This window comes from Urtica dioica, chromosome 1 (assembly GCF_054948205.1).
Source record: "Urtica dioica subsp. dioica isolate 48M chromosome 1, U.dioica_male_clone48M_v1_H2, whole genome shotgun sequence".
NCBI lineage: Eukaryota > Viridiplantae > Streptophyta > Magnoliopsida > Rosales > Urticaceae > Urtica > Urtica dioica.
Window position 1 is genome coordinate 22,218,017 of NC_142756.1, and position 72,089 is coordinate 22,290,105.

The following is a 72,089-nucleotide window of genomic DNA, read 5'->3' on the forward strand; positions in this document are numbered from 1 at the left end:
TAACTTAAGAATGAAGAAAAAGATAGAAATCGTTCTCAGCAAAATAAGTGTGTGTATGAGAGAGAGAGAGAGAGAGAGAGAGAGAGAGAGAGAGAGAGAGAGAGATGGTTTAATGAGATATTATCCTAAAGGTGAGAGACTAAAAAATTATTATAAAGTTGATGTGATTATAAAGTCTTATAACTCCTGAGTTATATTAAATATTTTGAAAATTGATCTGCGATCGAATGTATCAATTGACGGTGATAAACATACTTCACACACGAAAAAAGAAAATTAAAAGTCAATAAATTATGTTGTGCATTCAATACGCTTTTTTTTTTTTTTTTTTGAATAGAACGGATTTTCCATTAAAATTTGGTAAAAAACCCATCAATACAAGAGAATAACACCTTAGTACATGGATTACCGAGACCTAAGTCGAGGTGAATCTAACACTAAATTCCGGTAAAAGTACGAAATGTGCAAACTTCCGACAACGGGAAGAATTACAAGCACCAATAGAGCACACAAGAGACTCGTTAAAAAACTCAAAGAATGGCGATGGAAAAATCCAACCAAACTCGGTCCGAAAACCACGAATAGGGTGGCTCTTCAACCTGCATAGATAAAAACCTAACAGGAAATCCACTACGGGAGTTGAGACTACGGCTAATCCGAGTCCAAAACAAACCAAAACAAAACAAACATAATAAAAATTGAAATGATCCATACTCCGACCAAGAACCCTAAAATTAAACTGAAAACCAAAAACCAAAAACCAAAAACCAGCCGCTAAAGCAGAAAACCAACCACAAAAACCCAGATCTACTACCACCTCAGAACCAACCAACCCAGATCTGCGAACCTTCGTCAATCGCACAACGATCGGAGAGCAAGAGCCCGACGGCGCTCACCGACGGCGGACGCAATACGATCGGAGAGCGGTAGCTCGGACGCGGACGCGCACAACGACGACACGCTGAGAGCCACCCTCCGAGGGTCAGACGCGGACGGCGGTCGCGCCGGAGACCGGCGGTGAACAGCGTCGACGAACTCACAGGGACGACGGATCTGGAGCGGCGGTGGCGTACGGGCTCGGCGGCGGTGGCGTACGGGCTCGGCAGCGTTGGCGTACGGGCTCGGCAGCGGTGGCGTACGGGCTCGGCGTTGGCGTCGTACGGGCTCGGCGGCGTTGGCGAACGGGCTCGGCGGCGTTGGCGTACGGGCTCGGCGGCGGGGACGACGGATCTGGAGCGGCAGTGGCGTACGGGCTCGGCGGCGGTGGCGTACGGGCTCGGCGGCGTTGGCGAACGGGCTCGGCGGCGTTGGCGTACGGGCTCGGCGGCGGTGGCGTGCGGGTTCAGCGGCGTTGGCGTGCGGGCTCGGCGGCGGTGGCGTGCGGGCTCGGCGGCGGTGGCGTGCGGGCTCGGCGGCGAAGAAGCAGAGAAACGGCAACCCCAGGAGTCTCGTGGAGAATCGCCCTCCCCTCCGGGCCGGAGCCGCGACAGTGACGGCGTCCGAGAACCCAGAGGGGCGGCGGCGGCGATTAGGGTTTTTTCCTGTGTTTCGAAGTTTCTCTCGTGCATTCAATACGCTTGACTTGTGCTTAATGTCTGTCAGAAGTGCTTGGGTTTATTTTATTTTTTTAGATGGAGTTGGTCACTATTTATGAGTCTATGACATCGACAATTGACTATCGATTTATTATTTACTTATTAATAGCGACTTTACATGAACTCTAATGATAATTTTCAATAATAAACATGAAAGTTATTAGTCACTCACACGTGTTTCAGAGTTTTTTTTCTCCACCAAATAAAAACATTTTTTTTTCTTAATTTACAATCTATTTAATATACAACTTTAGTCTTGGGTAGGAACTAGGAAGATTCTCCGCCAATATAATTGACCCAAATGTTTCAAAAATAATTATGATTGCAAAGCTGAAAAGAAAAGCCTCTTTCTTTATATAAATCGATCAGGATTGTCTTCATCAATACAACACGAAATTGACAAAAAGGTAAGAATTGGTTTTGAAAATCTACTGCATAAAAAATACTAAGACGTGCGTTTACGCGATCGTTAACTCTCGATAACTGACAATTCATCTCTTTGACTTTCTAAGCTTTGACAAATATTGTGCATTAATAATTAGCCATAGCCGTATATGGGGAACAAGATTATAGATGATTGGTGATTTGAGTCCCATATTTAGGAGCATTGAAGTAAGATTCTTTTTGTTTTGCCAAATTAAAGCTGTGTCTCATAACCATACAGTTTAACTTCAATCAATTTCCTCAAAAAAAAAAAAAAAAAAAAAAAAAAAAAAACAGACTAGTTTGATTGGCTTCTATATTTAATTAAGGCACTGCTCTGTTGGATTTCTTTATCGACTAGTCTAAGCAATGCGCTTTGCGCGAGTAATTTATAGTATTTATAATATTTTAAGTAAGTAAGTTAATAAAAGTAAATGTATTGTTATTATTGTTGAAGTATAAAATGAACTAATGAACGAAATATAAATTTGTCAATCCTCTTGCTCCACTATATTTTGTATATGAATCCCATAAATTTCATAGTTTGTTGTACAAAATCATAACAAAAAGGTGTTTTATTTTGTTCATTTAGCCAAGTTCTAAAAAGCTACAAGTCAATACTTGCATTTGGAGTTAACAAAGTTCATTGGATTTCACCAACAAGATGGTTGAAGGTCATAAACAAAATAATTACCACAATTTTTGATAGAAAATTTACAACCAAGACACAAAAGCTAAAGAAAAATTTATTCACTTTGTTAGTGAAGTGGAGACAAAATGTACAGCCCTTACAACCTTTTTCCTGATTTCTTATAATTACAAGATTCAAAATAGCTAGACACCAAGGATCCAAAATCAAAAGGGTGCATTCTAAAAGCTCGTTATCATAGAAAATGTGGGTCTTTTTGAACAAAAAAGAGTAGGCTAACATCCACACCAGTTAGGATTTTTATGATTTTGGCTTTTTCTTTAGTCTGGTGTTTTCATCGACTTCGGAAGCCTGAGGTGTAAACTTGTTTTCTTCACTTTGGGAGGGTGGAATATGTACTTCATCTTTGTTGGTGGCAGCTTGAATGGTTTCATCTTTTTTACCCGTCAAGGCGCTTGAAAAGACACTATAGCGTTGTTAGTGTCTGAAAGGGAAGGAACTATACCTTGTGTTTCCTTTGGTTCAGCTGCAGCAATGGCATCATTATCCTTTTGTTGAGATTTCTGTTGTGGAAATGCTTGAGTACGAAATGGCAGAATAAAGTAAATAGACAATTAAAGTTAAAAAAAAACGTGATTGCCATATGTTTAATAATACGTCGAATTCGGTTTTTATGTCCAGTTAAATAAATTCTAAAAGTACGCTCATTTTTACCAAATTACCCTTGAAATTGATGAAATATGCTGATAATCACCAATTACTACACATACATATATGTATATGTATAACATGAAACTTCTCAAAAACCAATTCATGAAATGATTTTGAGTAGTACCTTGGATGCGCCATCAGGCATGTCTTGGATGACACATCCGAGGGAAGCCTCCTCGAAGAGTCGTGGCTCATCCCGATCGAGACGTCGATCATGGCCCACACTCCCTCCTCGTGTTGCTTCACAACCGTAGAAACTTCACCGCTCGAACCGGCACCAACGGCGACAGAACTTGAAGCTCCGGTTGCATCTTAAGTCCGCACAGCAATAATAATTATTAATATTAATATTCAAAACAATAATGATAGTAATAATTGTACGCATTCCACTTGGAGCAATCTGTTTCGGTCCCGCCCATCCCGGTGGATATTATTTCGACCGTGGCGGCCCTAGCCACCAAGCACGGAAACATCTCCATCCATCGATTTCTTATAGTATACAAAGATCAATATCGTATTGGAAACAAAAAAAATGTGAACGGGATTCGTGTATAGTTATTATGGCTATAGTACCGCGTCCATGAGCGTGTCGACGTGGGTCAAGCTGTTGATGGTCACAAGGGACGTGTCTCTGGTGGCCTCGGACACGTAGTTCCCGGGTTTAGGGCCGATGCAAGGAGGGAACGATCTGACGTACTCGTCGAAGTTGAGCGACTCTCTGTTGCCTTGGTTCGAGTCCTTGGTCCAGAGCGGGGAATCAGCCTGAGCCATCTTCATGAACTCGTCCATGGCTGCCAGAGCGAGGTCGATGAGTCCGGACCGCTCGAACTGAATCTCGTTGCTCGAACCCATCCCGAGCATCGTCGGAGGATGAGAGGACTTCATCATGGAGGGTGGGCCGAAAGAGAGCCCGTCGAGGCCCATATTGGGCATCGAGCAGAAGCCCGAGCCAAAGCCGTTGTTGGGGCTCGGGAGAGGGATCGGGGCAGCCATGGAATAGAGAGAGGTGGGCCGAGGAACTTGGTGGCGAGAGCGCATATCCGGTTGAGCTCTTCTCTGAGCCGCGCATTGTCGATCCTTATCTGGTGCTCCTAGAACGATATCTGGCCCGGGATCGTGGGCCCGCCGCACTGGTTGCACATCGGGCTCGAGATCTCGTCTTTGATCATGTTGTTCTCGGCTCGGAGCTTGTCGTTCTCTTGCCTCAGAATTATGTTCTCATGCCTCTCCAATTGAGTCTAAAAAAATAAAAAATAAATTGAATTATAATCATAAATATTCATCAATTTATATAGACTAAATGGGTTTTTACCTTCATTTGAGTTCGTCTGTTTTGGAACCAGAACTTGACTTGCTTGTGAAACTGAAAATAGTGTTTGTTGTGTTGATAAAAAAGAAATAACAAATCAATAAATTAAAAGACGACGTTGTAATTAACCAACAACAAACAAATACTTGTTTGATGGATCCCTTGGAATGATTATATAAAAGCCCACGAAATTAGGTATGGTTGAACATAGAAGAAACATTAGACATTGGTTGAATTTCTTTTTCTTCTCAACTTCAGTTATTTCGTCTATGCAAGCAATACCGAGAACTGCACTGTTATAAAACTGTAACTTGCATCATCAGGGTCACACAAAAGTCTCATATATTAGGATAAGAGAAATCTATTGGAAGGCGAATAAAATTACCTCGTGGCAACTAAAATCAGGAGAAGTATTTTAGTAGAAGAACATGTAGTCTTAACTATAGAATCAATGGATGCATTAACAATTGGAGCAACACTTATTGAGGAGTTAAATGTTTTTTTTTCTTCTCTCATTTAACAAGCATGTGCGTATTCTACGTGCATTGGCCGTTTGGCTGTGTTTTTCTTGATCTAGTGGTGCTCGACAGAACCACAGATGTATAAAATGACATACATGGATATCCCGTGACGAGAGCATAGTCCAAGTCGAAGCCCACGATAAATTTTAATCCGGGGAAGAGCCGGGAATCAGATCTTTAGCTCCAATGGCATAACACTATTTTTGAGAAAAACAAGACTTAAGATTTACATCCTATGTTTCTGTACTCTAAGAGCCACTTGTTGGTCTATGGAGAAAAGTTGGAAGTAGCCTTGCTCTTTATTATCTATGTTATAGATTCTTTGCAAGAAGTTTAACGTCTATCTGATTCTTTCTAACCAGACACCACTTCATTTTAGTATACTTCAATTGTTATATTTCTCTATGTATTACTATTACATAATAACTGTGTGCTTTCACTTCTGTTCACTATGGACACTTTTGTTGTAAAGAATATATGTACATCTAAAAAAACATGTGAAAAAGAATAACGAGAAACAAAATCAATACACCATTTAGAGAGTTTCCATGTGTGAAGAACTTTTCTGGTCGTCGTCATAGTAGTTGAAAGGTAGAGACACCGATTTGAATGCTCGGTACTTTCCGACATTGTTCAAATGCTCATTCTCAATCCTGACACACAAGAAACATATGTTAAAGATTCAAGAACATTCAATTCTTTACTTGGCATACAAGAAACATTTGTGAACTACAAGTAACTTGAAGAAATTCTAAAGGCTGCGACGAACGATTTCGAGGATCGCAACCATCGCTATAGATAAACGGAGCTTCTCTGATCCCCAAAACTGTCTGCATCCAAGCCAGCCTCAGCAAACAGTTCAACACCTACATAAGAAAATCACAACTATTCGATCAAGATCGTGAAAAATACAAAATAAAAAGTTTTGTTTTTCAGCTTACAATGGTCACAAAGTAGACCACTTTGGAATGATGAGCTTGTCTCTAAGGTAGCGGTTTGTCGACTTCCTTTTGAGAAAACCCCAATCAATGACGATGTACCAATAATTAACGTAGATCGTGGAAATGCTAGACGTCACCGCGACCATGATCGAAAGGATGATGATCGCGCTCCTTTGCACAGCTGCCAGGTTTTCACTTTCAAGAAAGCGTTGTTCTTTTTCTCAAAAAGCGTCCTCACGGCCTGATAGGTGCGTTTCGTACGCGTTAAACTCATATCTCCCAACTTGAATTTCACACGTTTTGAGTGACTATTGGTGTGTTTGATGTGTTTTTGAGAGATTTATATGTTTGTAAGGCCAATTGGGAGTTAAGGAGGTTAGTAGAGCATCAATGACGTTACAGAGCAATTTCGATGTGATTCGAAGACTTTTAAACAAGTTAGTGCGAAAAAAGAAACACAAATTCCTCTTCTACATGATTTTGATATTATATATCAAATATTATGAAATAATTATTTCCACCATTACATAGAACTTTCTCTTAACTTTTCAATGCATATTTATTTTCAAAAATCGGACATCGAAGCTAGGAGTTATGACCATTTCAAAAACGGTTGGCGTTAGGAAAAAAATGTTGGGAATATTGCCCACTTGAAGATAATAAATAAATGATTACTAAATTCGATAATAAGATTACTTTATTAGCATTATATGATTAGTGGGTTGAGTTCTAAACAATTAGAATCAATAACAACTATCTTCCATAGCCTCCGTATTAAACTGAGTCACGTGCTGGGCACCTGAGTTCGGGCGGTGAGCTAAAACGAGGTCGATGACTGATATAGACCTGGAAAGCTATATCTAAAGTCATATATATGGAACACATAGGTGAAGGCTGATCACTATGTGGGAGCATTCTACACTTGTGGTAAGTGTACGACTTAGACAGATCTTGGTGTAGATGTGTCGTTTAAGGACCGTTACGACACACTAACCGAGGCCACTATGATGGTGACAGTGAGACTTGATCTAAATCCTGAAGTGATCATGGACACTGGGTTATGTTACTGAGCTCTTTGACTCATTCGCTAAAAGGCTATTCATGCTAATCACAACTTATGTCTTGGGAATCTCTCAGAGCATGATTCGAGTGGGAAGTGATTTACAGATACGGAATCCAGCCTTCCTGAAAGAAGGTTAATGTTCACTCACCTAAGGGTTGATTCCACAACCTATAGATTGCTAGCACTTTCGAAGTAAGTAACGTTCGAAAGAATCTTTCGTTGGGGAAGCAACAATGCTTAGGGCTGATATGTATCAAGAGAAGTATAACGGATAAATTGACTTCTCTTTACACGGGTTGAACCTGGAGGATCTTGATCACGAACTGACTATATCAGTGGACACTCGTCACGATGAGTAAATATAATTCTAGTATAAAGGAGATTCATTCTTGGCTTACAAGGTGGAGAATTTGACCAAGATTAGACGAATCGATGGAAAAAGAGAAAGGACTATTTCGTCTTTTTCATCGGATTTGTTAAGCTTCTATTACTAGGTCCATAGTCCCCGATTCGGCTCTGATAAAGGCGGATAAGAACTTTCGTATAATAATGTTTATCATTATTAATCTCACTTGCTGTAATTGTGATTGACATCATTAATTCTGGAAAACGGGTATTCGCAGAATTAAATAAATATTTATTGTAGAATTCTTTATTTATTGTTTGATCAAGTAAATAAACAATTATTAATTATTTGTTTATTGTTGGACCAAGTAAATAAATAATTAATTGGGTTTTAAGCAATTGGGCCTTGCACACATGAAAAATTCGAATTAGGGTTTTGGTACTAGGAATTTGCGCAAATCCCCTTTGCCGTGTGCCATCAAGTTTGAAATTTTCATAATTGGTATTTACCAATATTTTCTCTTTAGTTGTTTAAATAAAAGAGAGAGAATAATATAAGATATTGTCCTATATTTTCTCCTTATTTAAAGGAAAGTATTTAGGAGAATATATAAGAATATATTTAAAGAGAAATAATATATTCCCCTTTATTCTCTCATTAAATAAAATATTCTCTATTTTAAATAGAGAATTAAAATAGAGAATAATATCCCATAGATATTGATCTAATGGATGAGAGAAAAAGTAGGATTCACTTGTTGAGATCCAAGGGCCTAGATTTAATCCACCAGTGTGAACACAATAAAAAGAAATAAAATATTCTGGAAGATTTCATGAATATCTCCTTTTACTACTATAAATAGGGGTTCATGAGAAGGAAAAAATAAGTAATTTTTTTTGTGAAAATTTCGTGCATCACTAGCCTCCCTTGGCCGTGCATCTGCCTCTCCCTCCCCTCGGAAATTCGTTTCCATTCTTTGTAAAATAAGAGAGAGATCTCGAAACACCTAGTTTCGTGATCTAGTGAGATAAAGACTGTGCCCACTCATCTTTCTTATTCGTCTCGGAGATTACGTTTCGGAAGACTAAGGTTGTCATCCTCGAGTCCTTCATCAAGACGACGCAAGGAGTACGCGATTGGTTTAGGAGCGTTCTGTAGCTGAACCGAAAATCAATGTAAGTACTCGTTTTGTTTTGCTCAAATCGGTTGATTGATAAATATGCTCTCGTGAATTAAATTAATTAAACATAACTAGATCTTGTTAATTATAACCATAATTTAATTAGCTTATGATCAGCGTAATTAATTATTTTTCCGCATTAATATGGTTATATGGTGCAATCATCTCAAACGAGTCGCATCAGAACGATTGTTCGTTTCTGATGCAAGCCCGATTCACCAACAAAAATGAGGCACTCCGCGCCGACAAAATGTGACGAAACTAGCTCCCGAATAGCCAACACGAAATGTGCATAGCTGAAATCAAAGGGTGCGCGCCGCGCAAGTCCTAGGGCGTGGCACACGGACATAAAAACTGCATAAGTTAATTTCCTTTTTTCCTCGACTTTCAACCGTTGGATCAAATTCAATGGTTCCAAGGGCTCCGAAAACATACCAAAAATACTCTCTCTATATATATGTACTAGACTTTCAGAATTCATAAGTAAGATTTTATTTTATGTTTTAGAATAGTGTTTGGCTCAATGGGAGAGAAGGAAAGTCGGAGAAGAGGCCGTTCAACACCACCATCACCACCACCACCACCAAAATCAACGTTCTTCCATATTCTTCTCTTTAATTCTGAAACTCTAATTTATTATAAGTTATTTTAATTTATTTTCGTGGTTTGGTTTTATTTATTTTTCTTTTTTGTTACTCTCATCTCAATGAACTATCCCCCGAGAGGGTGATGACTTAACTTTATTTTAATATGGTTGTAGATTCGTTATGATTTGATTGAAATATTTTTTTGTTCATCTTCTCTATCGCTTGAATTAATTCACTGCTTAATGCTTGTATGAGATTAGCTACATCGTTCATGATTTTTAGGATTATTTAGTTACTCGAGAGAGAATAAATAATCGTGCATAAGGATTTGTTCACCGTAGTACATTCCTAAGCAAGAGATAGTTAGGCTGCTACAGAGTCATGTGTACACTCTTGTTTGTAATGCTTGTCGTATTTTAGGGTTTGAGACTAATCACATCAGTTGTCCCCAATTTACGGCGGTGACTCCAATCTTTATGCAATGAGTCCAACTTAGGTCGAGCACAACCTTGTTGGCATTGGTTCCCACAAGGAGAGTAGTAGCCATTACTTATATACATTTGATGTAATAAAGTCTCACGAAGACTCTTGCTTGTAACTGCTGAATAATTAATAAAAGTTGAATCGTTCATTTATTCTTCCTTGTCTGTTTGAAGCTTTATGAGAAACTATAGTCTTTAGTCCTTAAACAAACCTAACAACAAATGAAGAGTCAAATATAGATTTGCATGAACAAACTCTTCATGGTTTGCTTAAAACATTATATTAACAATCTAAGGATCAAAGGGCTATTGATCTCAGTATGATTGTTAGGAGAATCTATGATGTCTGGTTATGAGGCATAGATAGTTTGAGACTCTATAGATCATCCTAGGTATCTTCTGAAGGTATTGAATTGACCAGTGCACTTCTAGAGATATTGTAAGAACAAATCATTTAACCTATTCTCTCTCAGAGTCACTATGTATGAATTGCATCATGCTTACATCAATCATGAAATGAGACATGTCATTTCATAGCATACGTATTCTCATTTGAGAAAGTCAGAGTTCCAGAGTTCTAGATTCACTATGTGATATAGACAAGACTTATTGGTGAAGTATTAAGTTATGAAGATGTCATGAACAACTTTGTGAAGATCTCATAGATATGGAATTCATGTACAAGATTGCTGAAATGCAATGTATATCACCTCATGCTTTGTTCCTTGGAATGTGAAAAAATGAACTGGGCAGTGTCCAAATTGGGTAATGACTCTTTTGGATAAATCAATGTGACTTGTTAGCTCCTCGTCAATACATTGTTTCTAACTTATTCTCAAGCGGCAAATGAGTTGCGGAAATAACAGCTAGAATGGTAAAATGGTAATTTTGTAAATTCCATCTAGTTTTCTGATATTCATGAAGGGTAAACATAAATAATATTCAATGGATCCACTCATCACAATTAAGAAGAATTCTTGAGTAGAAAGTATATTCATTTGAACCGAGAGATTTCAGTGTCAACTCTTTAGTGGAGTTAGTTGACATTAAGCTAGAACTTGGATAAGGTTTGTGAACTTTTAAGTCCAAGTATGCTAGCTCAAACTTTGTTTATTTGGATCCATGAGTTCACTGTTTTCAATGGTGCCCACAAGAAGAGTAGTAGTCTTTACTTATGTACATTTGATGTAATAAAGTCTCACGAAGACTCTTGCTTGTAACTGCTGAATCATTAATAAAAGTTGAAATGTTCATTCATTCTTCCTTGTCTGTTTGAGGCTTTATGATAATCTATAGTGTTTAGTCCTTAAACAAACCTAACAACATTTAAAGAGACAAATGTAGATTTGCATGAACAAACTCATCATGGTTTGCTTAAAACAATATATTCGCAATCTAAGGATCAAAGGACTATTGATCTCAGTACGATTGTTAGAAGAATCTATGATGTCTGGTTATGGGACATTGAGAGATCGAGACTCTATAGTTCTTCTAGTATCTTCTGAAGGTACTGAATTGAACAGGGCACTTCTAGAGACAGAATAAGAACAAACCATTTAACCTTTTACGTCTCGAACTCACTACGTATGAATTGCATCATGCTTACCTCAATCCTGAAATGAAACATGTCATTTCATAGCTTACGTATTCTAATTTGAGAAAGTTAGAGTTTGGATTCACTATGTGATTCTGAACAGGACCTATTGGTGAAGTACTAAGTTATGAAGATGTCATGAGTAACTTCGTGAAGATCTCATATATATGGAAGTCATGTACAAGATTGCTGAAATGCAATGTATATCACCTCATGCTTTGTTATTTGGAATGTGAATAAATGAAGTGGCCAGTGTCCAAATTGAGTCATGACTCTCTTGGATGAATCGATGTGACTTGTTAGCTCCTCGTCAAAACATTGTTTCTAACTTATTCACAAGCGACAAGGGAGTCGAGGAAATAACAGCTAGAAGGAAAAAATGGTAATTTTGTAAATCTCATCTAGCTGATGATATTCATTAAGGGTAAACATAGATAATATTCAGTGGATCCACTCATCACATTTAAGTTGAATTCTTGAGTAGAAAATAAATTCATTTGAACCGAGAGATTGTCAGTGTCAACTCTTTAGTGGAGTCAGTTGACGTTAAGCTAAACTTGGAAAATGTTTATAAACTTTTGAGTCCAAGTATGTTAGCTCAAGCTTTGTTCATTTGGATCCATGAGGTCGCTGTCACAAATCATTTCGAGTAGGATTAGTTAAACTAGAAGTTAAGTAAAAAAAAGAACTAGACAAGTTTTATGAAAATTGTCTAAAGGGTATTTTTGTCTTTTTGGGCATAGGATGAAATGAATGTCAATAAATAAGTTTTTTGACATTGTCATATGATGCAAGCAATTTAAATCACGCGGCCAAGTTTATGAATTTGAGCCTTGAGGATTAATTTCATTTCATGGAATTTTACTTGAAAATTCTTAATGGGCTTTTCTTATGTTATCATGAACAAATGAAGAAACATCTAGAAGGTCCTTCTAGAAGCCTTCTACTCGTCCAACCTAAGCAAGAGAAGAGGAATTATTTTGTGCATTGATGTATGTAGATACTTGCCAAAAGAAAAAGATGAATCAAATTTCCTATACAAGGAATCATGATGGGCGGCCAACTTAGGAGAAAACAAATGAGGAAACAAATCCAAGGACTTGCATGGTATAGCTTGCACGTCCAAATGGAAGAAGGGGAGGCTAATATTTGCTCATGAATATGTGATATTCTATAGAGAAGAGGAAACTACATTTTGAAGGTAATCCTTCTCCTATAAATAGAGCCCTCATTCTCATTATTTCTCATCCCACAATTTTAGAGATTGAGAGCTTCTCTCTCTAGAGTTGGCCACCCACTTCTCTCTTTCTCTCTCTCGCTCTCTTCCCTTTTCGTTTTTGTTTTGGCCCCTAGGTCCACATTTGACCTAGCGTTTGTTTTAGCTCTTCGACTCTAAGACTTATTCTTGAGTCGTTGTGTTTAAAAGTGTCCACACACTTATTCATTCTTACCTCGAGTGATTACTCGAAGTCCCGAAGAACGAAGAAAGACGAGCTGCCTAGGGGAGACGAGCGATTCAACCTCCACAAGCTTCTCAACGATTAAGCTTCATAAAGGTTGGTAAACGTGTAATCGCTCTTAGATAGTTTTAATTTAAAAATAACATGTGCTTGCTCTTTGTCTAGGTTAGTAAAAATCGTTTTACTTGTTTCAAGAAAATTTTTATTTTCCGCCGCTTGCTAGAAGCGTTAAATCTTTTCTTAATCCTAGATCTAATACAACAAATGGTATCAGAGCTTTTGTCGCACGAAAATAATCAACGATTAAATACCTCGGGCGGTTCGATCCAAGGCCGGACCAAGTGATCGCGCCCGGGCCAAAAATGGGAGCTCGTAGACCGAGCTGCACCCTCCAGACCCTGAGGTGTGTTTTGCGGGGTGTGACCGTGCCAAGGGTTGGCTGCCTACGTACCCTTTAGTCGGGATCAGGTCAGAACGTAGTTCAATTTGTGTATTAGGGGCTATCTTGGGCTCGGAGGCTTTGGGAATCCAAGGCTTTAGAGTGGGACCCGGCTCGTAGCTTCTAGTGAAGACTTTAGAGGGGTCGCTTGCTCGTAGCTCGGCGTTCTAGCTCAAGGGCCAAGAAGCAGGAGAGCGGTGTGTACCGCAGAAGCTCGGGTCACAGAAGCGAAGCGCGCTCCCTCTCGTGGAGGGGGGTCCTCGTGTTTCTGAGCCGAGGGAGGAGGAGTGCGCGCTCTTGGAATATCACAAGAGCATGAGAGAGAATTCTCGAGAGAGAAGTATTGTTGGAATGAAAGTTGTGTGTTGAAATCAGCGTGTCCTTTCCCTCCCCTAGGGGGGGGGGGGGTATTTATAGTATTTGGAGGAGGCCTTGGGCCGGCCCCTTGAGGCCCACCGGGTGGCCGAAAGCGGGGCGCGCGAGGCTTCACACCCGGGAGGGCGCAGGGCGCGGGACTTGTCCGGGCGCGGTGTGCCCGGCAGCAGGCGTGCCCGGCCGAGGCGGCAAGGATGCTCGGCCGGGGCGGCAGGGGCACCCGGCCGAGGCAGCAGGGGCGCTCGGCCGGGGCAGCAGGGGCGCCCGACCGAGGCAGCAGGGACACCCGGCCGAGGCAGCAGGGGCGCTCTGCCGAGGCAGCAGGGGCGCTCGGCCGGGGCAGTAGGGGCACCCGGCCGAGGCAGCAAAGGTGCTCGGCCGGGGTGCCGGGGCGCGCGCGGGCCGGGAGGCCAAGGCGCGCGGGAGTGCGCGCGCATGCGGGCCGGGAGGCCGGGGCGCGGGAGCGCGCGCGGGCCGGGAGGTAGGGGCGCAGGAACGCGTGCGGGCCGGGAGGCCGGGGCGCGGGAGCGCGCGCGGGCCGGGAGGCCGGGACGCGGGAGCGCGCGCGGGCCGGGAGGCCGGGGCGCAGGGTGCGCGCGAGCCAGGCGCTCTAGGGCGCGTTGAGGCCCATTGGGCCGAGGGCATCAGGGCCGGGGGCGCAGGTGCGCGCGCGCCGGCCGTGCCGGGTTGTGGGTGCGTCAGGGCGCTCGGGCCTGGTGGGCCGGGGCCCGTTGGGCCTCCGGCCGGCAAAGCCCGGCCGACCTTGAATCGTTTTTGAATTTCCGGTGTCCCGAAAACGACCGGTAACATTAGCCCCCCAAGTTTACGGCTTACGGGACGTAAGTCGTGAACTTTAGAAAAAGAAAAGAGCGTTGAGGTAATTTCACCTTCGATCACGTGTGACCGTACTCACGCACCTTTCTTTTTTTTTCTTTTTTTTTTTGGTGGCCGGACCGGGCCGGCCGGGCTGCAAGACCCGCGCGCGGCCTGGCGCTGGGGGATTGGCGCGCGCGCAGGGGGGGGGGAAGGAGCAGGGTTTGGTCCTTCCTCTCCTATAAATAGGAGAGCCCCCCTCCCTTTCTGTTCACACTTGGTTGAGTTCTGAGTTCTGAGTCCTCGTTCCTTAAGTATTTGGAAGTAGTTCCAAATGTTGACGAGCCCATGACCCTTTATTGTGTTAACAGTGGGGCTGCTAACTTAAAGAAACCTCGAAGACATAACCTCTCTAAACATATTGAGAGGAAATACCATTTGATTCGAGAGATCGTGCAGCATGGAGACGTGGTAGTGAAGAAGATCTCAACGGTGGACAACCTTGCAGATCCATTTACCAAGGCCCTAGCAAACAAGGTCTTCGACCAGCATCGGGAGGGATTAAGCATGCAGGACTACTCACATCTTCTTTGAGTCAAGTGGGAGTTTGTTTGCATTGGTGCCCAAAAGAAGAGTAGTAGTCATTACTTATATACATTTGGTGTAATAATGTCTCACGAAGACTCTTGTTTGTAACTGCAGAATAATTAATAAAAGTTGAAACGTTCATTCATTCTTCTTTGTCTGTTTAAAGCTTTATGATAATCTATAGTCTTTAGTCCTTAAATAAATTTAACAACAAATGAAGAGTCAATTATAGATTTGCATGAACAAACTCTTCATGGTTTGCTTAAAACATTATATTCACAATCTAAGGATCAAAGGGCTATTGATCTCAGTACGATTGTTAGGAGAATATGTGATGTCTGGTTATGGGGCATAGAGAGTTGGAGACTCTATAGTTCTTCTAGGTATCTTCTGAAGGTACTAAATTGACCAGTGCACTTCTAGAGACAGAGTAAGAACAAACCATTTAACCTCTTATGTCTCGAAGTCACTACATATGAATTGCATCATGCTTACCTCAACCCTGAAATGAGACATGTCATTTCATAGCTTACATATTCTCATTTGAGAAAGTCAGAGTTCAGATTCACTTTGTGATTCTGAACACGATCTATTGGTGAAGTACTAAGTGATGAAGATGTCATGAGTAACTTTGTGAAGATCTCATAGATATGGAATTCATGTATAAGATTGCTGAAATGCAATGTATATCACCTCATGCTTTGTTCCTTGGAATGTGAATAAATGAAGTGGCCAGTGTCCAAATTGAGTCATGACTCTTTTGGATGAATCAATGTGACTTGTTAGCTCCTCGTCAATACGTTGTTTCTAACTTATTCACAAGCTACAAAGGAGTTGAGGAAATAACAGTAAAAGGGTAAATGGTAATTTTGTAAATCTCATCTAGCTGATGATATTCATGAAGGGTAAACATAGATAATATTCAAGTAATCTTCAACCCCCATGAAAGTCTTGGCTCGGTTCGTAACTCGGTCATTGTAGAAGGGACTTTAAGAATTCCCTACTGCACAAGCCCTCGATGATGGTTGTTATTGCATCACTGTTGTTGAAGTGGTCAACCTTGTTTGATTCCGCGGTGAATCGCGTGAGAAACTGTCTCAAGGACTCGTTATTCTCTTGCTTGATTGACCATAGGTACATCTTGGTTTTCTTTTGAACCATCGATGTAGCAAATCGTGCTATGAATATATCCTTCAGGTCTTTGAACGATTGGACGCTCTCTAGTCTTAAATTTTTGAACCACTCGAAACCGGGTCCGGTGAGGGTAAGACTAAAAGCCTGGCATAGAGCCCCAGGTGAGACACCCTGCATCGTCATCCAAGTTTTGTAGTGTTGGATGTGATAAGTGGGGTCGGTTTTCCCACTGTAGAGAGGGAGATTCGGGAGTTTGAAGTTTCTCATGCACAGCTCAGCAAGGATTTAGGTAGTGAATGGCGATGAGTGTTCTTCTACGACCCCATATGTATCACCGACCAAGCCGCCTTCACGTAGATCACGTACTTCATTGCAAAGGTTGTGAATCATGGTGACGACGTCAAGGCCAGTGTTGGGGGTCACTCCCTGTTCGGGAGGAGTCACCTGGGCCTTTCATTCGACCCTTGAGCCTTGCGGGGGTCCCCATTGATTGGGACCGCAGGGTTGTGACCCTGGCGGGCACTCAACCTCTCTTGTAGGTCTTCGCCACGATTGTTTCGTTAGGCGGTAAGCCGATCCCTTAGGTCTTGGTCAGTGGCACGGGGGCGTGAGCTTCGAGTAACACGCCTCACTCGCCGAGTTGCTTGACCTTGCCTGATATTTCCTCTTTGACCAAGTCGGTCATGGGCTGAACGTCGGGAAGTCTCCTCTTCCGAGGAAACAGAACGCCTTTGTCTTAGGAGGTGGATTCGAAGGACCGGCTTCGATCTGTACGGGGAGTTCCCCAATCTTTAGTGAGAGAAGTCTCAATATCCGCCGAAATCTCCAAGCCCTCGTAGTCAGGGTCAGCCGGGAGGGCGATCGGGCCGACATCCCAGCAGGGTTGTACCGACGCCCGCTGTGGGATGTTCGGCCGGTGCTGGTGCGCACGACTGAAGGAGCAGGACGCGCGCAACCGGGCGCGCGTGGGCGAGGGATCATGGCGCGCGCCGGGCGCGTGCGGGCGAGGTAGCAGAGGGCGCGCGAAAGGGCGTGCATGGGCGCGCACGGGCCGGAGGGTATTCCTTACGCCTCTGCCGTAGGGAGCCTCATGTATTCTATGCTTTGCACTAGACCTGACATCTGTTTCGCCGTTGGCGTAGTTAGCCGTTTTCAATCCAACCCTGGACCCGAGCACCGCATTGCTATCAAGCATGTTCTTAAGTATCTTCGAAGAACTAGGAACTTGATGCTTACATACTCAGGTACTGACTTGACTATGATGGGATATACCGACTCCGATTTTCAAGCGGATAAGGATTCCAGGAAATCCACTTCGGGATCTGTGTTCATCCTTAATGGTGGAGCTGTTGTGTGGAGGAGTATTAAGCAATCCTGCATTGCTGACTCCACAATGGAAGTAGAATATGTAGCTGCTTGTGAAGCATCCAAAGAGGCCGTATGGCTTAGAAAATTCCTTAAGTATTTGGAAATTGTTCCAAACGTCGACGAGCTCATGGCCCTTTATTGTGATAATAGTGGGGCTGTCGCTAACTCAAAGGAACATCGAAGCCATAAGCGCTCTAAACATATTGAGAGGAAATACCATTTGATTCGGGAGATCGCGCAGCGCGGAGACATAGAGGTGAAGTAGATCTCTGGCAGATCCATTCACTAAGGCCCTAGCGAACAAGGTCTTCGACCAAAATCGAGAGAGATTAGGCATGAACTACTACACACATCTTCTTTGAGTCAAGTGGGAGTTTGTTGTCAATGGTGCCCACAAGAAGAGTTGTAGTGTGTATTTATGTACATATGATGTCATATAGTCTTACGAAGACTCTTGCTTGTAACTGCTTATTTATTAATAAAAGTTGAAACGTTCATTCAATCTTCCTTGTCTGAAGCTTTATGATAAAACATTAGTCTTTAGTCCATAAACAAACTAAACAACTTACGAAGAGACAAATGTAGATTTGCATGAACAAACTCTTCGTAGTTTGCTTAAAACGATATATTCGCAATCTAAGGGTCAAAGGACTATTGACCCCAGTATGATTGTTAGAAGAATCTATGATGTCTGGTTATGAGGCATTGAGAGTTGGAGACTCTATAGTTCTTCTAGGTATCTTCTGAAGGTACTGAATTGACCAGTGCACTTCTAGAGACAAGATAAGAACAAACCATTTAACCCCTTATGTCTCGAAGTCACTACGTATGAATTGCATCGTGCTTACCTTAATCCTGAAATGAGACATGTAATTTCATACCTTAGTATTCTCATTTGAGAAAGTCAGAGTTCGGACTCACTATGTGATTCCGAACAAGGCCTATTGGTGAAGTACTAAGTTGTGAGAATGTCATGAGTAACTTTGTGAAGTTCTCATAGATATGGAATTCATGTACAAGATTGCTGAAATGCAATGTATATCACCTCATGCTTTGTTCCTTGGAGTGTGAATAAATGAACTGGCCAGTGTCCAAATTGAGTCTTGACTCTTTTGGATGAAACAATGTGACTTGTTAGCTCCTCGTCAATACATTGTTTCTAACTTATTCACAAGCGACAAAGGAGTTGAGGAAATAACAGCTAGAAGGGTAAAATGGTAATTTTGTAAATCCCGACTAGCTGATGATATTCATGAAGGGTAAACACTGATAATATTCTGTGGATCCACTCATTACAATTAGGTTGAATTCTTGAGTAGAAAATAAATTCATTTGAACCGAGAGATTTTCAGTGTCAACTCTTTAGTGGAGTCAGTTGACATTAAGCTAAACTTGGAAAAGGTTTGTGAGCTTTTAAGTCCAAGTATTTTAGCTCAAGCTTTGTTCATTTGGATCCATGAGGTCACTGTCACGAATTGCATCGATTAGGAATAGTTAAACTGGAAGCTAAGTCAAAACAAAAACGAAAATTGTCAAAAGGGTATTTTTGTCTTTTGAGACATAGCATGAAATGAATGTCAATAAATTTTTTGACATTGTCATATGATGACAAATGAAGTTAAAACCTCACGGCCAAGTTAAAGAATTTGGGCCTTGAAGATTAATTTCATTTCATGGAATTTTATGTGAAAATTCTTAATGGGCTTTTCTTATTTTGTCCTGAACAAATAAAGAAACATCTAGAAGCATGTTCTAGACTCAAAATTTCGTGCATACCATAGAGAGAAAGAGGAAATTATTTTGTGCATTGATGTATGAAGATACTTGCCAAAAGAAAATGAGGAAACAAATTTCCTCCATGAGGAAAGGGAATTTCGGCCACCAAGCAAGAGAGAACAAAAGAGGAAACAAATCCAAGCCTTCTAGAAGGTATCTAGGCCGTGGGACTCTAAGGGAAAAAGGGAAATAATTTGCTCATGAATATGTGATATTCTATAGAAGAGGAAACTACATTATTGAAGGTAATCCCTCCCCTATAAATAGAGGCCTCATTCTCATTGTTTATTCATTCCACATAAGTTAGAGATTGAGAGCCTCTCTCTCTAGACCTTGTGGCCGCCCCTCTCCTCTCTCTCTCTAGTCAATTTCGTTTTATTGTTTTGGCACCTAGGTCCTCATTTGACCTAGAGTTTAGCTCTGCGACTTCAAGACTCGTTCTTAAGTCGTAGTGTTTAATAGTGCCCACTCACTAATTCCTTTTATTTCGAGTGATTTAGTGATATAAACTTTCGTGGTTGCTCGAGGTACCGAGGAAAGAAAGAGAGACGTGCTGCGAGGGAGACGAGCGTTGCAAACTTTCCAAAAGCTTCTCAAAGATCAAGCTTCAAGAAAGGTTAGTAAACTTCTATGCTCATAATAGTTTTTATTTACATGTGCTTGCTCTTTGTCTAGGTTAATAAAAACTGTTTTTACTTGAAAAAGAATTTTTTTAAAATTCCGTCGCTTAACGAAGCGTTAAACTTTTTCTTAAACCCTAGAAAACATTTCATAAGAATTTTATTGAAAATTCTTAATGAGTCTTTTTCATGTTGTCATGAACAAATGAAGGAGCTTCTAGAAGCTCCTTCTAGAGTGAATATGGGCGCCAACTACCCAAGGGAAAGAGAGAATATTTTGTGCGTAAATGTATCAAGATACTTGCCAAAAGAAAAAGAGGAAACAAATTTTCTATGCATGACATAAGGGAAATTCGGCCATAAGGGTCAAGGGAGAAGCAATATAAGAAGAAACAAATCCAAGGACTTGCTTGGCAAGTCTTGGCCTTGTGACTCTATGAAGGAAAAGGAAAATTGGCTCATGAATATGTGATATTCTATAGAAGAGGAAACTACCTTATTGAAGGTGAGACCTCTCCTATAAATAGGAGCCTCATTTCCTCACATTTCATTCATCCAAGTTTTAGAGATTTGAGAGCTTCTCTCTCTAGACTTGGCCGACTCCTCTCTCTCTCTCTCTCTATTCAATTTCGTTTTTTGTTTTGGCACCTATGTCCTCATTTGGCCTGGTGTTTTAGCTCTTCGACTTCAAGACTTGTTCTTAAGTCGTAGTGTTTAAAAGTGCCCACACACTAATTCCTCTTTCTCTCAAGTGATTTAGTGATAGAAACTTTCGTGGTTGCTCGAGTTGCCGAGGAAGGAAGAGAGACGTGCTGTGAGGGGAGACGAACGTTGCAGTCTTTTCCACAAGCTTCTTAACGTTCAAGCTTCTAAAAAGGTTAGTAATCTTTAATGCTCATATTAGTTTTTATTTACATGTGCTTGCTCTTTGTCTAGGTTAGTAAAATCGTTTTACTAGTTAAAAGAAACATACTAAAATTCCGCCGCTTACCGAAGCGTTAAACTTTTTCTTAAACCCTAGATCAATTCCAACAAATGGTATCAGAGCTATGGTCAAAGATATGCATGTACATGTATTTAAAATTATGATCTTGAAAATCGTTTTCGAAAGTTTACTAATGTTGTGACAAGTTAGAATTGTTTTCTTAGATTTTTTTTTAATTTATTGCTATTGCCTTTAAATTAAAAATCATGTTGATTTTCTATGAGTTTGGGATGTTATTAAAACACATTAGAATCAGTTCTAAAAGTTTTTAATTTTTTATATTGAAAAACGTGTTTTAAAGGTTTGAGAAATTTCGAGTAAATTTTGTGACTAGTTTTCTTGTCTTACTAGTTTCTTTTATTTACTTGAATCGTTTTATGCATGTTGTTAATTATTTTATATCATGTTATTACCTTGCTAATAAAACACCAATAAAAGCTTTAACAACATCCTAAAATGTTCCGTTACACTCGATTCTTTTTTGCACCTAAAAAGGACCAAGCTTTAATTATTTCTTTTTCTTCGAGCTGGAGTAAAACCCGCAGTAAAAGTGTCATAACTCTCTGCTCAGAAATTTAAATTTAATGATTCTTAAATCAAATTAAAGCTCTGTCTGTCCTCTATCCAATGCCACCGGTTTCAGGTCAAAAGGATATCGGAGACGCCGGTTATGGCGATTTTACTCCGAGGTGCGCGGCTGTTCCGAAAGTCCAGTTTTTTAGAATTCCGGATTTTCAGCCCCACTACCATTATAAACATGATGTGTAAGATTAAAATGTTTTAATTTTTGAAAGTTTAATTGAAATTGAATTTTTACAAAACTAGTTTGAATTTCGAAAAACCGTTTTCACTTTCAAACTTGAAAAATATTTTGTCATCCAAATCAAATAAATTTTCAAAATGTTTTCAAAACTATATCTATATCACATATATTCAAAATCTATATGCTCTTGAAAATTTAAGTGGGAGGTCTCCTTGTAGACAAGCCGAAAAATTAAAAGATGTGTAATCTCAAACTTTCAAGTGTTCGAGTGAGTTGAAGTTCACACTACCCTCATGCACTTTCCCGAAATAGAAAATAGGAAAAGATCGAGTATGTACCTTGTGCCTTTATGCACTAACACTGCTCTGAACATGATGATCTAGGATTCTTTTCTAGTTGTCCGCTCTATCGCTCTATAACTAGGAAAACCGTTTCCGAACTTATAAGAGTCGATGTACCAACTCCAAAAACTAAGTGGGAGGGTTATACTTGTTGTTTGTAACCCACGATCCCCAACACTAATGAAAAGTGCAATTGTCGCTAGACTAAGAGTCACCCTCGTGGCCCTGTCTTAAATGAGAGTACTCAAGGGCGCTTTGCACTGATCATTGCTCAATGAGCTAAATCTGAAAGTGAGACAATAAGACAAGACCTCCCCTCGGCGGATTGTTTTTCAAAGTCAATCTTTTGGACTAAGTGGTTGGTTACACACTTAGACTCAATCCCTAGTAATCCTCCCTCAAGGCCCTGCGAAAGGATGTGAGTGATCAAACCAATTTAAAAGGTGGCTGGCCAAAATTGGTGTATTGACATCTTGGCTAAGCATTAATGATGTGTCATTTACTTATAAATATGGAGATTTTTTGCGGCCTTCCCTCGAAGGAGTAAATTATCGTTTAGTTTATAACACCTTTGGATTTTATCAAGGCTTAAACAAACTTAAATCCTAAACCAAAGACTAATCATAAACTTGTTTCAACTTAATTAAGCAACATGTCTCTCTACCATCTCTCAATCATCCTTTCCTCGAACAAACTCGAAAACAAAAACTACGTAGATTCGAAACATAACCTCGACATAAAAACTACCATTAACAAGCACAAATGGGTACTCACCACCCCATGTCCACCTCTGACGAATGATAATTCAACTCAAGAGGACAATGACGCCTTAGCGGCCTGGCTTCGATGTGATGAGATTGTGAGGTGCTATATCTTAGCATCTATGAACAATATGCTGAAATAGCAACATCGTGACATCGAGACTGCAGCCGACATGCTCTACAATCTCCTTGAGATGTTTGGAGGGCAAAGGCGTCAAGCAAGGAAAAAAGCAGTCTGACAATTTATGAACTGTCGCATGAAGGCTAGGATTCCTGTCAGGGATTTTATGATACTGATCATTAGTTATCTGAATAAAATGGAAATCCTAGGATCTGAGATTGATGGGAAGAATGTCATAGATATGATCTTGGAAACTCTCCCTGCATCTCTTGATACCTTCAAATTGAACTACTCCATGAAAAAGCTAGAGTACACTGTTACCAAGCTTATGATGGAACTTCACACTGTTGTAGGTCTCACTAAGAGAAAGAGGAATAAAGGAGAGGCACATGCTACTGAGCACAAAGCCTCCGCCTCTGGAACTAAGAAGAGACCTCACAAGGCCAATAAAAGGAACTGTCCTGCCTATCTCAAAGCAAAGGAACATAGTATTGTACTAGTTACCGAAGCATGCTTAGTAGCTGATAATGTATTAACGTGGATTCTTGACTCCGCTGCTACTAACCATATTTGTTGTTCCTTGAATGGTTTCAAGAAAACCAAAAGCTTAGAGGAAGGCGAGTTCTGTTTCAAATGGGGTGATGGGAGCCTGGTGTCTGGGAAGGCCGTGGGATCCGTGACGCTGTCTTTTGAAGACCGCACTTTAAACTTTAATAATGTTTATTTTGTTCTTACCTTTGGGAAGAACTTGATATCCGTTGCTCGTCTTCTTGAGCAAGATTATTGTTTAAAGTTCATAAAGAATGGAATTCGTATTTCGTTTCCTGATAATTCTTTTGTCACTGATGCATGTATGAAGAATGCTCTTTTTTACATTTATCCCACTCAACCTTCCATCTTAGACACCGAAATAGATAATGATCTAATTAGGGAGCCAAAGAGGATCAAACTTTCTGAATCCTTCGATCTAACAAAATCAACACACATATGGCACTTAAGACTTGGTCATATCAGTCTAGATAGGATTAAGAGACTTGTGAGAGATGGTCCACTCCAAGCCTCTGCAATAGGTTCACTACATACTTGTGAATCCTGCATAGAAGGAAAAATGACTAAGCGACCTTTCTCCGATAAGGGTCGAAGAACCACTGAGTTGCTGGAACTAATACATTCTGATGTATGTGGTCCGCTCAGCCAACAGGCACGTGGAGGATACGAATACTTCGTTACCTTCACCGATGATTACTCACGATATGGTTTTGTCTATTTGCTCAAACACAAATCCGAGACCTTTAACGTATTTAAGGTCTTTAGGGCTTTAGTGGACAAGCAAACTGGCAAAGTGATCAAAACACTTCGATCCGATCGAGGTGGTGAGTACATGTCTGGAGAGTTCGATGAATTTCTTAAAGAAGAAGGAATCGCTTCTCAGCTTACCGCACCTGGCACACCTCAACAAAACAGAGTGTCAGAGAGAAGGAACCGAACTCTTATGGAGATGGTTAGATCAATGATGAGTTACTCATCACTCCCTCCTTCCTGTTGGGGATATGCCCTCGTAAACAGCCGCTTATATTCTGAACCAAGTTCCGTCCAAGACGGTTCTTGGTACTCCCTATGAACGATGGACTGGCCGTAAAGTGAATCTTGGCCGCATCAAAATTTGGGGTTGCCCTGCACACGTGCTAAGGCAAAAGACTAGCAAGTTGGCTAGTAGGTCAGAATTGTGTCTGTTCGTTGGATATCCAAAGGAAACCAAGGGTTTTACTTTCTATAGTCTCGAGGACGATAAGACTTTCGTTAGCACGAATGCTCGTTTCCTTGAGGAGGACTTTATGAAGGATGCAAAACCTAGAAGCAAAATTGTGCTTGAAGAAAAGTTGGGTGAGGAAGCTTCTACCTCATCTGTAAGAACTGTTCTTACCCTAACTGAAACACAACCTAACTCATCAGAATCTCATCAAGTAGTACTTCGACGTAGTGGGAGGGCTACTCAAAAGCCTGACAGGTACATGTCCTATGGAGACTCTCTCGTAGCCGTCTCTGACATGGATGATCCTGTTTCCTATAGCCAAGCGATGGCTTGTTCTGAATCAAACCTTTGGCTTGACGCCATGAAAGTTGAGATGCACTCGATGTATGTCAACAAAGTCTGGAAACTTGTAGACCTCCCTGAAGGGATTAAACCCGTAGGGTGTAAGTGGATATACGAGAAGAAAATGGGTCTTGATGGGAACGTCGAGACGTTCAAAGCACGACTTGTGGGGAAGGGTTATACCCAACAAGAAGGGATTGACTATGAAGAAACCTTCTCGCCAGTCGCGATGCTTAAATCCATCCGCATACTCATATCCATAGGTGCAGCTCTTGACTATGAGATCTGGCAAATGGATTTCAAGACAGCCTTCCTGAATGGCAATCTTGACGAGCGCATTTACATGGCTCAACCAGATGGTTTCATGGAAGAAGGTCAAGAGACCAAGGTTTGTGAGTTGCTTAAGTCTATTTATGGATTAAAGCAAGCATCTAGGTCATGGAATATTAGATTTGATGAAACTGTGAAGAGCTTCGGCTTTGAACAGTCAATAGATGAGCCTTGTGTTTACAAGTTAATACACGAAGACAAAGTTGTGTTTCTGATGCTATATGTCGATGATATACTACTCATTGGTAATGACGTGGGTAAGTTATCTGAGGTTAAGGTCTGGCTGGCAAAGCAATTCGATATGAAGGATCTAGGAGAAGCCGCGTACATTCTGGGGATCCAAATCTTTCGAGATAGGAAAAGCTGGACACTGTCGCTCTCTCAAGCATCTTATATTGATAAGGTGATGGATCACTTCTCGATGCAAGACTCCAACAAGGGTAAAACACCCTTTAGGCATGGAGTTTCACTCTCTAAGGACCAGTCTCCCAAGACTGCACAAGAGATTGAAGACATGAGGAAAATTCCTTACGCCTCTGCCGTAGGAAGCCTCATGTATTCTATGCTTTGCACTAGACCTAACATCTGTTTCACCGTTGGCGTAGTTAGCCGTTTTCAATCCAACGCTGGACCCGAGCACCGCATTGCTGTCAAGCATGTTCTTAAGTATCTTCGAAGAACTAGGAACTTGATGCTTACATACTCAGGTACTGACCTGGCTATGATGGGATATACCGACTCCGATTTTCAAGCGGATAAGGATTCCAGGAAATCCACTTCGGGATCTGTGTTCATCCTTAATGGTGGAGCTGTTGTGTGGAGGAGTATTAAGCAATCTTGCATTGCTGACTCCACAATGGAAGCAGAATATGTAGCTGCTTGTGAAGCATCCAAAGAGGCCGTATGGCTTAGAAAATTCCTTAAGTATTTGGAAATTGTTCCAAACGTCGACGAGCTCATGGCCCTTTATTGTGATAATAGTGGGGCTGTCGCTAACTCAAAGGAACATCGAAGCCATAAGCGCTCTAAACATATTGAGAGGAAATACCATTTGATTCGAGAGATCGCGCAGCGCGGAGACGTAGAGGTGAAGTAGATCTCTGGCAGATCCATTCACCAAGGCCCTAGCGAACAAGGTCTTCGACCAAAATCGAGAGGGATTAGGCATGAACTACTACACACATCTTCTTTGACTCAAGTGGGAGTTTGTTGTCAATGGTGCCCACAAGAAGAGTTGTAGTGTGTATTTATGTACATATGATGTCATATAGTCTTACGAAGACTCTTGCTTGTAACTGCTTATTTATTAATAAAAGTTGAAACGTTCATTCAATCTTCCTTGTCTGAAGCTTTATGATAAAACATTAGTCTTTAGTCCATAAACAAACTAAACAACTTACGAAGAGACAAATGTAGATTTGCATGAACAAACTCTTCGTAGTTTGCTTAAAACGATATATTCGAAATCTAAGGGTCAAAGGACTATTGACCCCAGTATGATTGTTAGAAGAATCTATGATGTCTGGTTATGAGGCATTGAGAGTTGGAGACTCTATAGTTCTTCTAGGTATCTTTCGAGGGTACTGAATTGACCAGTGCACTTCTAGAGACAAGATAAGAACAAACCATTTAACCCCTTATTTCTCGTAGTCACTACGTATGAATTGCATCGTGGTTACCTTAATCCTGAAATGAGACATGTCATTTCATACCTTAGTATTCTCGTTTGAGAAAGTCAGAGTTCAGACTCACTATGTGATTCCGAACAAGGCCTATTGGTGAAGTACTAAGTTGTGAGAATGTCATGAGTAACTTTGTGAAGTTCTCATACATATGGAATTCATGTACAAGATTGCTGAAATGCAATGTATATCACCTCATGCTTTGTTCCTTGGAGTGTGAATAAATGAACTGGCCAGTGTCCAAATTGAGTCTTGACTCTTTTGGATGAAACAATGTGACTTGTTAGCTCCTCGTCAATACATTGTTTCTAACTTATTCACAAGCGACAAAGGAGTTGAGGAAATAACAGCTAGAAGGGTAAAATGGTAATTTTGTAAATCCCGACTAGTTGAGGATATTCATGAAGGGTAAACACTGATAATATTCTGTGGATCCACTCATTACAATTAGGTTGAATTCTTGAGTAGAAAATAAATTCATTTGAACCGAGAGATTGTCAGTGTCAACTCTTTAGTGGAGTCAGTTGACATTAAGCTAAACTTGGAAAAGGTTTTTGAACTTTTAAGTCCAAGTATTTTAGCTCAAGCTTTGTTCATTTGGATCCATGAGGTCACTATCACGAATCGCATCGATTAGGAATAAATAAACTGGAAGCTAAGTCAAATCAAAAACGAAAATTGTCAAAAGGGTATTTTTTGTCTTTTGAGACATAGCATGAAATGAATGTCAATAAATTTTTTGACATTGTCATATGATGACAAATGAAGTTAAAACCTCACGGCCAAGTTAAAGAATTTGGGCCTTGAAGATTAATTTCATTTCATGGAATTTTATGTGAAAATTCTTAATGGGCTTTTCTTATTTTGTCATGAACAAATAAAGAAACATCTAGAAGCATGTTCTAGACTCAAAATTTCGTGCATACCATAGAGAGAAAGAGGAAATTATTTTGTGCATTGATGTATGAAGATACTTGCCAAAAGAAAATGAGGAAACAAATTTCCTCCATGAGGAAAGGGAATTTCGGCCACCAAGCAAGAGAGAACAAAAGAGGAAACAAATCCAAGCCTTCTAGAAGGTATCTAGGCCGTGTGACTCTAAGGGAAAAAGGGAAATAATTTGCCCATGAATATGTGATATTCTATAGAAGAGGAAACTACCTTATTGAAGGTAATCCCTCCCCTATAAATAGAGGCCTCATTCTCATTGTTTATTCATTCCACATAAGTTAGAGATTGAGAGCCTCTCTCTCTAGACCTTGTGGCCGCCCCTCTCCTCTCTCTCTCTAGTCAATTTCGTTTTATTGTTTTGGCACCTAGGTCCTCATTTGACCTAGAGTTTAGCTCTGCGACTTCAAGACTCGTTCTTAAGTCGTAGTGTTTAAAAGTGCCCATTCACCAATTCCTTTTATTTCGAGTGATTTAGTGATAGAAACTTTCGTGGTTGCTCGAGGTACCGAGGAAAGAAAGAGAGACGTGCTGCGAGGAAGACCAGCGTTGCAAACTTTCCAAAAGCTTCTCAAAGATCAAGCTTCAAGAAAGGTTAGTAAACTTCTATGCTCATAATAATTTTTATTTACATGTGCTTGCTCTTTGTGTAGGTTAGTAAAAACTGTTTTTACTTGAAAAAGAAATTTTTTAAAATTCTGTCGCTTAACGAAGCGTTAAACTTTTTTCTTAAACCCTAGATCAATTCCAACAAATAGATGAGCCATGTGTTTACCACGAGGGCAAGGTTGTGTTTCTGGTATTGTATGTCGATGATATTTTACTCATAGGTAATGACGTAGGTAAATTATCTGAGGTTAAGATCTCGCTAGCATAGCAATTCGATATGATGGATCTAGGAGAAGCCGCGTACATTCTGGGGATCCAAATCTTTCGAGATCGGAAGAATTGGACTTTGTCGCTCTCTCAAGCATCTTATATTGATAAGGTGATGGATCGCTTCTTGATGCAAGATTCCAAGAAGGGCCAAACACCCTTTAGACATGGAATCTCAGTCTCTAAGGACTAGTCTCCCAAGACTTCACTGGAGATTGAGGACATTAGAAAAATTCCTTACGCCTCAGCCGTGGGAAGTCTCATGTATGCAATGCTTTGTACAAGACCAGATATCTGCTTCGCAGTTGGCATAGTTAGCCGTTTTCAATCCAACCCTGGACCCGAGCACTGGATTGCTATTAAGCATGTTCTTAAGTATCTTCGGAGAAATAGGAATTTGATGCTTACATATTCAGGTACTGACCTGACTATGACAGGATATACCGACTCCGATTTTCAGGCGGAGAAGGATTCCAGAAGATCCACTTCAGGATCTGTGTTCATCCTAAATGGTGGATTAGTTTTTTGGAGGAGTATCAAGCAATCTTGCATTGCTGATTCCACAATGGAAGCAGAATATGTGGCTGCTTTTGAAGCATCCAAAGAGGCTGTATGGCTTAAAAAATTCCTTAAGTAGTTGGAAATCGTTCCAAACGTCGATGAGCCCATGACACTTTATTGTGATAACAGTGGGGCTGTCACTAAATCAAAGGAACCTCGAAGCCATAAGTGCTCTACGCATATTGAGAGGAAATACCATTTGATTAGAGAGATCGAGCAGCGCTGAGACATGGTGGTGAAGAAGACCTCAACGGTGGACAACCTGGCAGATCCAGTCACCAAGGCCCTAGCCAACAATGTCTTCGACAAGTATCGGGAGGGATTAGGCATGAAGGACTACTCACATCTTCTTTGAGTCAAGTGAGAATTTGTTGTCAATGGTGCCTACAAGAAGAGTAGTAGTCTTTACTTATGAATGTCAACAAAGAAGTTTTTTGACATTGTCATATGATAAAAATTGAAATGTATCACACGGCCAACATCCTTGGATTGGGCATTGAGGATTAATTTCATTTCATGGAATTTTATGTGAAAATTCTGAATGGGCTTTTCTTATGTTGTCATGAACAAATAAAGAAACATCTAGAAGCTTGTTCTAGAAGCCCTTAATTTCGTGCACCATCATAGAAGAAAGAGATATTATTTTGTGTATTGATGTATGACGATACTTGCCAAAAGAAAAAGAGGAAACAAATTTCCTCTAGAAGGAAAACAAAGGGGGCGGCCAAAGAGGGAGAAAACAAATGAGGAATCTGTTGTCAATGGTGCCCACACGAAGAGTTGTAGTCTCTATTTATGTACATTTGATGTAATATAGTCTTACGAAGAATTTTTCTTGTAACTGCTTATTTATTAATAAAAGTTGAAATGTTCATTCATTCTTCCTTGTCTGAAGCTTTATGATAAAACCTTAGTCTTTAGTCTATAAACAAACCTAACAACATATGACGAGACAAGATAAGAACAAACCACTTAACGTCTTATGTCTCGAAGTCACTACGCATGAATTGCATCATGCTTACCTCAATCCTGAAATGAGACATGTCATTTCATAGCTTACGTATTCTCATTTAAGAAAGTCAGAGTTCGGATTCACTATGTGATTTCGATCATGACCTATTGGTGAAGTACTAAGTTATGAAGATGTCATGAGTAACTTTGTGAAGATCTCATAGATATGGAATTCATGTACAAGTTTGTTGAAATGCAATGTATATCACCTCATGCTTTGTTCCTTGGAATGTGAATAAATGAACTGGCCAGTGTCCAAATTGAGTCATGACTCTTTTGGATGAATCAATTATGACTTGTTAGCTCCTCGTCAATACATTGTTTCTAACTTATTCACAAGCAACAAAGGAGTTGAGGAAATAACAGCTAGAAGGGTAATTTGGTAATTTTATAAATCCCGACTAGCTGATGATATTCATGAAGGGTAAACATAGATAATATTAAGTGGATCCACTCATCACAATTAAGTTGAATTCTTGAGTAGAAAATAAATTCATTTGAACCGAGAGATTCTCAGTGTCAACTCTTTAGTGGAGTCAGTTGACATTAAGCTAAACTTGAAAAAGGTTTGTGAACTTTTGAGTCCAAGTATGTTAGTTCAAGCTTTCTTCATTTGGATCCATGAGGTCACTATCACAAATCATATCGAGTAGGAATAGTTAAACTATGAGCTAAGTCGAAACATGAACGAGACAAGTTTTACGAAAATTGTCTAAAGGGTATTTTTGTCTTTTTGAACATAGGACGAAATGAATGTCAATAAATTTTTGACATTGTCATATGATGAAAAATGATTTAAACCTCTCGGCCATATTGATAAATTTGGGCCTTGAGGATTAATTTCATTTCATGGAATTTTACTTGAAAATTCTTAATGGGCCTTTCCTATGTTGTCATGAACAAATGAAGAAAAATCTAGAAACACCTTCTAGATGCCTTGCTCGTCCATACCAAAGAAAAAGAGATATTATTTTGTGCATTGATGTATCAAGATACTTGCCAAAAGAAGAAGAGGAAACAATTTTCCTCTACAAGGAAGCAAAGTGGGCGGCCAAAGCAAGAGAGAAAGCAAAAGAGGAAACAAATCCAAGGCCTTCTAGAAGCTTGTTTGGCCGTTTGACATAAGGGAGAAGGAGGCAATATTGGCTGATGAATATGTGATATTCTATAGAAGAGAAAACTACTGTTATGAAGGTAATTCCTTCTCTATAAATAGAGGCCTCATTCTCATTGTTTTCTCATTCCACATAAGTTAGAGATTGAGAGCCTCTCTCTCTAGAACTTGTGGCCGCCCACTCTCTCTCTCTCTCTAAGTTCTTTTCGTTTTTAGCTCTTCGACACTTAGACTTATTCTTGAGTCGTCGTATTTAAAAGTGCCCACACACTAACTCCTTTCTTTCTCGAGTGATTCTTGTGATAGAAACTTTCGTGGTTGCTCGAGTTCCCGAAGAAAGAAGAAAGACGAGCTGAATGGGGAGACGAACGTTTCAACCTTCCTAAGGCTACTCAACGTTCAAGCTTCACAAAGGTTAGTAAATGAGTAATTCTTTTAATAGTTTTCAATTAACATGTACTTGCTCTTTGTCTAGGTTAGTAAAAACGTTTTACTTGTTTAAAAGAAAACTTTTAAATTCTGCCGCTTGCTTGAAGCGTTAAATCTTTTCTCAACCCTAGATCAATTCCAATAGAAACAAATCCAAGGACTTGGTGCATCATGTTGCACGTCGAAGGCAAGGAAGAGGAAACCAAATATTTGCTCAAGAATATGTGATATTCAATAGAGAAGAGGAAACTACCTTTTCAAGGTAATCTCTCCTCCTATAAATACCCCACCTCATTCACAATTCACAACACACAATTTTAGAGATTGTGAGCTTCTCTCCCTAGACTTTTTAGCCACCCACCCTCTCTCTCTCTCTATCTCTCTATCTCTTCTTGTCCTTTTTTTGGTACCTAGGTCCTCATTAGACCTAGCGCTTTGTTTTAGCTCTTTAGCTCATAGATTAGTTCTTGAGTCATAGTGTTTAAAAGTGCACACACACTAAATCCTAACCACACTCAAAGACTCTAATGGTAGAAACTTTCGTGGTTGCTCACAGGTTCAAGAACACTAGTGCGAGAGGCGAGCTGCGTGGGGAGACGAACGTTTCAACCTTCTTAAGGCTTCTCAATGTTCAAGCTCCATTCAAGGTAGGTACCGAGTAAAAACTAAATGTAGTTTTAAAATTTTAAATTATATGTTCATGCGCTTTGTCTAAGTTGTAAAAACGTTTTACGAGTTTTAAAGAAATTTTTTATATTCCGCCGCTTGCTAGAAGCTATAAATATTTTCTTAATCCTAGATCTATTCCAACATAGGTATCTAACCCAAATATCCCCATATTTTAAAATTATAGCCAAACTATTAAAATATTTAGGAAAGTAGCCAATTTGTTATAAGGGAAAATAACACATTTATCCCCTGTGTTTTAGTGAAATGTCGAGTTTAACCCTCGGTTTACAAAAATGTCGAGTTCATACCCTCTGTTTAACTAAAATGATGAATTATACCATCTGTTTAACTAAAATGACAAAATTATACCCTGAAATGAATAACAGCGTCACAAATATCCCTTTCATTGATATTAACTCTTATATAAGAAAAACCGAATCAAATCTAAATCAGTACCCTAACTTCCAAATTCTCAATTTTGAAATAAAAATAACCTTAAATTGAAATTAAATAATAAAACTCATACCTCCTAAGAGATGATTTCATTCTGTGTTCGAATTGTAACTCTAAATCCTGGATTCTCTGTTCGAATATGCAATTTTGATGACTATCAACTATCGATGTTTACCCCTTTGCCTTTTTCTGTGTTCTTCACGATTAAGAGACTATTGTTTATTTTTTAGTTTTTAAATAAATTACATATATGACGCGAATGAATAAAGATAATTGGTGTTTATATATAAGTATTATGGTCAAAGTCAATGAAAAGTCAATAAAAATTCAATAAAATGAATATTCGTGACACTGTTGTCTATTTCAGGGTATAATTTTGTCATTTTAGTTAAACAAAGGGTATAACTTCGTTATTTTATTTAAACAGAGAGTATGAACTCGACATTTTTGAAAACCGAGGGTTAAACTCGACATTTCACTAAAACACAGGGTATAAATGTGTTATTTTTCCTTGTTATAATAACATTCCGATATTCCAATAATACCCTTAAGAGTTATTATTAACTGTTAGAGTAAATAATATTAACGGTAACAAGAAAAATAGTAAATCTCATTACCCGTAACAAGAACAACAATAAATCTTATTAACTAGTAACAAGAACAAATAAATCTTATTAACTTTCATCTCCGCCGTCTCCGGCACCGGAATCCGAGTTTTCATCGAAGTTTCAAACTGCGAAATCTCAACCCTACCTTCAAACGGTCGAATCTGTGCAGCCGCAGGACTCGCTGATGTTCGAGATCGTTTCCGGAGGAGGATCGTCACGGTTAATCGAATTAACCTTCACAGAATCTGATTAAATGTCGCAGTTAATATGCAGAACTGAACTTGCGACCTTCGAATGGCCGGATCGACGCAATCGCGAGACTCGCCGATGTTCGAAATCATTTTCGAAAGAAGTTCGTCACAGGTAATCAGATTAATTGTGATAGTTAATCAGATTAACTCTGGCAGACAGTTAATCAGATTAACTGTGACAGTTAATCCGATTAACCTGTCGAACGAGAAACCCTAGAATCTGAAATCGAACCTCCACCGTCGCGTGCGCTCGCCCCGCCTCCGCCGCCTTTGAGTTCGACATGCGATTTAACTCCGAATTCGACGACCCGAGCGACAACCACGTCGGAATCAACCTAGAACCACCGGTAAGGAGAACCGGTGCGAGCTTCTCTAGAAGGGACACGAGGCTGTGACGATCGAGTCCGGAGCTCCTTCTTCGGCGCCGGCGAGTCTCCGGCGAAGATCGGGTGGATTGCAGATGAAGATTGTGGTGTGGTGTTTTGGGTGTGGATGTAGTGTTTGGGTGTTTGAGTGTTTGGGTGTGGGAGAGAATGATATTTTTGAGACTTTAATCAATGTTGGGTATCTTTTAAAATAAATTGATAGTTTGACTACTATTTTAATCTCCCCTCTTAATAGAGGATAGAAACTAATAAATCTCTTAATAAAATCGCAGTATTATTTAAACTACACTTAAAAATTAGAAAAAATATAATAATATATATATATATATATATATATATATATATATATATATATATATATATATATATATATATATATATATTATCTGAGGGCCTACAGCCTACCGTGGCTCCGCCCCTACACCAAGTAATCGGAATATCCTCCAGGTCTGGTATGGCATGTTTGTCACTGAGTTCTAGTCTATTATAATGAACGATTTTCAGTTATGGTCTATTATGCAAGGGAGTAGTTTAGTTTTTTTTTAAGCTCTTTATTATTTTGTCTATTTATATTCTTCTTTTCTCGTTGCATATTCTCACCAACTCCGCAGTGTAATCTAAATGATCTAGCCCTTCTATTATCTCTCTCAAATCATCTTCTCTTTCTCCAAAGTTCAGTCTTTTCTCTTCCTTGTTTCTGTTCTTTATTTATTTATGACATGCTTCCCCTTCTATCCGGTGCTGTTTGGCGTCTACAAACAATTCAGACACTGCTCTGTTGGTTTCCTTATTTATTCGTTGCAAGAAGTTTAACGTCAAAGTATCTGATTCTTTCTAACCAGACACCACCACCATTCAATATACTTCAATTGTTGTATTTCTCTATGTATTACTATTACATAATAACTGTGTTTTTACTTCTGTTCACTAATCACTATGGACACTCTTGTTAAAGAATATATATACATTCTTTTTAAAATACCGTGAAAAGGAGAATAAAGAGAAACAGAATCAATACAGCATTTAGAGTTTCCCTGTGTCAAGAACTTTTCAGGTCGTCATCGTAGTAGTTGAAAGGTAGAGGCACCGATTTGAATGCTCGGTACTTTCCGACATTGTTCAAATGCTCATTCTCAATCCTGACACACAAGAAACATAGGTTTAAGATTTAAGAACATTCATTTTCTTTTAAAAAAAATTAAATATATATATATATATATATATATATATATATATATATATATAAAAATAGAACATTCAATTGTTTACTTGGCACACAAGAAACATTTGTAAACTACAAGTAACCTGAAGAAATTCCAAAGGCCACGACGAATGATTTCGAGGATTGCAACAATTGCGATCAACGCCTTTCTATGGATAAACGGAGCTTCTCTGATCCCCAAAACTGTCTGCATCCAAGCCAGCCTCAGCAAACAGTTCAACACCTACAGAAGAAAATCGCAACCATTTGATCAAGATCATGAGAAAAAAAAAACACACACAAAATAAAATTAAAAATAAAAATAAAAATCTTACAATGGCCACAAAGTAGACGGCCTTGTTTTGAATGATGAGCTTGTCTCTAAGCCAGCGGTTCGTCGACTTCCTTCTGAGAAGACCCCAATCGACGACGATGTCCCAATAAGTGGCGTAGATCGTGGCAACGCTAGATGTCACCGCGGCCATGATCTGAAGGAGTACGATCACGCTCCTTTGCGCGGCCGCCGGGTTTCCTCGTTTCAAAAAAGCATTGTTCTGTTGCTCAAAAGTGGTCCTCACGACCACCGCGACTATGATCAAGAAGTACTTAAGGCCGTTCAGCACGTGCATCGACCCTTTCTCCTCTACCAAACGCCTCACGCACTACAATATTTTTTGAAGGAAGAAAGAAAAATTGTTAAAAGGCTTCTTTACTATTAACGGGTTGAGGTTTTTTTTTTTTTTTTTTTTTTTTTTATGTTTACCTGAAGAAACCGCCACCAGTACGGAAAAATTGCGACGACGATGTACATAGCTTTGTACACGTTGTTGTCATCTTCGAACGTTCCGGGCTCTCTTCTTCTGAAGTCTCCCCATATGTAGTAAAATACATAGAATAGCAAACTTCTCAAGGCTTGAACCTGGTTTGACAAAAATATGATCGAGTCATCATATCAAGATGGTGACTCTTTGGACTCACTCGTAGTGGACTGGATTACACTGCTCAGATCAGGTGCTCGTTTGAGCTTTTGGGCTTTGATATTATTGTGTTATGCATCACGCAGTTTTATCTCAAAAATCAATTAACAATGTGATGAGTGAGTGAGCGAGTCATGATCTAGGTTTCTTTATATTTTCAAAGCGGGATTCTAAGTACAGTTCGGTTGTATGAAAACAAGCTCCGCATCGTACCTGGCTCGTCAGCTGATCCGCCATGAAGAAGTCCGCAAGTGAAACCTAAAGACGAAACATGGTGAGCTCGATGCTTTTTTTTTTTAAGAGGAATCATAAAAATTTTCGAAGACTTTGTTGTCGGTTACCTTGTAGAACGGAGCTAACAAGCAATGATACATGGTCACGATGACGAAATAGCGGCTTGAACGGTAGAGTATGTTGAAAGGGCAGAAAGTTATAAGAAGGAGGACCTGCAAAAATATAGAAAAAAAAAAAAAAAAAAAAAAAACAAGAAGCTTTTTTTAGTGGAAATTCTACGACAAAAGACGAGAACTAGAATTGGCGAATCATGTTGAAAAAAACAAAGCACTCACCCCTATAAGGATCAGTGGGACTACTTCCCGAAACGTGTCGTAGGACCTGGTTTCCGGATTCAAATCCATATCCAGGCTCGAGATCACGGCGGCCAAAGAGAGCACGGATAAGCCTGCGCTTAGAAGAAACACCTCTCTGTAGCTCAAATCTGTTCCTTCCTTGAGCCCGAATATGAACGGATAGTTGATCCGGTACTGTCTCCAATAATATATGTTCACGGAGAACATAATCATGTGTAGGACAATGTACCCAAACAAGCTGGAATAAAATAATTAGATAAAAACCAAAGTCTGTCAAACAAAATCATCCATGGACTGTCTAACTCAAAGAGTACCATAAATAAATATAAGACTTGCCTGTAAAGAGGAAAGATATTATCCATGTACTGAGTACGGCCTTGGCTTTGGATAATGTTTCTTGATTGAATGAGGACAAGGATTGTGACTACAAGAGCCAGCGAACACCCAACTAGAAGCCCTGCAAAAAAGAATTGTCTTGAAAATTAGTTTGTGTATCAGTTTGTTTATTTCTTTGATTAAAAAAAAATTAAAAAAAAAAAAACACACACTTAAATCTTATTACCCAAGTAAAAAGTAACAGTGTGCCTTTCTTTCCGCTGCTTCGGCCTCAAAACGTTCATTCCGTTTCTGTGGTTTCCGTTTGAGAAATGCTTTACGAATGCAGCTTCGACTCTCTCCATTAACCTCATCACCTATGAAAAAACATTAATGATAAGCCTTTTTTTCTTTCTTTCTTCTTCCTGATTATGAAGCAAAGAATATTGACCGACTTCGTCGCAAGTGTTGAGGTAGGACTTGTCGATCATGTCAAGGTAAGCCCTGGAAGCGCTCCGCTGAGTGACCTTGTCGTACTTCTTCATGATCTTTGAGAATCCCAGCTGGTTCATAAAGCTGTCAAAAGACAACACAAATTATAACTCAATCCATTCATTCATTCTGAATCGTAATATCTCATATGCCAGTTGATATATACCAGTAACTTTTCAGGAGCCTAAGCTTGTGATAGAACTCGACGAATGCCTGAACCATGAGCTCCTCGGACTTCTTGAGCTGGTCCTTGGAGAAGGAGGAAGAGCAGGTCAAGATTCCCTTGAGCTTGGAGATAGGCGTGTCCGGTGCCACGTTGATCTTCACGTGGTCTAGTATTTCCAGCGAAGCCGGCCTCGTCGACCCAACTGCCAGATGTCCTCTCCCGTGTCCCTCTTCTTCGCTCGTCAGCTCAACTTCCTGAATCACGTCCATGCGTTTCCCTTCTAGGAAAGAAAAATAAAATAAAATAAACCACAAGCTGTAAGGAGTTTATTTTGACCAGACGTATAAGATCATGAGTTACTTCTCTAATTGTCCATCGACTTTGTCATGGAATCCTATGATACTTGAACATTATCTCACAATCGATTGATTATGTTAACCAGTCTAAAAATAATGGAATCCAACAAAAGATGACTGAGTCCAAAGAGAAATCATCTTGATGGGGTTAGATAAACCTGGGGCACAGGGCAGACAGAAGTGCTACTAGAATTCTACTTTCAATAAGATGATGGAATTTCGGTCCGTAACGGATGAACGTTTTCGACAGCTAAGGACTGGCGTTATGGCTAAATCAAAATGGAACATTCCTACTAGTCATTTTCGACACTATTCACGGAATTAAAAACTAATTAAAAAAAAAAAAAATCTAACTATATCCTATTATCCAAAATAAATAAATAAAAATGAAAACTATTCAGTTTCGTGAATCACCGAAACGAAATTTCCGGGTCCGTGAACAGTTTGTCAGAAGTAACGATATTCCGGGTAGTTTCATTGGGGTATGCTAAATCTACACTCGAAAGGTAATAAACATAGATAAATAAATGTATGCAGTTCATATCAAGTGATTGATTTTGAGATGGAGGTTAACATTTATGAAATTTCCCATTTTCAAAACCGTTGGAAAGTATATAATCCCCCTCATAAAACTCATTAGCTCATTATCTTCAAACAAAATGAGAAAGTCAAACCTGGTTTGGTGACAATAGGGGCGGCGATGTGAGTGGGGTTTTGGATCTTGATTCGGAGGGCAATTAGGGCATTCATCTGGCGAGTGAGTTCATCGGCCTCGTCGACCACCTCGCCAACTTTCTTCCGGTAGAAGGAAATCACCTTGTTGAACTCTTCGTCCAGCCTCCGGAAGAACTCCAATTCCTGCTCTCCGCCTTCGTCCGACGGCATCATGAACATCGTCTCGTAATGCTCCTCTTCCTCCGCCGCCGGTGAATCTCCGGCGCCGGCACCAGATCTCCGTCGGACGGCGCTGACCAGGATGGCTTCCTCGTCACGCTTCCTCGGCGAAGAGCGGTAGCGCGTGGTGAGGCCGCTGAAAGCTCGGTACAGAGACACTTTTCTTCTCAGAGAGTTGGCCTTCTGCTGCGGCGACGGTGATGACGTGGCTGATGCTGGTGTGTTTTGGGAGTGCTGTCTGAAGGTGAGGATGTCCTTCAAGATGGATTTGAGGAGATTGTAGTCCATGTATGCTTGTTGCCATTCCTGACACATCTGCGCCGTGAATTCTTTCCCGAACTTCATCTCTCTCAACACTTGATTTCAAGCTCAACAATTACTTGTTGTTGTTGCTGCTGCCGCTGCTGTTTTTTTCGTTGAGATATGTATGTGAGAGTTCTTTGAATATCATTAACGCCAAGAAGATGAGAGAGGTTATTATTCATTTAAATGGAAACTGAGAGGAGAGAGATGGCCAGTGGTTCATGGACCGTGTCTCCTGCCCATGTACTATTCATTTTTGACGTCTATCGAATGATAAGTACATTCAAATTGATTTGAAGACAATTTGAATATATCTATTCGGGAAAAACTAAAGAATTCGGAGAATTAAATATTAAAATTGCTCCGGTAACTACCATCTGGGATTCTGTTAAAAAAAAAAAAAATGCTACCAACTGGGATTGATTTATTATTTTTTTACTTATGGAAATTTATTACGCATGAATCAGGTTTGTCAGTGGTTGTAGTGTTAAAAATTAGATTTATTTCTGTGTTTCTCCCTCTAATTTTGAACTCATTTTAACCTAACGTTTCTCCTCACTCATAACCGGGGACGGAACTTTAGTAGACCGAAGGTGAGCCCTCGATTTTATTTTTGCACTTTTGACTCTTTTTTTTAATAAAAATTATATTTTTTTTATCTTTAACATTTACAAATTAGTTTACCCTGGATTTATTTTTTCAAATTAACCTCCTGATGAACTTCTTTGGCTCGGTTCTCGCTCACAATGATTGATTACTCTCTCAAAATTATTATTTGAATAAGTTGTTTTTCATCATCTAAAATGAGTTATACCAAACTTTCAACAAGTTTCGGATTATTTTTTTAAATCTCATGAAGCCTTTACTTGTTGATTTGCTATTTTTTCTTTGTATCATAAAATTTAATATTTAAATTATTTTTTCGAATTTTCCATTGAAAAATTACAAGGAAAAAAAAATGGTCTAGGTATCTAGCCCAAACATCCCACTATTTTAAAATTATAAGCCAACTATTAACATGTGTAAGAAAATAGCTAATTTGTTATAATAACATTCAAATATTCCAATAATATGATTAAGGGTTGTTATTATTAACTGTCAGACAGTCAGAGTAAATAATATTTACTGTCATCTTTGCCGTCTCCGGCGTCGGAATCGGAGTTTTCATCAACGTTTCAAACGGCGAAATCTCAACCCTAGCTCAGATCCGAACGCCATCGTTAACTGGATCGCCTCCAACGTTGCTCCATTCTCCGGCTAAGTCTCTTTCGTCAACGTCGAAAAAGAGGTCTTGACATTCAGCGACGAATCTCTCAAATCTTAGCTTCTTCCGGAGATTTCAAGACTGGACTTGCGACCTTCAAACGGTCGGATCGGTGCAGTCGCGAGACTCGCTGATGTTCGAGATCGTTTCCGGAGGAGGATCGTCACGGTTAATCGAATTAACCTTCACAATTAATTCGATTAACTATCATTGTTAATATGCAGAACTAGACTTGCGACTTTCGAACGGCCGAATCGGCGCAACAGCGAGACTCCCTGATGTTCGAAATCGTTTTCGGAAGAGGTCCAGCATAGTTAACCGGATTAACTATTAATCTGATTAACCGTCGAACGAAAAACCCTAAAATCTGAAATCGCACCTCCACTGTCGCGTGCGCCGGCCCCGCCTCCGCCGCCTTCGAGTTCGACATGCGATTCAACCCGGAATTCGGCGCCCCGAGCGACAACTACATCGGAATCAACCTCAGAACTACCGGTGAGGAGAACCGGTGCGAGCTTCTCCGGAAGGGACTCGAGGTAGTGGCGATCGAGTCCGAAGCTCCTTCTTCGGCGCCGGCGATGGTGAGTCTCCGGCGAAAATCTCGTGGATTGCATAGGTAGATTGTTGTGTGGTATGTGTGGTGTTTGGGTGTTTGGGTGTGAGTATTGTGAGAGAATGGTAATTTTGAGACTTTAATCAATGTTGGCTATCTTTTTAAATAAATTGATAGTTTAGCTATTATTTTAATCTTTCCTCTTAATAGAGGCTAGGTACTAATAAATCTATATATATAAAATAAAAAAAAATAAAAAATAAAACAATTTAAGGGCCGGCTAGGTATTTAGCCCAAATTAGACACCTTCTTTAAAATTCTAGCCCAACTATCGCTTAAATTAGGCAATTAACCCAATCCACTACCAAACAACATTATATTCCTATCTTACGCCTCATCAAATACACACCAAAATTTTCACCTACGACTCTGAATCCTTCAATCCTCCGATATTGTCTTCGAACTCTCTGTCGATTTCGAATACTTCAATCCTCCGATATTGCCTCTGACCTCCTTTTTCGCCACCAGTTTTCTGATTTCGCCACTTCCGAAGCCGACGAAGAGGTCTCCGTTCTCAGACTTGGAAAAAAATGGTAAGTAAATATTATTTCTAATTCGATTAACCCATAGAACACCATAATTGAAACCCTAGCCCGCATCTCCGATTAATTCTCTATTAGATTAACTATAAAATATGGTAAATATTATTTCCAATTCGATTAACCCCTAGAACACCATAACCGAAACTCTGAAACTTTAATGATAAATAATATTTACAGTCCAGCCATTCGATAGTAAATATTATTTACTATTCGAAAAGGCAAAATACCTGTCTCCGATTTGGCGAACGATTCCATGATTCAAATCCGATTACGAATAACTAGAAAAAATTTGGAATTAACAAACAAATAAGAACGAAGTTTTATGAAACCAAAGAACCTAAACATCTATATTAGACAAACAGTAAACTAAGAAAGATTAAATGACTAACCTAAACAAACAGATAATATAAGAACAATAGAAGAACATCTATGAAATCAACGATCCTAAACATCTATTCCAAATGAGTCGTCGAATATCATGGTTGCAAATTGCAAGATAGTTTTAATAGTAAATAATATTTACAGTCCGGCCATTCGATAGTAAATATTATTTACCATTCGAAAAAGCAAAATATTTGTCTCTGATTTGGCGAACGATTCCATGATTCAAATCCGATGATGAATAACTGGAAAAAATTTGGATTTAACAAATAAATATGAACGAAGTTTTATGAAACCAATGACAATTTTTGAAGTATGAGAAATATGAGCTATTTCCCTGAATAAATTATAGTTGAGCTATAATTTAAACAAAAATTTAGCAATATAAGCCACATAAACATAAGTGTTTGCATTTTAGCCAACAGTTTGTAAATTTTTTGTAAATAGTCCAAAACTGTTGGAAATATTTCGTAAATAATCATATTTACTATAAATTTACTCTGGATATTTTGTTATTTTTATAGCGTAAATAAATTTATGTGGCTATTTACAAAAAATTAACGAAACGTTGGCTATTTCAAAATTCTAACATTTCATATGATTAGATAGTCAATGGACCATAATTTAAAAGTCATCTCTATAAATAGGCTAATTGTTTACGAATCTCTATTAAAAATTTACAGTCAATTGCGACGACATTGTTTTAAGGTTATTTTTGTCTAAAACATTAAAGATACATATAGAAATTTAATTTTAATTTTTTACACTATCAATTCATAAATCTAACTTTATGCCATGCATAACGTATATTTTATAAAATTTCTCTATTTGATTTATTTAACTTCAACTTTTCTAAATATCTTTGCATCGAGATTAAGAATTGTAGGTCTACCTTACATTTTTTTTTTCTGAAATACACGGGGGACAATTTCAATGTGAATAGAAAAGAGTATGGCACATTATTATTCAAATAGATATGGCCATTCCATTTTATTTGAATAAACAAATTCATAATAGTAGCGATGACGTGAAAACCAACAGCCGAATACATCAAGCCATTCAGCTATATACTTGTATTTTTAAATAAATCATAAGAAAGTAAGATTTACTCTTTTAACCTTTGATTTATAAACATGATAGATCTAATTAGCCAACTGTCATCACTCTTGTCCCATTACCCCTCAATTACGCGTTTACTTTTGGTAACCAAATTGTCTAATTTTGAAAAGGAATGAAAACCAAGTATTGTATAGAAAAATGCAATAAAAAGGTCATCCAATATATAACCCATATATAGACAACTAGACCTGCCATCTTGAAAAAGTCAGTACCCTCTAGCCTAGGTATGTGACAAATTAAGAAAAAAACAAAAAAAAATAATAATAAAACCCGAAAGTGATATTTCAACCTTTTTCCTTGCTTAACAAAAATATAATGGGATTATATAGTACATATGACTTTCCCAATAATTTTTTTACCAAACTCCAATAAGACTATTTTAATTTTTAATCCAAAAGTATGATTATTTATTTTGGGTATGTACGTTTTTTACTCTCTCTCACTCTCTTGCGTGGTTGATTTATTTTTATATTTTTTTAGTTGTGAATCCTCGTATGGTTATTCTAACATGTTGGAAATTTATTTTCATTTGAAAATTTTGAGAATTCGTTTGAAGATTTATTGACATTTTGTTAATTTATTAACATAAATTTCAATAAATCTTCAAATATGATGGGACTTTGTTTGAAGATTCTAGGTCTGTTGAAGATTAATTCTCAAAATTTTCAAATAAAAAAACTAAAATAAATAAATATTCAAACGGTTCTATGAGAACGAAAGTGAACGCCGTGAGGATTAAATAACTCAAAAACAAAAATATCAGCCACGCACGAGAGAGAGAGAGAGAGAGAGAGAGAGAGAGAGAGAGAGAGAAGAAGAAGAAGAAGAAGAAGAAGAAGAAGAAGAAGAAGAAGAAGAAGAAAAATGTTAAAAAGTTAAATACACAAAATAATAGTAATAATATTATATTAAAATAGACTTATTGAATTTTGGTCCAAAATCATTACGTGAGTCATACTTTATTATCTCAAACATAATTACTATAATCACAACTTGGGAAGACAAATAATATGAGTTTTATTTCTCAACCTTTCAAATAACCTTACATATCCAAGTGAAACATGAATTATAATTACTTAGTTAAAATTAGATATTGAAATCCATTAGGCATTAGAACTTTTAGCTTTATTCATTAAAATGTAACATTATGACATGAATTATTTCGGGCTATGAAAGTGCTTATGCTAACCCTAATTAATGCCTACAATACATTTTATTGTCGTCTTAGGGATGGAATTAGTTAAGGCTTTACAGGGGCTTAAGTCCCCCCTGAAATTGTTTTTACTTTGAATTTTTTTTTTTATCTATAGTTCCCTTAATATATTTATCGCAATAATTGATGAATATGATTTATTAACAACGTTTACATTAGGATGTTTACCACCACGTAAACAATATATCATATATGCACCACACACACACACACACACACACACACACACACACAAAATGAAAAAAGAGTATATAGACGCGCTTGCATAATTTCTACACGCTTTTTTTTATCTATTATTCTTTCTGTTCTCATCGGATCATTTAATGAATGCATTGGCCAGCGCCAGGCTGGAGATTATCATAATACGGAACATGTACAGAAAATTACAAAAATAATTAAAAATGTTACATTGACAGTTTACAATGATATATAGGGGATATCGCCTGGTATCAACTATCAAGTAGTCTTATACTTTTTTTTTTTAAAAGAACTCCTTACACACAAATCATAAAAATAAAACGACTTGAATTACAAAAATTAAGCTCACAGAAAATTCAAAACTCGTTAAAAATAATATGAAAAATAGATCACAAACACAATGACAATAATGCCACCTCGTGATGTTAATTGCATTATATGAAGCCTTACCTGGGTGAAATCCGCGTAAAAAAAATTCATATTGTTTTGGTATTAAGAATGAAATTTAAAATCACACTGATCAAAGATCCGGTGGTATAAAAAGCCCAATTTATGTTTATTGAAACATAAAAACACAAGAAAAAAATAACTATAAATAAATAAATAAAAATATCTCCATTTGAGGAGCAATCAAACGATCGTGGTGTGCACAACGGGCACGGGCTCATGATAATGAAGATGACGACGATTTCGAGCACCAGACAACGATCAAGAAGACATGTATAAGAAGAAAAAATCACTCGAATCTAGTGCCCTCTGATGTTAAGACCACTAGAGTTTCATAAGGTGGCGATACCAAAAATTTAAAATTCTAATTTCTTTTTAGGTGAGAAAAAGAGAGCTGCTAGGATTTTTTTAAAAAAATATATGCAAACAATCCAAAGTTATCAAGTAGTCTTGCTCTTGCTATCATTCACTTCTCAATAATTGAAAAAAAAAGTTATTAGTAATAATAATAGTATTTAATAGGCGTATAACTATTTTTAAATTTATTAATTCAAGCTAGGAGTACTACGTTCACTGTAATAGCTTTAATTTTTATTAGAAAAATAATAAATTTATGAAGATATTGTTTGAAACAGAAAATTAACTATTCTCAATTAACATTATAACACAAGTATTCAAATATTAAAATATAGCTCTTATGTTTAACTCTCACATAGTATTGACACATGTATTTTGTTATAATTTGAGCTATTTTCTTAATTATTAAATAGTTAGGCTAGAGTTTTGATGTAAAGATCTAGATATGTTATATGTCTAACCCTCATTATATTTATTGATAATTTCCTCAACATTTATGTTATTATCTTGTTAAAACGTAAAGAATCACTAGTGATAAAGATGTATGATATTTGAATGCTGATAAATAATATGTTCAATTATATTATTTTATACAATATTTGTTAGTATACTGTTGGTGATTATTGCACCTTAAATAACTAATTAAATGCGAAAAAAAATAATTACGCTAACAAGAACTAATTATTAACATAGTTATTAAATAATATCTAGATTACTTAATTAATTAATCATAAGAAACTTCATCAAACAACCATATCAGATAAAAGACGACTTTAAGAAAACTTACAGTTTTTAGCTCACGAACCGAAACCTTTCACAATCCGTCTTCGTCTTGAACGTACAAGCCTCCACACGATCAGATCTGGAACTCCTCCTTCAAGGACTCGATGTGATGACACCAAAGTCTTCTGAAATGTAATCTTCGAGGAAGACAATACAAAAGAGTGGGCTTCGTTATATCTTACTAGATCTGGAAACGGAGTGTTTCCGATCTTTCTCTCTTATTTTTTATAATGGAATTGAAGCAATTCCGAGGGGAAGGAGTAGAGGAATTAGGTCAGCACACTCATGGGAGAGAGGCCACGAAATTCCTTGGCAATTAGGTTAAATTTTGATTCACATCAGCACTCTATTTATAGCAGTTTAAAAGGTATCTTTATAGAATATTCCAGAATATTCTAAAAGATATTATTTCCTTTTATTGTGTTCACACTAGTGGATTAAATCTTAGCCATTGGATCTCAACAAGTGAATCCTATTTTTTCTCTCATCCGTCAGATCAGTATCTAGGATTTTATTTTATACAACAGTGTAAAATATTTTGTTGTTGAGAAAATCTGGAAAATATATTCTTCTAAATTTTCTCCTAAATATCCTCCTAATATTTAGCCTAAATATTAGGAGAGAATATATGAAAATATATCTCCTATTTATTCTCCTATATTTTAGGAACATAAAAACAGAAAAAATACTGGTTACTACACCAGTGCCAAAAAAAAAAAAAACCAACATCATAGGGGGATAGGCGGTTTTTTGCTTTTTCAAGGCCCAATAGATTTAAGCCCATTAAACACTTATTTACTTGTCCAACAATAAATAATAAGTTTATTTACTTGATCTAGCAACAAATAAACAGCATTGTCATAAATATTTATTTAATTCCCAAAATACCCTTTTTGGAATTAATGTTGTTAATCACTATTACAGCAAGTGAGATTATAATAATAATACATACTATTATATTAACGTTCTTATCCGCCTTTATTGAAGCCAAATCGGGGACGATGGACCTAGTAGTAGAAGCTTAACAATCTCGATAAAAGACAAAATATTCTTTTTTTCTTTTCTAATCGAATTGTCTAGTCCCTTTCAATACTCCACCGTGTAATCCATGACTGAACCCAACTTTGATACTAGAATTATATTTACTCATCGTAACGAGTGTCCACTGATTTAGTGAGTACGTGATCATGACCCTTCAGGTTTTGTCCGTATCGAGATAGGTCAATTTGTTCTGTTATACCTTTCTCGTTACATATAAGCCCTAAGCATCGTTGCTTCCCCATCGAAAGATTCAACCGAACGTAAGCCAACTTCGGAAGTGCATCGTATAACTAGCCTTTAACGTGGTGATTCAAAGAAGCCGGTAACATGATCTAGAAGTCCATGATTACTTCGGGATATTAGATCAAGCGTCACCGTGACCATCATAAGTGGCCTCGGCTAGTGCATCATAACAGTCCTTAAATGACGCATCTATCCAAACCAAAGCTTGTTCCGGTCGTACACCTTCGGCAAGTGTATAATGCTCCCACTGAGTGATCAACCCTCACTCATGTTCTACATATATGACTTTAGATAAGGCTTTCCAGGCGCATATCAGTCATCGACAAATTTTTAGTTCACCGCCCGATCTCGGATGCCCAGCATGCGATTCAGTTTGATACGGAGACTATGGATGATAGTTGTTATTGATTCTGAATGCTATCAGACCTCAACCTACTAATTATATGATTCTAATAAAGTAACTTCTTATCTTATTTAGTAATTATCATCTTCTAGTGGGCAATATTCCTAACATATACATATCAATAGCTAATCCTGGGCACCGGAATAGGAACTAAACGGAAGTTCCAAATCCGCTAGGCAATCAACACATCCACATAACTTTTCGGTTATGTGGTGATTGGAATCGGAAGTTCCAATTATGTAGGCGTAGATAAATGTTCGGTACATCTCGGAAGGCCTTCCTTCCAAGATTGTAACGGCTGATTTTTTTAGGGATATTGACGAATATATTACCATTTACAAACCAATTTCTTATAATCAACCAAAGTGATAATTTGGTAAGGTTCTATTAGTAAAAAGAGGAGAGAGAATAGTTTGTGTACAATTTTACCCTTTTCTTTTTAATCATTATTATTTTTCTCTGAGTCCCATATATATCAACAAATCTGGGTTTGTTTGACGATTTGTTTACATATATATGTCACCAAATGACACAATTTGTTGATGTATATATGTCAACAAATGACACAATTTGTTGACATGTCAACAATTGATATAATTTGTTGATATATGTGTAAGCAAATTGTTGATGCGGTTTTTTGCATCACATTTGCGACACACGTACACGTACCGCAGAGAAGTTTGAGTACGACGCCGTGATACTGGGATGGTAGTCTTTCCTTTGATTTTGAAGGAGATGTCGCTATGGAGTCGAGACTCGATAATGGCAAAAAAATCCAACGATTCCTTCGGATTGGTCAACCATGGTATCGAAGGAGGTTGAATCCTAGGTCACAAGGAAATCACAACTAAGAAAGGCTTGATTAGGGTAGTGATTACCGAGGAGCTTTGGAAAAGACTGTCCTCTTGGTGATGAACCTCCGAATAGCCTTCTTGGATGGTGGTTGGACTCCTTCTTTCCTAAGTCAAGAGAGTTAGACAAATGAATTATGTAATGTGCCTCTTAAATAGGTGAAGAGCTAGAGAATTGATATCTACAAGCTCTTATTCACCAAGAGAGGACATATAATGTGGCACTGAGCCAATGTATGTGAAGAAATATGTAGAGAAGAAGGGTTTTAGAGAGACTCTCCTCCAATTCTATAGAGAAAGGAAGGATAATAGTTCTCTTTTGTGAAAATGATATGGAGAGATATGTGTAATCAAAATGGTACAAAAAGGGTGTTCATGGTGGGTTTTCATGTGGGAGGGGGTTTGATGATGTGAGAAATGGTGGAAAAAGGGTAAGAGGTGAGTGATGTGTGAAGTAATTTGTATGGGAGATGAAGGATTGAAGAGGTAAGGTCTTTTAGAGTGTCCTTTCTAGGATCTTTTTTGGGAATTATGTATGGGTTTGAGAGAGAATGGGTGAGAAAGAATTTGTGTAGAGTTTTTACAGGGAAGGTTAGGTCTCTCCTTCATGTGGTAAAATGAAGGGCTTTGTATAGAGTTTTCAAGGTGTTTGAGTGTGAGAAAGGTGTTGCGGAAAGAGCTTGGAAAGTGCGTTGATGGATTTTGATAAGTTTTAGGACTGAATTGATGAGTGGATAAAGGTTGGACGTGTGAAAGAAGGGCTAAAAATAGGGTGGGGTGTGTTTCAAGGTGGCAGTACAACCATTTGGCCTTAATTTCTTGCCGTACGGCCTTATGTGGTCAGGGAGGTGGTCGTACGGTATAGTCTGTCAGGAATTCTTGCCCACGAGAGATAATAAATAAATAATTACTGAATAGAATAATGGTTTACTTTATTAGCATCATATGATTAGTGGGTTGAGGTCTAAATATCAGAATCAATAGCAATTATCATCTATAGCCTCCGTATTAAACTGAGTCACGTGCTGGGCACCTGAGTTCGGGCGGTGTTGCTAAAACATGGTCGAAGACTGATACATGTCTGGATAGCTGTATTTAAAGTCATATATGCAGAACACTAGTAAAGGTTGATCATGACATGCGAGCATTCTACACTTGTGGTAAGTGTACGACCTGGACAGACTTTGGTTGTAGATGTATCGTTTAAATACCATTACGACACACTAACCGAGCCCGCTATAATGGTCACAGTGAGACTTGATCTAAATCCTGAAGTGATCATGGACAATGGATCATGTTACCAAACTCTTTGACTCATTCGCTAAAAGGCTACTATCATGCTAATCACATCTTATGTTTTGGGAGTTTCAGAGCAAGATTCGAGTGGGAAGTGGTTGACAGATACGGAATCCAGTCTTCTTGAAAGAAGGTCAATGTTCACTCACCTAAGGGTTGATTCCAGAACCGATAGATTATCGGTACTTCCAAGGTTTATACGTTCGGAAGAATCTTTCGCTGGGGAATCCACAGTGCTTAGGGTATATATGTATCAAGAAAGGTATAACGGATTAATTAACTTTTCATGATATGGGTTGAACCTGGAGAATCTTGATAACGTACTGACTAGATCAGTGGACACTCGTCACAATGAGTAAATATAATTCTAGTATAAAGGAGAGTTCAGTCTTAGCTTACTTAGGTGGAGTCTGACCAAGATTAGACAAATCGATGTGGAAAAGATAAATGACTTTTTCGTCTTTTCATCGGATTTGTTAAGCTTCTATTACTAGGTTCATAGTCCCCGATTCGGCTTCGATAAGACGAATAAAGAACGTATAATAATAATGTGTTTCATTATTATAATCTCAAAAGCTGTAATTGTGATTGACAGCATCAATTCTTAAATAAGGGTATTTGCATGATTAAATAATTATTTATGGCTGTATTAATTATTTATTATTTGATCAAGTAAATAATTAATCAATTTCTTATACGTTTATTGTTGGACCAAGTAAATAAATAATTATTTGGTTTTTAAGCAATTGGGCCTTGCACTAAATGAGGTGGACGAATTTTAGGGTTTCAGGCATTTGAATTTGCGCCAAAACCCCTTGGCCGTGTGCCATAAAAATCGTCCATGTCCTATTAGTTGTTTAAATAAAGGAGAGAGAAAAATATTTAAAAGGAAATAAGATATTGTCAATTATTCTCTTTCATGAATATGGGGAGAGAATAATATTTAAAAGGAAATAAAAATTGTCATTTATTCTCTCTCATGAATATTAAGAGAGAATAATATTTAAAAGGAAATAAGATATTGTCATTTATTCTCTCTCATGAATATTAATGAGATTAATATTTAAAAGAAAATAAGATATTGTCATTTATTCTCTCTCATGAGAGAATAATATTTAAAAGGAAATAAGATTTGTCCTTTATTATCTCTCATGAATATTAATGAGAATAATATTTAAAAGGAAATAATATATTGTCTTTTATTCTCTCTCATGAGAGAATAATATTTAAAAGGAAATACGATATTATCTTTATTATCTCATTAATAAATACTCTCTATTTAAACAAGAAATAAAATATCATAGATATTGATCCGATGGTTAAGAGAGAAAGTAGAATTCATGAGATAAGATTCAATGGCCAAGATTTGTTTTGCTAGTGTGAACACAATAAAAGGAAATAATATATTCTGGAAACTACCAAGAATATATCATTTCCACTACTATAAATAGGGGGTTCATGAGAAGAGAAAAACACTTTCAGAAAATTCGACCAAGAGCTCTCCCTCTCCTCTTGGATGAATTCTCTCTCTCTCTCTCTCTCTCTCTCTCTCTCTCTCCCCTTGGAATCGCTCTATTCCATTCTTAGAAAATAAGAGTGAGATCTTGAAACAATATTTGTTTCTTGATCGTATGAGATTAAAGAGTGTGGTCCCATGCTGTATTTCTTTATTCGTCAGAAGATTACGTTTCGGAAGACTATAGTGTCATCAAGAGGAGTGCGAGGATCTGAAGGCTTGCAGAAGGAGATCAAGGCGTTCAAAGACGAGGATCTGAAAGCTTGAAGAAGAAGATCAAGGCGTTTGAAGACGGATTGTGAAAGCTAGAAGATTCTGTTCGTGAGCCCAATCCGTAAGTTCTCTATGAGCCTTGATCTTTTATCTTATTGGTTGCTTGACATGTTTGAATGCTTTCATTATTTAATTAATAAAGTAAATCTAGATATTGTTAGATAACCATCCTTTTAATTAGCTCTTGTTAGTGCAATTAATTTATTTCGCAACTTATATGGTTATCAAGGTGAGCACATATTCCTGACGAGTTGTATCGGAGCGATTGTTCGTGTCCGCTACCCCCCTCGTTTCCTTACAAGTGGTATCGGAGCGACTGTTCATGTCTAATACCACCTCCGTAATTACAATAAGTGGTATTAGAGCGATTGTTCATGCCTGATACCACCCATGTATTCTCCAACAAGTGATATTAGAGCGATTGTTCGTGTCTGATATCCTACTTGTTTCACCAATAAGTGGTATCAGAGCGGTTGTTTGTGTCTGATAACACTCGTTCGTTCCCAACATAGTCAAATGACTATACGGCCATGTGGTTCAAGAGAATAGTTGTATGGCCTTGTCACAGGGCCGTACGGCCGTGTTGGTCAAGAGAATTGCCTTACGACCTTGTCACATGGTCGTACGGCCATGTGGGTCAAGAGAATGGTCATACGGCTTGGACACATGGGCGTATGGCCATGTGGGGTCAAGGGACTAGCCGTACGAAGCTTGGCAAAATGAAGGGCTTTTATATAGATTTCAAGGTGTTGGGTGTTATAGGAAGGTGTTAGGAGGCTTCCTTTGGAGTGAGGAGAGAGCTTGGAAGGTGCATTGACGGATTTGGATAAGTTTGGATCTGAACTGGTGAGGTGGCAAGGGTTGGACGTGTGAAAGAATGGCTAAAAATAGAGTGGGATAAGTTTCCATTTGGCCTTATTTTCTGGCGGTACGGCCTTATGTAGTCTGGGAGGTGGCCGTACGGCCTAGTCAGACAGCCATACGGCCGTGTGGGCCAAGAGAACTGTCGTACGACCTTGTCACATGGTCATACGGCCGTTTTGGTCAAGAGAATGGCCATACGGCCTGGTCACATGGTTGTACGGTCTTGTGGGGTCAAGAGAATGATCGTACGGCCTAGTCAAATGGTCGTACTGCCAAATTTAAGGGCTAAAGTGGCGGTACGGTCTGCCAATTGGTCGTACGCCCAAGGCGGAGCCATATTTGTGCTTGGAAAGTGTGTTTGAGGCGTGGTTGAAGCTTGGCAAAGGTTTTTTGTAGCGTGGATGAGGTGTGGCACGTCCTGGGATGGCGTTTCAATGTGTGTGTTGAATCGTGGTTAAGCGATCGCAAGTGCACGACGAGGCGAGGGAAGTCATGCGATGAGACAAGAGCACGGTGAGGCGAGGAGAGCGCATAACGAATCATGGCAAACTTCACGGCTGGGTATGGTGAGGTTCATGGCGAGGCATTGAAAGACTTATGGCGAGGCACGACGCACGACAAAGCATGTCAAGGCTTCGACAAAGCACGACAAGGCTCACGGCGAGGCATGACGCAAGGCGAGTCATGTCAAGGCTCACAACAAGGCGTGGTGCACGGCAAAGGACAACAAGGCGCACGGCGAGGCATGGCGCACGGCGAGGCATGGCGCACATCAAGTCATGTCAAGGCTCACAACGAGACATGTCAAGGTACACCGCGAAGCGTGGCTCCCGGCAAGAATGTTGTGAATATACTTCAGAGTTTGCACCACGTGTGCTTTTGTTTCTAGAGAGACATACTTGATGATCCTCTTCGCATTAGCTAGATGGCTCTGGATTTGCCTGATATCTAGCACATACTCCCACTTAATAAGAGATATATGTTCTGCTTGCACTCAAGTACAACAGACTCCAAATCATGCCTCTCAACAGGAACACCACTCTCATCCTTGGTGACCTTGATATGTGTAGCTGCAAGAGTTATCTTATGGCTAGCCTTCTCCAACTCAAACTTCTTCACCAGATTCTTAGTATATTTGCTTTGAGAGATGAAGATGCCATCAAATTTTTGATTCACATGTAATCCGAGAGAGTAGGATAGCTACGCCACCATGCTCATCTTGAACTCACGTTGCATTTATTCAACCAACTTCTGTGAACTTGAACCAAATACAATATCATCAACACATATCTAAATAATTATAAAGTATCACCTTATGTGTTTCACAAACAAGGTTTTTTTTGGAATAAATCTAGGATTAAGAAAAGATTTATCGCTTTTAGCAAGTGACGGAATATAAAAATTTCTTTAAAACCTCGTAAAACGTTTTTACAACCTAGACAAAGAGCATGAACATATAATTTAAACTTTTAAAACTACTTTGAGTTTTCACTCGGTACCAACCTTGAATGGAGCTTGAACGTTGAGAAGCCTTAAGAAGGTTGAAACGTTCGTCTCCCCACTCAGCTTGCCTCCCACTATTTTTCTTGAACCTGTGAGCAACCACGAAAGTTTCTACCACTAGAGTCTTTAGAGTTTAGGTTGGATTTAGTGTGTGGGCAATTTTAAACACTATGACTCAAGAACAAGTCTTTGAGCCAAAGAGCTAAAACAAAACGCTAGGTCTAATGAGGACCTAGGTGCCAAAATAAAAAGGACAAGAAGAGATAGAGAGAGATGGAGTGGGCGGCTACAAGTTCTAGAGAGAGAATCTCTCAATCTCTAAAATTATGTGTTGTGAATTGTGAATGCGGTGGGGTATTTATAGGAGGAGGTTTTGCCTTGAAAAGGTAGTTTCATCTTTTCCATTGAATATCACATATTCATGAGAGAATCCTTGTTTCCTCTTTCTCCCATCTTGCACGTCCAAAATGACCTCATTGCCACATGGATTTGTTTCCTCTTTTGCTTGCTCTCTCTTGTCCGTCCATGTGCTTTACTCCTAGAGGAAATTTGTTTCCTCTTGTTCTTTTGGCAAGTATCTTCATACATCAATGCACAAAATAATCTCTCTTTTCTCTCTTGGTATGGACGAAATTTAGAGCTTCTAGAACATGCTTCTAGATGTTTCTTTATTTGTTCATGACAACATAAGAAAAACTCATTTAGAATTTTCACATAAAACTCCATGAAATGAAATTCAATCCTCAAGGCCCAATACATCAATATGGCCGTGTGACTAGAATTTATTGTCATCATATGACAATGTCAAAAAACTTATTTATTGACATTCATACCATCCAATGTCCAAAAGGACAAATTACCCTTTATACAATTTTCATAAAACTTGTCTAGTTCTTGTTTTGACTTAGCTTTCTTATTAACTAATCCTACTCTAATTACTTGTGGTAGTGACCTCATGGATCCAAATGAACAAAGCTTGTGCTAGCATACTTGGACTCAAAAGTTCACAAACATTTTCCAAGTTCTAGCTTAATGTCAACTGACTCCACTAAAGAGTTGACACAGAAATCTCTCGGTTCAAATGAATACATTTTATACTCAAGAATTCTACTTAATTGTAATGAGTGGATCCATTGAATATTATCTATGTTTACCCTTCATGAATTTCATCAACTAGATGGTATTTACAAAATTACCATTTTACCCTTTTAGTTGTTATTTCCTCAACTCCTTTGTCGCTTGTGAATAAGTTAGAAACAATGTATTGACGATGAGCTAACACGTCACATTGATTCATCCAAAAAAGTCATGACTCAATTTGGACACTGGCCAGTTCATTTATTCACATTCCAAGGAACAAAACATGATGTGATATACATTGCATTTCAGCAATCTTGTACATGAATTCCATATCTATGAGATCTTCACCAAATTGTTCATGACATCTTTATAACTTAGTACTTCACCAATAGGTCTTTTCTATATCACATAGTGAATCTAGAACTCTGACTTTCTCAAATGAGAATACATAAGCTATGAAATGACATGTCTCATTTCAGGATTGAGGTAAGCATGATGCAATTCATACATAGTGACTCCGAGACACACGAGGTTAAATGGTTTGTTCTTATTCTGTCTCTAGAAGTGCACTGGTCAATTCATTACCTTCAGAAGATACCTAGGAAGAACTATAGAATCTCCAACTATCAATGCCTCATAACCAGACATCATCGATTCTCCTAACAATCATACTGATATCAATAGCCTATTGATCTTTAGATTGTGAATATACTGTTTTAAGCAAACCATGAAGAGTTTGTTCATGTAAATCTATATTTGACTCTTCATGTGTTGTTAGGTTTGTTTAAGGACTAAAGACTATAGTTTATCATAAAGCTTCAAACAGACAAGGAAGAATGAATGAACGTTTCACCTTTTATTAATTATTAAGCAGTTACAAGCAAGAGTCTTCGTGAGACTTTATTACATCAAATGTACATAAGAAATGACTACTACTCTTCTTGTGGGTTTCCTGGAATCCTTATCCGCTTGAAAATCGGAGTCGGTATATCCCATCATAAATGGGTCAGTACCTGAATATGTAAGCATCAAGTTCCTAGTTCTCCGAAGATACTTAAGAATATCCTTAATAGCAATCCAGTGCTTGGGTCCACGGTTGGACTGAAAACGGCTTACTACGCCAACTGCTAAATAGATATCTGGTCTAGTACAAAGCATAGCATACATGAGATTTCCCACGGCTGAGGCGTAAGGAATTTTTCTCATGTCCTCAATCTCTTGTGCAGTCTTGGGAGACTGTTCTTTAGATAGTGAGATTCCATGCCTAAAGGTGTTTGGCCCTTCTTGGAATCTTGCATCAAGAAGCGATCCATCACCTTATCAATATAAGATGCTTGAGAGAGAGACAAAGTCCGGTTCTTCCAATCTGAAAAGATTTGGATCCCCATATTATACATGTATTCTCCTAGATCCTTCATATCAAATTCCTTTGCTAGCCAGATCTTAACCTCAGATAACTTACCCTAATCATTACCTATGAGTAATATATCATCGACATATAATACCAGGAACACAACTTTGCCTTCGTGTGTGTTAACTTGTAAACACATGGCTCATCTATTTACTGCTAAAAACCGAAGCCCTTCATAGTTTCATCGAATCTAATATTCCATGATCTAGATGCTTGCTTTAATCCATAAATGGACTTAAGCAACTCACAAACCTTGGTCTCTTGACCTTCTTCCATGAAACCGTCTGGTTGAGCCATATAAATGCGCTCGTCAATATTGCCATTCAGGAAGGCAGTCTTAACATCCATTTGCCATATCTCATAGTCGAGAGCTGCACCTATAGATAGAAGTATGAGGATGGATTTAAGTATCGGATAGGCGAGAAGGTATCCACATAGTCAATACCTTCCTTTTGGGTATAACCCTTAGCCACTAGTCGTGCTTTGAACGTATGGACGTTCCCATCCAGACCCCTTTTCTTCTTGTATATCCACTTACACCCTACGGGTTTAATCCCTTCGGGAAGGTCTATAAGTTTCTAGACATACATCGATAGCATTTCAACTTTCATGGCGTCAAGCCAAAGGTTTGATTCAGAACCAGCCAGTGCATGGCTGTAGGAAACAGGGTCATCCATGTCAGAGACAGGTACGAGAGTATCTCCGTAAGACGTGTACATGTCAGGCTTTTGAGAAACCCTCCCACTACGTCGAAGTACTACTTGACAAGATTCTGATGAGTTTTGTTGTGTTTCAGTTGGGGTAAAAATAATTCTTACAAGTGAGGTAGAAGCATCCTCACCCAACTTTTCTTCAAGCACAATTTTGCTTCTAAGTTTTACATCTTTCATAAAGTCCTCCTTAAGGATACGAGCGTTCGTGCTAACAAAAGTCTTATCATCCTCAAGACTATAGAATGTGAAACCTTTGGTTTCCTTTTGATATCCAACAAACAGACACAATTCTGACCTACTAGCCAACTTGCTAGTCTTTTGCCTTAGCACATGTGCAGGGCAACCCCAAATTCGGATGTGTCCTAGATTTATTTTATGGCCAGTCCATCATTCATAAGGAGTACCAGGAACCGTTTTAGACGGAACTTCATTCAGAATGTAAGCTGCTGTTTCGAGGGCATATCCCCAAAAGGAAAGAGGGAGTGATGAGTAACTCATCATTGATCTAACCATCTCCATTAGAGTTCGGTTCCTTCTCTCTGACACTTCGTTTTGTTAAGGTGTGTCAGGTGCTGTAAGCTAAGAAGCGATACCTTCTACTTTAAGAAAGTCATCGAACTCTCCAGAAATATACTCACCACCTTGATCAGATCGAAGGGTTTTGATCTGCTTGCCAGTTTACTTTTCCACTAAAACCCGAAAGACCTTAAATACGTCAAAGGTCTCGGATTTGTGTTTGAGCAAATAGATAAAACCATATCTAGAATAATCATCGGTGAAGGTTAACGAAGTATTCGTATCCTCCCCGTTTCTGTGTACTGAGCGGACCACATACATCAGAATGTACAAGTTCCAGCAACTTAGTGGCTCTTCGACCCTTAGCAGAGAAAGGTCGCTTAGTCATTTTTTCTTCTATACAAGATTCAGAAGTAGGTAATGAGCCTATTGCAGAGGCTTGGAGTGGACCGTCCCTCACAAGTCTCTTAATCCTGCCTAGACTGATATGACAAAGTCTTAAGTGCCAGAGATATGTTGATATTATTAGATCGGAGGAATCAGAATGTTTGATCCTCTTTGGCTCCCTAACTAGATCGTTATCTATTTTCAGTGTCTAAAAGTGAAGGTTACGTGGGATAAATATAAAAGAGAGCATTCTTCATACATGCATCAGTGACGAAAGAATTATTGGAAAGAGAAATTTGAATTCAATTCTTAATAAACTTTAAATAATAATCTTGCTCATAAAGACGAGTAACATATATCAATTTTTTCCCGAAGGAAGGAACAAAATAAACATTATTCAAATTTAAAGTTTGACCTTCAAAAGATAGCATCACTGATCCCACGGTCTTTGCTGACACCAATGTCCCATCATCCCATCTGAAGGATAAGTCACATTCCTCTAAAATTTTGCTTTTCCTGAATCCTTAGTTTTGAGGTAGGCAGGACAGTTCCTGGGCCAGTGTCCGGGTTCAATGCTATGGTGGCACTTGTTGTTAGACTTGTTCACCTTAGCGACCCGGGGCTTCTTCTTCTTCTGAACCTTAGGTTGGTTTTTATTCTCGGCCTTGCGAGGTCTCTTCTTAGATCCAGAGGTGGAGGCTCTGTGCTCAGTAGCATGTATATCTCCATGAGTCCTCTTTTTCTTAGTGAGACCTTCAGCAGTGTGAAGCTCCTTCATAAGCTCGGTAACAGTGTACTCTAGCTTGTTCATGGAGTAGTTCAGCTTGAAGGTATCGAACGATTTGGGGAGAGTTTCCAAGATCATATCTGTTTTGGTCTCCCCGTCAATTTCGGATCCTAGGATTTCCATCTCATTCAGGTAACTAATGATTAGCATCATATGGTGCCTCACAGGAGTCCCAGCCTTCATGCGACAGTTCATAAACTGTCTGACTGTTTTCTTTCTGGCCTGACGCCCTTGCCCTCTAAACATCTCATAGAGATTGTAGAGCATATCAGCGGCCGTCTCTATGTCACGATGTCGCTGTTGCAGCTCATTGTTCATCGATGCTAAGATATAGCACCTCGCAATCTCATCGGAGCGGAGCCAGGCTGCCAAGGCGTCTTTGTCCTCTTGAGTCGAATCATCATTCGTTTGAGGAGGACACGGGGTGGTGAGTACCCATTTATCGCCTTCGAGTTTGTTTGCGGAACGGATGGTTGAGAGACATTATGCTGACAAGTTGAAACAAGTTTATAATTAGCCTTTTGGTTTAGGATTTAAGTTTGCTTAAGTTTTTAGGATGAACAAGACAGGAAAAATCCAAAGGTGTTATGGACGAAATGACACTTTACTCCTTCGAGGGAAGGCCACAAAGATTCTCATTTCATAAGTAAATGACTCATCATTAATGCATAGCCAAGATGTCAATACATCATATTTGACTAGTCATCTTACAAAAAAGTTTGATCACTCACATCCTTTCGCAGGGCCTCGAAGGAGGATTACTAGGGATTGAGTCTAAGTGTGTAACCAACCACTTAGTCCAAGAGATCGACTTTGAAAAAACAATCCACTGAGGGGAGGCCTTGTCTCATTGTCTTACTCTCGGACGTAGCTCTTCGAGCAATGATCAGAGCAAAGAGCCATTGAGTACTCTCATTAAGAGAGGGCCATGAGGGCGACTCTTAGTCTGGCGATAATTGCAGTTTTCATTAGTGTTGGGGATCGTGGATTTCAAACAACAACTATAACCCTCCTACTTAGTTTTTAGAGTTGGCACATCGCCTCTTATAAGTTTCGAAAACACATTTCCTAGCGTATAGAGAGATAGAGTGGAATTCTAGAAATTGAATCTTAGATCGTCATGTTTCTAGGAAGAGCAGTGTTAGTGCATAAAGGGATGGTTCATACTCAGACATTTTCCTATATTTTCTACTAGGGAAAGTGTGTGAGTGAAGTGTGAACTTCTAACTCATTTGAACACTTGAAGTTTGAGATTACACATCTTCTTGCAGTTTTACGACTAGTCTACGAGGAGACCTCCCACTTAAATTTTCAAGAGCAAATAGATTTTGAACATAAGTGATATAGATATAGTTTTGAAATTTTTTTGAAAACTTATTTGATTTGGATGACAAAACATTTTCAAGTTTGAAAGTGAAAATGGTTTTTCAAAATTCAAACTAGTTTTTGTAAAAATTCAATTTGAAGTAAATATTCAAAAAATTAAAAAAAATTAATCTTACACATTATGTTTATAATACTAAGAAAAAGATTTTTTTCTCAAGGAATGGGAGCTGTTATTCGGAATTCAAAAAATAAATTTTCAAGGAATCCTGAAAACCCGGGCAGCGAACACCTCGGAGTAAAAATGCCGTAAACGGTGACTGCGATGTCGAATTCAGTTAATTCCAATAGTTTTAGAATAAAGACTCATAGGCCTTTAATTTGGTTCCAGAACCATTCCAATCCAAATTCCGAGCAGAGAGATACGCCCCTTTTACAATAGGTATTCTTAAGCTTAAGGAAATCTGGACATAAATTCGTTCGGGACTTGAGTGGAAAAGATTTTAGTGTGACATAATGTTTTATTGAGTTATTAAGTCTTTTAGATGTGTTTTATTAACAAGGTAGTAATATAGCACAAGAGATAATAACAACTAAAATAAAACGAGTGAGTAAATAAGCAAAGCAAGCAAGACTATATAGCTTGTCACAAAATTACCCAAAATTTCTCAAACTTATCAAAACGTGATTTTGATTATGAAAAAATTAAAAAATTTTAGAACTGATTCTAATGTGTTTTAATATCATCCCAAAGGTGTAGAAAATAAATATACTTTTTAATTTAAAGACACGAGCAATAAATTAAAAAAAAATCTAAAATAACAATTCTAGCAAAATCATTGCTCGAGTAAATTCAAGAAAACGATTTTCAAACTCATATTTTAAATTATATGCACGTGCTAATACTTTGACCATAGCTCTAATACCATTTGTTGGAATAGATCTAGGATTAAGAAAAGATTTATCACTTCTAGCAAGCGGCGGAATATAAAAATTTCTTTAAAAAGTTGTAAAACGTTTTTACAACCTAGACAAAGAGCGTGAACATATAATTTAAAATTTTAAAACTACTTTGAGTTTTCACTCGGTACCAACCTTTAATGGAGCTTGAACGTTGAGAAGCCTTAGGAAGGTTGAAATGTTCGTCTCCCCATTCAGCTCGCCTCCCACTATTTTTCTTGAACATGTGAGCAACCACAGAAGTTTCTACCCCTAGAGTCTTTAGAGTTTAGGTTGGATTTAGTGTGTGGGAAATTTTAAACACTATGACTCAAGAAAAAGTCTTTGAGCCAAAGAGCTAAAACAAAACGCTAGGTCTAATGAGGACCTAGGTGCCAAAATAAAAAGGACAAGAAGAGATAGAGTGAGAGGGAGTGGGCGACTACAAGTTCTAGAGAGAGAAACTCTCAATCTCTAAAATTGTGTGTTGTGAATTGTGAATGAGGTGGGGTATTTATAGGAGGAGGTTTTTCCTTGAAAAGGTAGTTTCATCTTTTCCATTGAATATCACATATTCATGAGCAAGTCCTTGTTTCCTCTTTCTCTCATCTTGCACGTCCAAAATGACCTCATTGCCACATGGATTTGTTTCCTCTTTTTCTTACTCTCTCTTGGCCGTCGATGTGCTTTCCTCCTAGAGGAAATTTGTTTCCTCTTGTTCTTTTGGCAAGTATCTTCATACATCAATGCACAAAATAATCTCTCTTTTCTCTCTTGGTATGGACGAAATTTAGAGCTTCTAGAACATGCTTCTAGATGTTTCTTTATTTGTTCATGACAACATAAGAAAAACCCACTTAGAATTTTCACATAAAACTCCATGAAATGAAATTCAATCATCGAGGCCCAATATGTCAACAGTTTCTTGTGGGCACCATTATCAACATTTTTGTCTATTCCCCCTCGGTCATAGCCATGATCGACTAGAAATATTGTAAGCCTCTCATACCAGGCCCTAGGTCCCTGCTTCAAGCCATAAAGAGCCTTCTTCAGCTTATAAACATGGTCAGGATGGTGAGGATCTTCAAAATCTTTAGGCTGAGTAACATAGACTTCTTTAGTAAGAAATCCATACAAAAACACTCTTGACATCCATTTGATGAAGCTTAAAGTTCATATGACAAGCTAGGGCAAGCAACAGACAAATGGGTTCCAGATGATCAATTAGGCTAAAGGTTTCTTCAAAGTCAACGACTTCTATCTGTGAATAGCCCTGAGCAACAAGACGTGCCTTGTTCCTACGGATGTTGCCATTTTCATCATATTTGTTCTTGAAAATTTACTTGGTGCCTATAACATTGACATTAGTGGGACAAGGAACAAGATCCCATGCATCATTCCTCTCAAATCCACCAAATTCTTTCTGCATAGCAACTACCCAATATTCATCAACTATAGCTTCTTTGATGTTCTTTGGCTCAGTACTAGAAATAAAACAAGAATGATTAACCATATCATTATAGTTAAGAGCAAGCTTATATTTGGTTCTTCTTCCTTCATGGGGATCACTAATGATGGAGGTAATGGGATAATTCTTCTTAATTATGGAAGAAGGTTGGAGGATGGGGGTGCTGGGAACCTCCTGGGGGGGAGGGTTTGCTTCTTATTCAAAACCTGAACAGATTCATCATCAGATGAGCTAGGAAATTTATTTCGAATGGTTGCGAAAGTCCCTCCTTGATCAACTTCTTGAACAATCTGGGTAGAATTAGCTGCTTCAAAAGTTGCACAATCTTCATCTTCAGTTTCCATGTGACCTTCAATGTCTTTGATGGTGATATTGATGGACTCCATTATAGACTAAATGCGCTTTTTGAAGACTCTATAGGCACGGGTGGTAGTGGAGTAGCCAAGAAAATTCTTTCATCGCTCTTCAGATCTAACTTCTGCATGTAGTCTATGTCATTTAAACTAAAGCACACACTTCCAAAGACATGGAAGTATTTGATCGAGGGATTCTTCCATTTTCACCGCTCATAACAAGTCTTCTCATTTCGAGTACGGAAAGATACGTAGCAAGTTGTGTTTATTGCCTCTGCCCAAAGCTTCAACAACATCTTCTTGGAGTGAATCATAAACCTGACCAACTTTTGTATAGTTCGATTCTTGCAGTCAACAACCCCATTTTGCTATGGAGTGATATAAGATAAGAATTGATTATCAACACTCAGAGACTCATAGAAATCAGTGAAGGAATTTTTTTCAAAACTCGCGTCCATGGTCACTACGTATGGACAATATGCGGAGATCCTTCTCACACTGAAGCTTAGTGCATGACAACATCTGATTTCTCTCTGAGAAAATCTACCCAAGGATAACGTCAGTAGTCATCAAGAAATACGAACAAATACCTCTTTTCACCAATTCTTTCCACCTGCATATGACCCATCAAGTCCACGTGGAGAAGCTCTAGAGGTCTACTAGTTGTTCATCTGAGAAGTGCTTTTGTGATGAGCCTTTGTCTGCTTCCCAATTTTGGTATTCTCTACACACACTATTGAGTTATCCCTTGAGTTCAAGGATTCCTCAACCAAGGCCACCATCAGTAACTTTATTCATGGTCTTGAAATTTAGATACCCCATTCTTTCATGCCACAGATTCATCTCATCAGACTTGCTGATCAAGCAAGTTGTTAGAGAAGTTGTCTGACCAACTCCCAATAAGTAGGGTTATTTGATGATCTCTTCTACTTCATGACACACTAATCGCTTCTACAAAAAAAAACTTGACAAGCTCTCCGAGTGAACTTCACATTATGATCTCTGTCACACAAGTGACTGATGCTTATCAAGTTAGCTTTCAAATCATGATAAAGAAGGACATTCTCAAGTTGTGGTAAGCCTTTACATTAAGAGTCATTTGCCAACAACTCTTCCTTTTTCACCATCTCCAAAATTCACTGTCTGAGTCTTGTAATCTTTGAGATTTGTGAGCTAGCTCTTATCACCTATCATATGCCCTAAACATCCACTGTCAAAATACTAGTTACCCTCACGTATACTCTTTGCAGAACTATAATCCACTAGCCACACATTTTTTTGACTTTCCATTCTTGTCTGATGGGATCCAATTTCTTCACTTTCTTCAATATGAGATATGCCAGATACTTGAAGCAACACGACTTGATGTGACCTGCTTTGCCACAGTAATGACAAATCCACATCTTCTTTTGTCTGCCATCAGTGTGTGTGAAGTAATCCTGATGTTGCTTGACCACCTTTTTAGAAACTGAGTTCCCCATATTCTCTCAAGCTTTCACAAACTGGGTGGCACTCTAAGATGATTCACCAAGAAAATCAATACCTCTATTGTTCATGTTGTCAATGATGCCCACAAGAAGAGTTGTAGTCTTTACTTTTGTACATTTGATGTAATAAAGTCTCACGAAGACTCTTGCTTGTAATTGCTTATTTATTAATAAAAGTTGAAACGTTCATTTTCTTCCTTGTCTGAAGCTTTATGATAAAACCTTAGTCTTTAGTCCATAAACAAACCTAACAACATATGAAGAGACAAATGTAGATTTGCATGAACAAACTCTTCATGGTTTGCTTAAAACAATATATTCGCAATCTAAGGATCAAAGGACTATTGATCCCAGTACGATTGTTAGGAGAATTTATGATGTCTGGCTATGGGACATTGAGAGTTGGAGACTCTACAGTTCTTCTAGGTATCTTCCGAAGGTATTGAATTGACCAGTGCACTTCTAGAGACAAGATAAGGACAAACCATTTAATCTCTTATGTCTCGAGGTCACTACGTATGAATTGCATCGTGCTTACCTCAATCCTGAAATGAGACATGTCATTTCATAGCTTACGTATTCTCATTTAAGAAAGTCAGAGTTCATGAGTAAGTTACGATTCATCATATGATTCTTAACAAGACCTATTGGTGAAGTACTAAGTTATGAAGATGTCATGAGTAACTTTGTGAAGATCTCATAGATATGGAGTTCATGTACAAGATTGCTGAAATGCAATATATATCACCTCATGCATTGTTCCTTGGAATGTGAATAAATGAATTGGCCAGTGTCCAAATTGAGTCATGACTCTTTTGGATGAAACAATGTGACTTGTTAGCTCTTCGTTAATACATTGTTTCTAACTTATTCACAAGCGACAAATGAGTTGAGGAAATAATAGCTAGAAGGGTAAAATGGTAATTTTGTAAATCCCGACTAACTGATGATATTCATGAGGGGTAAACATAGATAAAATTCAGTGGATCCACTCATCACAATTTAGTTGAATTCTTGAGTAGAAAATAAATTCATTTGAACCGAGAGATTCTCAGTGTCAACTCTTTAGTGGAGTTAGTTGACATTAAGCTAAACTTGGAAAAGGTTTGTGATCTTTTGAGTCCAAGTATTTTAGCTCAAGCTTTGTTCATTTGGATCCATGAGGTCATTGTCATAAATCATATCGAGTAGGAATAGTTAAACTAGAAGCTAAGTCAAAACAAGAACGAGACAAGTTTTGCGAAAATTGTCTAAAGGGTAATTTTGTCTTTTTGGACATAGAATGAAATGAATGTCAATAAATTTTTTGACATGGTCATATGATGACTTAAATCACTCGGCCATAATAAGTTTATTGGGCCTTGTGGATTAATTTCATTTCATAGAATTTTACTTGAAAATTCTTAAAGGGCTTATCTTATGTTGTCATGAACAAGTGAAGAAAAATCTAGAAGGCCATTCTAGAAAGTCTTACACTCCCAACACCCAAAGAAAAAGGAGAGATTATTTTGTGCATTAATGTATGAAGATACTTGCCAAAAGAAAAAGAGGAAACAAATTTCCTCTAGAAGGAAAGTGAGGTGGGCGGCTATTACAAGGCAAGGGAGAAGCAAAATAAAAGAGGAAACAAATCCAAGGACTTGCTTGAATCATGTTTGGCCGTGTGACACTATGGGGTAAGGAGCAAATTTTGCTCATGAATATGTGATATTCTATAGAAGAGGAAACTAACTTATTGAAGGTAATCCCTCCCCTATAAATAGAGGCCTCATTCTCATTGTGTATTCATTCCAATGTTTTAGAGATTGAGAGCTTCTCTCTCTAGACTTGGCCGCCCACTCCTCTCTCTCTCTCTCTCTCTCTCTCTCTCTCTCTCTAAGTTCTTTTCGTTTTTGTTTTGGCACCTAGTGTTTTGGCCTCATTCACATTTGACCTAGTGTTGTAGCTTTTCGACATTGAGACTTTTTCTTGAGTCGTCGTGTTTAAAAGTGCCCACACACTAATTCATTTCTTTCTCGAGCTATTCTAGTAATAGAAACTTTCGGGGTTGCTCGAGTTCCTGAGGAAAGAAGAGAGACGTGCTGCGAGGGGAGACGAACGTTGCAACCTTCCTAAGGCTTCTCAACGTTCAAGTTTGTCAAAGGTTAGTAAACATATAATGCTCATTTATAGTTTTTATTTATATGTACTTGCTCTTTGTCTAGTTTAGTAAAAACGTTTTACTTGTTTTAAAGAAAATTTTTAAATTCCGCCGCTTGCTCGAAGCGTTAAATCTATATCAATTCCAACAAATGGTATTCGAGCTATGGTCAAAGATATGCATGTACATGTAATTAAAAATCATGTTGATTTTCTATGACTTTGGGATGTTATTAAGACACATTAGAATCAATTCTAAAAGTTTTTAATTTTTTTATAATGAAAAAAGTGTTTTTAAAGTTTGAGAAATTTAGGTAAATTTTTGTGACTAGTTATCTTGTCTTACTAGTTTCTTTTATTTACTTGATTCTTTTTATGCTTGTTGTTATTTTTTTTATACCATGTTAATGAAACACAAATAAAAGCTTTAAATACTTCCTAAAACGTTCCGTTGCACTCCATTCTTTTTTCGCACTTAAAGTCCGAACTTTAATTATTTCCAGTTTTCTTCGAGCTCGAGAAAACCCGCAGTAGAAGAGGCATAAGTCTCATCTCAGAATTCTAAATTTAATGATTCTTGAATAAAATTAAAGGTCTGTTTGTTCTCTTTCCAATGCAATTAGTTTTAGGTTAAAAGGTCATCGGAGCCTCCAGTTATAGTGATTTTACTCCGAGGTGCGCGACTGTTCCGAAAGTCCAGTTTTTTATAATTCCGGATTTTCAACCCCACTACCATGAGTTATAGAACTCTAATGAGAAAATTTTCTTGAGAAATTTTTTTTATAAGATTATAAACATAATGTGAAAGATTAAAATGTTTTGATTTTTGAAAGTTTAATTGAAATTGAATTTTACAAAACTAGTTTGAATTTTGAAAAACCGTTTTCGCTTTCAAACTTGAAAATATTTTTTCATCCAAATCAAATAAATTTTCAAAATGTTTTCAAAAGTATATCTATATCACATATGTTCAAAATCTATATGCTCTTGAAAATTTGAGTGGGAGGTCTCCTTCTAGACGAGCCAAAAAATAAAAGATGTGTAATCTCAAACTTTCAATTGTTCGAGTGAGTTGATTCACACTTCCCCCATGCACTTTCCCGAATAGAAAATAGGAAAATGTCCGAGTATGTACCTTGTGCCTTTATGCACTAACACTGCTCTTCCTTGAACATGAAGATCTAACATTTGTTTATGAACTTATAAAGACGATGTGCCAGCTCCAAAAACTAACTGGGAGGGTTATACTTGTTGTTTGTAACCCACGATCCCCAACACTAATGAAAGACGCAATTAACGTGAGACTAAGAGTCATTCTTATGGCCCTCTCTTCAGTGGGAGTACTCTATGGTGATTTGCTTCGATCATTGCTCAATGAGCTACGTTCGAGAGTGACACGATGAAGACAAGGCCTCTTCTTGGGGAATTGTTTTTCCAAAGTTGACCTTTTGGACTAAGTGGTTGGTTGCACACTTTGGCTCAATCCTCAGTAATCCTCCCTTGAGGCTCTGCGAAAGGATATGAGTGATCAAACCAATTTAAAAGGTGGCTAGTCAAAATTGGTGTATTGACATCTTGGCAAAGCATTAATTATGTGTCATTTACTTATAAATGGAGATTTTTTGCGGCTTTTTCTTGAGGGAGTAAATTATCATTTGGTTTATAACACCTTTGGATTTTATCAAATGTTAAAAACTTAAATCCTAAACCAAAGACTACTCATAAACTTGTTTCAACTCTTATAGGCAATAAGTCTCTCAACCCTCTCTCAACCATTCTTTCCTCGAATAAACTCGAAGGCGAAAATTATGTCGACTGGAAACGTAACCTCGACATAGTCCTTACTATTGACAAGCACAAATGGGTTCTCGCCACCCCCTGTCCTCAAATGAATGACGATTCGACACAAGACAAAAAAGACGCCATGTCGGCCTGGCTCCGATCCGATGAGATTGCGAGGTGCTATATTTTAGCATCAATGAACAATGTGTTGCAGCAACAACATCGTGACATCGAAACTGCCGCCGATATGCTCTACAATCTCCATGAGATGTTTGGAGGGCAAGGACGTCAAGCTAGGCAACAAGCGGTCCGACAGTTTATGAACTGTCGCATGAAGGCTGGAACTCCTGTTAGAGATCATATGATGCTGATAATTAGCTATCTAAACGAAATAAAGATCCCTGGATCTGAGATTGATGGGGAGACTAAAATAGACATGATCTTGAAAACTCTCCCTGAGTCTTTTGATACCTTCTGTTGGAATTGATCTAGGGTTTAAGAAAATGTTTAACGCTTCGGTAAGCGGCGGAATTTAAAAAAATTTCTTTTTCAAGTAAAAACAGTTTTTACTAACCTAGACAAAGAGTAAGCACATGTAAATAAAACTAATATGAGCATAACAAATTTACTAACCTCTTTAGAAGCTTGAACGTTGATGAGCCTTCAGAAGGTTGATAACATTCGTCTCCCTCGCAACACGTCTCCCTTTCTTTCCTCGGCAACTCGAGCAACCACGAAAGTTTCTATCACTAAATCACTCGAAATAAAAGGAATTAGTGTGTGGGCACTTTTAAACACTACGACTTAAGAACGAGTCTTGAAGTCGCAGAGCTAAACTCTAGGTCAAATGAGGACCTAGGTGCCAAAACAATAAAACGAAATTGACTAGAGAGAGAGAGGAGAGGGGCGGCCAAGTCTAGAGAGAGAAGCTCTCAATCTCTAAAACTTTGGATGAATGAAATGTGAAGAATAAGGCTCCTGTTTATAGGAGAGGTCTCACCTTCAATAAGGTAGTTTCCTCTTCTATAGAATATCACATATTCATGAGCCAATTTCCCTTTTTTCCTCTTGAGATACTCGGCCAAACAAGGCATCAAGAAGCCTTGATTTGTTTCCTTTTTTGTTCCTTTTCTCTAGTTGGCCGATTTCCCTAATGCATCCACATGCAAATTTGTTTCCTCTTTTTCTTTTGGCAAGTATCTTGATACATTTATGCACAAAATAATCTCTCTTTCTCTTGGGTATTTGGGCGCCTATCCTCATTCTAGAAAGGCATTCTAGAAGCTTTTCCATTTGTTCATGACAACATGAAAAAGGCCCATTAAGAATTTTCAATAAAATTCTTATCAAATGAAATTAATCCACAAGGCCCAATAAGACTAATATTGGCCGAGTGAAACATGTCATTAAATGACCTAGTCAAAAAATTTATTGACATTCATTTCATCCTATGTCTCAAAAGACAAAAATACCCTTTTGACAATTTTCGTTCTTGTTTTGACTTAGCTTCCAGTTTAACTATTCCTAATCGATGTGATTCGTGACAGTGACCTCATGGATCCAAATGAACAAAGCTTGAGCTAAAATACTTGGACTCAAAAGTTCACAAACCTTTTCCAAGTTTAGCTTAATGTCAACTGACTCCACTAAAGAGTTGACACTGAAAATCTCTCGGTTCAAATGAATTTATTTTCTACTCAAGAATTCAACCTAATTGTAATGAGTGGATCCACAGAATATTATCAGTGTTTACCCTTCATATTATCACAATATTACCATTTTACCATTCTAGCTGTTATTTCCTCAACTCCTTTGTCGCTTGTGAATAAGTTAGAAACAATGTATTGACGAGGAGCTAACAAGTCACATTATTTCATCCAAAAGAGTCAGGACTCAATTTGGACACTGGCCAGTTCATTTATTCACACTCCAAGGAACAAAGCATGAGGTGATATACATTGCATTTCAGCAATCTTGTACATGAATTCCATATCTATGAGAATTCACAAAGTTACTCATGACATTCTCACAACTTAGTACTTCACCAATAGGCCTTGTTCGGAATCAGATAGTAAATCCAAACTCTGACTTTCTCAAATGAGAATACGTAAGGTGTGAAATGGCATGTCTCATTTCAGGATTAAGGTAAGCACGATGCAATTCATATGTAGTGACTTCGAGACATAAGAGGTTAAATGGTTTGTTCTTATCTTGTCTCTAGAAGTGCACTGGTCAATTCAGTACCTTCGGAAGATACCTAGAAGAACTATAGAGTCTCCAACTCTCAATGCCTCATAACCAGACATCATAGATTCTTCTAACAATCATACTGATGTCAATAGTCCTTTGACCCTTAGATTGCGAAAATATCGTTTTAAGCAAACTACGAAGAGTTTGTTCATGCAAATCAACATTTGTCTCTTCGTAAGTTGTTTAGTTTGTTTTGCGGACTAAAGACTAATGTTTTATCATAAAGCTTCAAACAGACACGGAAGAATGAATGAACGTTTCAACTTTTTATTAATGAATAAGCAATTACAAACAAGAGTCTTCATGAGACTTTATTACATCAAATGTACAATATAAAGATTACAACTCTTCTTGTGGGCACCATTGACAACACCTTCAAGCTGAACTACTCCATAACAACCTAGAGTACACTGTTACCGAGCTTATGAATGAGCTTCACACCGCTGAGGGACTCACTAAGAAAAAGAGGACTCAAGGAGATGTACATGCTACTGCCTCCACCTTTGGATCTAAGAAAAGACCTCGCAAGGCCGAGAAGAAGAACCAACTTAAGGTTCAAAAGAAGAAGAAGACACCAAAGGCTCCGAAGGTGGACAAGTCTAACGATAAGTGCCACCACTGCAATGAGCCTGGTCACTGGCGTAGGAACTGTCCTGCCTACCTCAAAACCAAGGAAAAATGTATTGTATTTATTACCGAAGCTTGCTTAGTAGCTGATAATGTATCATTGTGGATTATTGACTCCGCTGCTACTAACCATATTTGCTGCTCCTTGACTAGTTTTAGGAAAAGCAAAAGCTTAGAGGATGGCGACTTCTACTTCAAATGGGGTGATGGGAGCGTGGTGTCTGCAAAGGCGTTGGGATCCGTGACGCTGTGTTTTGAAGACCGCACT

General features: G+C 38.4%; 2 protein-coding genes across 3 annotated transcripts; both read right to left on the reverse strand.

The window, feature by feature from the left end:
* Nucleotides 1-3,620: 3,620 nt before the first annotated feature.
* LOC149407783 (homeobox-leucine zipper protein ROC5-like) lies at nt 3,621-4,737 on the reverse strand. Its single transcript, XM_089622031.1, has 3 exons — nt 4,691-4,737; nt 3,952-4,616; nt 3,621-3,689 (listed from the first exon to the last, which is right to left on the reverse strand). The coding sequence occupies exons 2-3, from the start codon at nt 4,414-4,416 to the stop codon at nt 3,621-3,623; spliced, it is 534 nt and encodes a 177-aa protein (XP_089478157.1). The 5' UTR covers nt 4,417-4,616; nt 4,691-4,737.
* Nucleotides 4,738-35,217: 30,480 nt separating this feature from the next.
* On the reverse strand, nt 35,218-39,916 carry LOC149407784 (EXS (ERD1/XPR1/SYG1) family protein). 2 transcript variants are annotated; one of them, XM_089615407.1, is made up of 12 exons: nt 39,130-39,916; nt 38,100-38,379; nt 37,897-38,017; nt 37,689-37,818; nt 37,463-37,583; nt 37,106-37,364; nt 36,878-36,982; nt 36,750-36,794; nt 36,323-36,478; nt 35,895-36,221; nt 35,664-35,803; nt 35,218-35,497 (listed from the first exon to the last, which is right to left on the reverse strand). In XM_089615407.1, the coding sequence occupies exons 1-12, from the start codon at nt 39,692-39,694 to the stop codon at nt 35,398-35,400; spliced, it is 2,349 nt and encodes a 782-aa protein (XP_089471533.1). In that variant the 5' UTR covers nt 39,695-39,916; the 3' UTR covers nt 35,218-35,397. The 2 variants fall into 2 exon arrangements, with proteins under 2 accessions (XP_089471533.1, XP_089471538.1); XM_089615412.1 differs by having other exon boundaries at nt 38,100-38,376; nt 39,130-39,915.
* Nucleotides 39,917-72,089: the final 32,173 nt, after the last annotated feature.

Excerpts from the sequence above, each read along its gene's own strand:
- LOC149407783 (XM_089622031.1), bottom strand. The coding sequence starts at position 4,416 with ATGCGCTCTCGCCACCAAGTTCCTCGGCCCACCTCTCTCTATTCCATG. Across the intron at positions 3,690-3,951 it reads TCGACACGCTCATGGACGCG|ATGCAACCGGAGCTTCAAGT; the intron begins GTACTATAGCCA and ends TGCGGACTTAAG.
- LOC149407784 (XM_089615407.1), bottom strand. The coding sequence starts at position 39,694 with ATGAAGTTCGGGAAAGAATTCACGGCGCAGATGTGTCAGGAATGGCAA. Across the intron at positions 37,819-37,896 it reads ACCTCAACACTTGCGACGAA|GTGATGAGGTTAATGGAGAG; the intron begins GTCGGTCAATAT and ends GTTTTTTCATAG. Across the intron at positions 36,222-36,322 it reads ACTGGTGGCGGTTTCTTCAG|TGCGTGAGGCGTTTGGTAGA; the intron begins GTAAACATAAAA and ends AAAATATTGTAG.